The sequence below is a fragment of the Microtus pennsylvanicus genome, chromosome 19 (assembly GCF_037038515.1).
Source record: "Microtus pennsylvanicus isolate mMicPen1 chromosome 19, mMicPen1.hap1, whole genome shotgun sequence".
NCBI classification, from domain to species: Eukaryota; Metazoa; Chordata; class Mammalia; order Rodentia; family Cricetidae; genus Microtus; species Microtus pennsylvanicus.
In genome coordinates, this window is record NC_134597.1 from 40,368,473 (window position 1) to 40,440,561 (window position 72,089).

General features: G+C 39.0%; 1 protein-coding gene across 2 annotated transcripts; it reads left to right on the forward strand.

Annotated features, from left to right (window-relative positions):
• Positions 1–9,928: 9,928 nt before the first annotated feature.
• On the forward strand, positions 9,929–46,932 carry LOC142838406 (uncharacterized). Of its 2 annotated transcripts, XM_075953825.1 has the most exons (6): positions 9,929–10,010; positions 43,443–43,569; positions 43,762–43,822; positions 44,995–45,911; positions 46,527–46,737; positions 46,905–46,932. In XM_075953825.1, exons 1-6 carry the CDS (start codon positions 9,984–9,986, stop codon positions 46,930–46,932), a joined length of 1,371 nt encoding a protein of 456 aa, XP_075809940.1. In that variant the 5' UTR covers positions 9,929–9,983. The 2 variants fall into 2 exon arrangements, 1 of the variants encoding a protein (XP_075809940.1); XR_012908555.1 differs by lacking the exons at positions 43,443–43,569; positions 43,762–43,822; positions 44,995–45,911; positions 46,527–46,737; positions 46,905–46,932 and adding exons at positions 42,513–42,576; positions 43,002–43,074 and having other exon boundaries at positions 9,965–10,010.
• The last annotated feature ends 25,157 nt before the right edge of the window (positions 46,933–72,089 follow it).

A 72,089-nucleotide genomic window follows, 5' to 3' on the forward strand; every position in this document is an offset into this window, starting at 1 on the left:
TTAAAATATTTATTTATTTATTATGTATACAATATTCTGTCCACATGTGTGCCTGTAGGCCAGAAGAAGGCACCAGACCTCATTATAGATGGTTGTGAGCCACCATGTGGTTGCTGGGATTTGAACTCAGGACCTTTGGAAGAGCAGGCCATGCTCTTAACTGCTGAGCCATCTCTCCAGCCCCCATGCCTATCTAAATTTTAACCCGTCAGGGCCAAGGCAGTTTCTTTATTTAACCAATGACCTTTCTCATCAGAGGGCTACTAATGTTTTTGAGTTTATCTTGTATCCTGCTACATTACTGAAAATGTTTTGTAGAAGTTCCATGGTAGAATTTTTTGGGTTGCTTATGTAAACTGTCATATCATCAGCCAATAATGAGAGTTTGACTTCTTTTCTGATTTGTATCCCCTTGATCTCCTTTTGGTGTCTTATTGCTCTAGCTAAGACCTCAAGATATGGAGATCATAGATATGGAGAAGGTTATGGACAACCTTGTCTTGTTCTTAATTTCAGTGGGTTAGCTGTGAGTTTCACTTCATTTAGTTTGAGTTTGCCTGTTGGCTTGCTGTATATTGCTTTTATTATGGTTAGGTATGCTCCTTGTATCTCTGTTCTCTCCAAGACATTTATTATGAAGGGATGTTGTTTTTTGTTGAAAGCTTTTTTGGTATCTAATGAGATGATAATATGGTTTTTATTTGTCAGCTTGTTTATATGGTGGATTATATTGACAGATCTCTGGGATGAAGTTGTCTTGATCGTGATGGATGATGGTTCTGATGTATTCTTGGTTTCGATTTGCCAGTATTTTATTGAGTATTTTTGCATCAATGTTCATGAGCGAGATTTGTCTGTAATTCTTTTTCTTAGTAATTTCTTTCTGTGGTTTGGATATCAGGATAATTGTAGCCTCATAAAAAGTATTTGGCAATGTTTGTTCTGTTTCTATTTTGTGGAATAATTTGAGGAGTATTGGTATTAGTTCTTATTGGAAAATCTTGTAGAATTCTGAGCTAAAACCATCTGGTCCTGGGCTTTCTTTTTTTTTGGTTGAGAGACTTTTGATGACTATTTCTATTTCTTCAGCAGTTATATGTCAGTTTAATTTGCTTATCTGGTCTTGATTTAATTTTGGTAAGTAATATTTATCCAGAAAGTTGTCCATTTCCTTTAATTTTTCCAATTTATTGGAGTACAGGTTTTCAAAATATGACCTGATGATTCTCTGTATTTTCTCCATGTCTGTTGTTATGTCCCCCCTTTCATTTCTGATTTTGTTAATTTGTATATTCGCTCTCTGCCTTTTGGTTATTTTGGATAAAAGTTTGTCTATTTTGTTGATTTTCTCAAAGAACCAACTCTTTGTCTCATTGAGTCTTCATATTGTTTTCTTTGTTTCTATTTGGTTGATTTCAGCTCTCAATTAGATTATTTCCTGCCATATAGTTCTCTTGGGTGAATTTGCTTCTTTTTGTTGAAAAGTTTTCAAATGTTCTGTTAATTCACTAGTGTGGGATATTTCCAGCTTCTTTATGTAGGCATTTAGTTTTAGTTAAAACAAGAGAAAGACTTAAAAGGGGTAATTATGAGAAAGGAAAAAAAATCAAATTATCCCATTTGTAGATATGATTATGATTTGGTTTTGTTCTTTTGTCTTAATTTTGTTGTTTTGAGACAGGGTCTTACTGTGTAACTCTAACAGGCATTCATTTATACCAACATTCTATTCTCAGAGGAATCATGAAAAATATTCCATTCAAAATAACCTCCCAAAATTAAGTGTCTGAGAATTGATTTAGGCAAAGAAGTGAAAGACCTCTACAAGGAAAACTTTAAGGTAATAAAAAAGGAAAATCCAGAAGATACTAGACAATAGAAACATATGCCATGCTACTAGATTTACAGAATATGGTGGAAATGGCTATACTACTAAAATTAACTTATAGAATTAATGTAATACCTAACAAATTTTCCATTTTATGTTTCACAGCTTCAGAAAAACACACACACACAAGAATTCATATGAAACCAAAAAGAAAAGAAGACCACAAGTAACCAAAGCAATCCTAAGGAGCAAGAACCTTCCTGGCAGTATTACAGCATCAGAACTCAAATTACACTATCTATTTGTAGTAATGAAAATAGCCAGGTACACAACCATATGATACCCCTATTGTGCTCCTGCACATATACCCAAAGAACTCCATACCCTATCATAGAGATTTTTGTAGTTCCAAGTCTATCATTGTTTTATTCATTATATCAAAAAACTTGAATAAACCTAGTTGTCCATTAGTAGATGACGTTTCTACTTCTGCTCCTTCCCTCGATTCCCTCAGTGATAGACTTTGACCTGGAAGTGAGAGTCAAATAAACCTCTTCCTCCTCTAAGCTGTTTTTGGCGTGGTTTATCACAAACATACTTTCTTGAAGATCATCTTATATCAGAAGCTCCACAAGTCTCCACATACTCCTGCATCGTTGACTGCTTGACTTTTATCATTGGGTCTGTCTGACAAGTATGAGAGGGCCCAGCAGGCATTGGCCAACACGTCAGTGTCACTGACAAACAGCAGGCGCGGAAGGACATTCAGACAGGGAGGAAACCTAGAAAAGAAGAGATGATTAGAAACTAAACAGAAACAAACTGAAATAAGATTAAGACTCTAAAGAAGCCTATCAGGCAGACACTCGGTGAGTTACAGAGTGGTTTACACTTCAAGCGTTTGAAGGACATTTTGATCTCTGGCAATGTGGCCAGTACTTAATCAGTTTTCTGAGCTGAGGTAGTCAGAACCCAATGAAAATGATTTCAGGAAGAAAAATGCTATGTATTAATCCTTAAATTAGAATTCTTTGTTACAGTACACACTTACAGAAAGTAAAGGAAGTAAAGGAACTTTCAAAGATACTACAGTGAGAAATTCTGTTACAGAACTCTGTTATCAACAAAAACTGCTATGGTTCTAAGAGCTTCATATGGTTCTAAGATATAGAGCTTCATACTGGGTGTTAGAAATTTCCCTATATTAAAACAAAAACTACCACAAGCATTGTCTCTACAGAAAAATACAATTTCTTTTTTTTAAAAAGATTTTATTTATTTATTTGTTATATATTCAGTGTTCTGTCTGCATGTATGCCTGCAGACCAGAAGAGGGTACCACATCTCATTACAGATGGTTATAAACTACCATGTGGTTGCCGGTAATTGAACTCAGGACCTCTGCAAGAGCAGGCAGTGCTCTTAAACACTAAGCCATCTCTTCAGCCCCCAAACACATTTTCTAACACTCTAAAAATTTTAAACAAAAATCGTCTTTCTATAAACATTAATATTGGTTACTATATTACTTTAACAGCATTTTGTTTCCTAATGATTTCCAATAAGCAAACAATTGTTTACCTTAGCAAATTTTGGAGGGAGACTCTTCCATTTACAGAGATTAGATAAAGGTCATACTGTATTCTGAGTCATGTTCAAGCAGTTTGCCTTTAAAATAACCTATCAGGGCTGGAGAGATGGCTCAGTGGTTAAGAGCATTGCCTGCTCTTCCAAAGGTCCTGAGTTCAATTCCCAGCAACCACATGGTGGCTCAAAACCATCTGTAATGAGGTCTGGCGCCCTCTTCTGGCCTGTAGGCATACAGACAGAACATTGTATACATAATAAATAAATAAATATTTTTAAAAAATAAAATAACCTACCAGTATAATGAACCCACAGTAAATTATAAAAGATCATAATACTCTATAAAGAAAATAATACTCTTGATAAGAGATGTCTTTATTCTCCAAAATAAATATTCATTCTTTTCTTAAATTATTCATTCTTGAAGAGAAACATTAATTCTAATGCAATATTTCATAATTTCAATAAGAGACATCACCCTAACAAAGTAATAAGAAAATACATGGAATCAAAAGAACACAAGGAAAACACAACATGGCTTCCCAAAATGTAATACTTCTTATGTATATATTACTCAGAAGGAGGAAAGAAACCTATAGCAGAAGAGGGGAGAAGATATTGTAGTCTAAGACATAGTCTCTGCACATGGTATTATTTCCAGCAATGCTGCCAAGGGCCCAGACTGCCTGTGAAAGAGCTTTTTATTAATAAAGTTGAATATTTTCATTCCCTCATAATTCTTTCAAAAGAGATGCCAGCAAATCACAGTAACACTATAAAATCAACATTTTACATAAGGACTATTATTTTCTTAAAATCACTCATAAGGGAGTAAAACCAGTTATAGTATCAGTGTTAGAAAATGCAATAACTACACAATAAACAAAGAAAATATTATTTTATCAAAGTAAAAGCGTTACTAGTAAAAGAGAACTTTTTCCCAGTGCTGGGAACTGAACTCAGTACCTCAAAAATGGTAGACAATTGCTCCACAAATTTCCCTTCAACAGTATGAAGTATGAATCCTTATTAGTCTTAATCAATGAAATCCAGAGTCGAATATCCAGGGTGAAAGCTGAAAGAGCAGAGAAGCAGAGCAGCCAGTTATCAGAGACTTCTTACCTCTATGAAATCTCAGACTGAATAGAGCAGATCCTGTCATCAGATTGAATGGGCAGCCGAGATCCTGTTTCCACCTGCATTATATTCCTGTCTCCATCTTCCTAGTCCTGGGACTAAAGGTTTGGGCTACCAACACCTGGCTCTGATTCAATCTCAGGTAGCCCAGTGTAGCCTTGAACTCCTTTTCTTCCTGTTCCTCCTCCCAAGTGATGGGATTAAATGTGTGTACCACCACTGCCTGCCCTCTATGGTTAACTGTTGTAGGAAGGCCACTTGTTTGTTTCCCGGCTGCCCAGACTCCCATTATAATCACAGAGAAACGTGCTGTGCATGTCCTACTTTATGACTTGGTGGGCCCAGTAACACACAACTCATGATGGGCAGTTCAGGTGGCCCACTGTCAAATGTTCACTCTTCCAGCACGTGGGATAAATGTCATGTGCTCATATGATTGACCATATTTGTGCTTGAGTGTGTGCATGTGTGTGTGTGTGTGTGTGTGTGTGTGTGTAGACTATGTAGCACGGGCTTTAAAACTCACAGTGATCTTCCTGCCTCTGGTGTCCAGATTGCTGGCAGTAAAAGAATACACTACCACAGATAGCTTGAAAATAATTTTTATGGTCTACATCTCCTGTTCTTATCATGGCCAAGGAGGCCAGAAGATGGTGTCAGAGCCCCTGGTACTAGAGTTACAGATAGTAGTGAACTTCTATATGTACCAGGAATAGAATCTGGATGCTCTGACAGAATCTTCAGTGCTCTTAACAGGTAAGGTATTTTCTATCCGAAGTTTTCTATTTTTGATTTTACTGTCCAAGGCAACCTAGTCAGGCTCAGACACCTGATGCTGATTAAAAAGTAAAAATTCTCCTTTACTTGGGAAAATAAGTCTCAGAAAGGGATGAGCTCCCTAACTGTTTATCCAATACAACATGATCGGCCAATTATTCATATATGCACAATCAACAAAAATGGATTCTTCAGTTTGTATTCATGTGTTTCAGCATTCTTATTCACCCAAACTTAACAAGGAAGAAATTGGAAGGGATTGGGAAAGGAGGGAATGAAGAGATAAAAGGGGAAAGTGATGCAATATCTTTTAATTATCATTTTATGGTATTGTATGGAGTCTGCTACTTGGTTCCTGGCCACCCAGCTAGCTTAGACCAAAAATAATTACACAAAACTGTATTAATTAAATCACTGTTTGACTCATTAGCTCTAGCTTTTTATTGGTTAGCTCTTACATGTTAATTTAACCCATTTTTATTAGTCTGTGTATCGCCACGTGACTGTGGCTTACCAGCTAGATTCCAACCACTATCTCTCTCTGGCAGCTCCATGGCTTCTCCTAACTCTGCCTTCCTCCTCCCATGCGATAGACCAAGCCAGTTTTCTTCATTCATTAACCAATAAAATCAACACATAGACAGAAGGAACCTCCCTCACCATTATGGAAATAAGTTTTAAATAAAAAGAGGGACTAGAGAGATGACTCGGCTATTAAGAGCACTGGGTGTTGTTACAGATCCCAAGGTTTCATTCCCAGAACCTACATGGTAGCTAACCATTTGCTGTAACGCCAGGCCCAGGCATCTCCTGCCCTCTTCTGGCCTCTGTAGGTACTGTGCACAGATATATGCTGGCAAGACACCCATATAACTATTTATTTTTTAAAGTTAGAAAAGGAAAGAATAGAATTCTCTACAGTGATGTCACAGTCCTGAGACAGCAGTGAACTCCTGATCTTGCATGGAAACAGTTGTGGTTGTAGGGATAAGTCCCGCCCTTTAGGGGGCGTGTTGGCCTCGGGCTAATGTCTGCCTATAAATTTGGCGAGGTGCTCCAAGCTGTCTCTTCTACTTTCCTGGTCTCCGTGGAAGAGACAGCTCGGAGCACACTCACCAAATTTATAGGCAGACATTAGCCCGAGGCGAACACGCCCCCTAAGGGGCGGGACTTATCCCTACATGTGGTCTTCTGCTGAGGCAGCCTGCTAAGAGGTGAAAGCAGCTTTATTCTGAGGTTAATAGAGTTCATCATAACCGTCCATCTAAGAGCAGAGTACACAGTGCTGTTAAGTGACCTTTCCTTGAAGTATTTTGTATTTATGTTCTCTATCTTTTGTATCTGTGAGAATTGTGGCATTGGTACAGTTATCTTTTAGATCAAACATCAAGATTGCCAGGTCACATAGGCTCCAAAGCAATCTTCTTTCACTGTGTGGTTTACCTGATTTTCAGCTAAGACCTTGTTGTTGTAAATTTAAAAAGTGTCACAAAAAGAGAGCTCACAAGGAGGGATTTTTTTATTAGGGTAAAGGGAATGTGAAAAAAGTGGGGAGACCAGTCTTTAGGAGCAGCAGAAGAGAAGAGAGAGGCAGAGAGATGGGGGGAAAAGACAGACATGCAAAGAAGTAGAAAGAGAAAGAGAAAAGGGGAGAAAGGTAGAAATGGAGGGAGAGGGAGAGGGAAAGAGAGGAAGTGGGCAAGGCCCACCTTTAATGTGCACAGGAGGTGATCTTGGTGACTGAAGCTGAGGACATATCTTGTCACCACCCCAAGGGCAGACCAGTACAGATGCCTGAATACTAACACTTGTGGTACAAGATAAACATATCAGAGACATTTCTTTCCATCATTATTATAATTTATATGTTTCTACATGACTTTGAAGTGAGAATGTCCCTAAACATCTCCACTTTTATATTGTCATCATATTCAGAAATGGATTTGTTAACCGAACCTGCTTAAGAATAGACAGAACTCTACATAAATGTGTAGACTCCCTTAGTAAAATCCACATGCTTTCTTTGTTTTGGAAAAGCATTGTTTTGGAAATAACTCCCATGCTTTCCCTGTCTCCTGGAGGTAACAATTTTTCTTATTTCTTCTATCTTGACTGTTGTGATGCTAATCTTGGAAGTCAAATTGACTACATCTGGAATTAACTAAAACCCAATGGGTATACCAATGAGGGATTTTTCTAAAGGTTTTAAAATTAAAGGCCTGTCTTTAATCTGGATCATTTGAAGTGATATCCATGTTCAGATGCTTGGTTGCTGTGCACACCTCTAACCCCAGCACTCAGGAGGCTAAAGGAGTCAGATTTTTCTAGGTTTGAGACCAGCCTTATCTACAGAATGAATTCCAGGGCTACAGAGAAAAACCCTTTCTCAAAAACACCAAAAAAGAATAAAGAAAAAAACCCCAATCAAACAAAGACTAAGATCTGCCTTAAATCTAGATCACACTTTCTGGTAGTCACCTACATGTATAAGGAATATTTGTTGTGTTTGGTGGTCACACAATAATGGTGGGATAGACCTCCAAAATCTATTAAACCAGAAGTAAGCTTTATTCCAGAAAAAGAAAAAAAACACCACAGGGCACACAAAGCTTGTCACCTATACCTGTGATCACAGCCAGAGGCCTGCTTCTGAAACTGTGGCCCTGGGGGTTGGTTTGGAGCCTCTTCCTACAGTAAAATCTAGCACCAGGTGTGTGTCAAAGGGCTTTTACAACCTTGAGGTCAGGCTTAAAGTCACTCTACATTGTTAGTTTTACAACTTTTGTTTATAGAGCATTAGAATGCTAACTTAGAGTGATTGTGAAAGTTAGTGGCTGGCACAGCCACTTTTCACGGCACCTGAGAGAATGTAAGGCAGAAGAGAGTAGAGTTACATAAGGGGACAGTTAAAAATTAGAATACAAGCAGAGTGTCCCATAGAGGCAATAGCTAGAAGCTAACTTTTTTTTTTTTGTGCCAGCACTTGCCTAGCGGGAAAGCTGGGAGGCAGCAAATGACTGTTAAAAGTTTAGCTCTGTACACAGTGGCTGCCAGGATGCATGCTCTTAAGGCAGAAAGTGTTTGTTAGTGGTTAACAGTGGCTGGCAGCTCTCTCTCTCTTTCTCACTCTCTCTTTCTCTCTCTCTTTCTCTCTCTCTCCTTTCCAAAATGTGTTTTAGCTTACAACTTTATATTTTTGCACTTCTGGACTGGACCCTTAATTTCTATAACTTATTCCTGTACTTTCTATTGCTGAAAAAGGAAGCTCTCTCTTTGTCCACTTTCCCTAGCTCTGGCTACCAAGCTCATTTCTTTACGAGCATCTTCCTTGAAATTTTGGTATATACTGAAGACCAGCTGAGATATCCAGCCTCATGAACTTAACAACTACTAGACTCTTCAAATTTCTATGTTTTGCAGACATTTTTTGGATTACCAGGACCACAGCTTGTAAGACATTTTAATAAATCTACTTTCTATATACATGGAGAGATTCATTCTACTAGTGCTATTCATGGAGACAACTTTGAATAATGCTGCTGTGGGTTTTTTCACCTGCCCATTGAGGAAGATGTGAGGCATTAGTGCTCATGAACACTTTTTTCCTGTCTTATTATTTTCTAAGTATTCAACTTTCCCTGGAGACTAATCTTTATTATTATCCATTTGACAACTGTTTGTTCTGAATTTCATGAATGAAACTCCAAAGTAATGGAAGCATCATGCAGCTTTCTGGTGGGAGAAAGACTTATTATCTGTTTTTAATCTGTGATCTAGTTCTTACTTTTCTTTCCTGGTTATCTGAAGTCCCTGGGACAACCAGGTAAAAATTATTTTCAGTTCACCTGACCTCAGTGTCACATAACAAACATCTCCTTTTGTATCTTTAAATTTCCCTTTGGCTGATAATATTCTTGGCATCCTTCCACTGTGAGACAGGGACATAGTATATAACAGTGGCCTGCACAAGCTAGCTAGCCACATTGTGTCAAGGAGAAGAACGGGCAGTGCCTGTAGAGAGCCAGGGGCTCGTGCTATGGAAACACATCTCTGCTGATCTAGAAACGGTCTTTGGGATGAAAGGCAGGGCCAGGAACCACTGAGCTATGTCTTTAATTTTCATTTTAAAAATTTTTATTTCATTAGTTAATTAATTAATTTATTGTTTTTAAAGACAGGATTTCTTTGTAGCTTTGGAGCCTTTCCTGGAACTAGCTTTTGCAGATTTCTTTCTTTCTTTCTTTCTTTCTTTCTTTCTTTCTTCCTTTCTTTCTTTCATTTTTTAATTTAGTTTTAGTTTTTCGAGGCAGGGTTTCTCTGCACCTTTGGAGCCTGTCCTGAAAAAGGCAGGCTGGTTTAGAACTCAAGGAGATTCGCATACCTCTGCTTCCCAAGGGCTGGGATTAAAGTCATACTCCGCCACCATCACCACCCGGCTGAGCTGTGCCTTTAAGCACAGAATAACTCTATGGGAAGTGCTCTTGTCACTCAGGACTCACTAGCCAATCAGGCCCTCCAGGTGAGCTGCCAGTCAGAAGTTGTGCAGGATCCTTCCGGGGGTGGCCACTTTCAAGCTTGACTTCGAAGAGAAGATGGCGTCGGTGTCAGTGGTTTTGTGTGTTCTACTGTGAGTGCAGGGAGCTGAGCAGGGAGCATGGACAAGCTGGAAAATCATGACATGGTGAGCTTGGGGTTATCCTCAGACCGGGAGAAGTGGCTAGTTGAGCCATGGGAGACAGTGTGGTGCATCCTTCCTCTAAGCTGGGTGGGAGCCGGTGACTAGATGCAGAGTTCATCATGTTTCTGCCTGGTCCTGCTGGTCCTGCATGCCCCAGCAGGGTCTGTGTGATCCTGTGTGATTCTGCATGATCTTTGAAATTCCTGAGCTGGCTGGCAGTCTCTGAGTAACTTACTATCCTTACTGCGTCTGCTTAGAGATTTGGGAGTGGGACTGTGCTTTGAAATACTCTTGTTTCCGGGCGGTGGTGGTGCACGCCTTTAATCCCAGCACTCGGGAGGCAGAGGCAGGCGGATCTCTGTGAGTTCGAGGCCAGCCTGGTCTACAAGAGCTAGTTCCAGGACAGGAACCAAAAGCTATAGAGAAACCCTGTCTCGAAAAAAAAAAAAAAGAAATACCCTTGTTGTTGACTTCACTGTGACATGTGGGCTCCCTTAGTGCTTGTATTGTCGCAGTGGACACAGATTTGCCAAAGTCAGATAGCTCTGTTCCTTTTAGTATCTTCCAGAAGTTCTTCAGTTGGAACATTTTAATATTTAGGTTTAGGATCCATCTGGAGTTATTTCTGTGGAGCTTGTAAACAGTATTTCTTGTATAGAGTAGCACTCCACTGCTAAACTGTAGAAGAGTAGAATTCATGGTAATAGAATTTCCAGTTCTTAGGAGACATTAAGTCACAAAATAGAATTTAGGTAAGGGAGAGCTGCATCCCAAATGCCCCAAAGGCAATGATATTCTAACCTGTTAGAGATTAGTATGATAAAATATAAAAGTTTGTTCCCCAGGATTAATCAGCTACATTCCCATCACAAAGGAGACAAGCCTGATTTACAACCAGCACAAATGCCCATCCGTCCATTAAAAACTGAGTTCTAAATGCTGCTCAAGGGGCCATTACAGGATCACAACTAACATTAAGTCCTGCTGTGCCATAAACGTATATTTATTCTACAATTAATTTCTAGTCTTTTTGAAAAGTTATTTTGAGTCAAGGTCTCCTAATTTGATTGAGATGTGCTTGAACCCTGTCTTTAGCCCCACAAGGCATTGTCCTTGTTCTCCTCTTGACTAAACACTCCAAACCTTGGATTACATGTCTACAGCACCACACAGTTCTAAAATTACCACACAGTTCTAAAATTGTGTTTGAGTCACATAGTGGACTGTCCATTGCAGAATAGGGAAAGGATTTGTGTGTGGAGCATGGCTTCTCCCTTCAGACCAGAAGAGGAGGAACATTGTTCTGTGTTCACTGTAGGGGGAAACAGACTAGATAATGGCTAGGTCACAGACTGCTCTGCAGGGGTCTCCATTATAAAGAAGGACTGATGGGGCCTGGTGAGTGACTTTCTCTGTAATTTCCCTGCAGGTATTAATTCCTTCCATGTGAATGAAGACAGACAGAATTGGTGGGTGTACAATTTAGGGAGGATAGCTTGAACTACTAAGTATTCAGTTTCCGATTAGAGAACTCTCCTATGCAGATATGTACAATCTTAGTTGACATTGTTAAGTTAGCTGAAAGGTTTGAAAAACAGGCAATTGACTGTAACACCATCACATCACAACACTTAGTAGCTAACATTTTACATGGAACAAAGTCATACAGTCTCTTATTAATGGCACTCTTTCTCTCAGGGAAGGGACTACTCCATTTCAAATTTAGTATAGATAAGTGTTCTATTATTCTTATTATTGTAAAGCATCAATTATTGGTATCATTTTTAACATTCATTTTCTTTAGATGAATTACTGCTATATTTTCAATGTTTCCTAGTTTAAGAGTTTCATTCCATTCTTTCTTAAGTGCTGTTTATTTATTTATATCAATTTAGAGCAGGGTTTCTTAACCATGTTGGTCACAGCTTCCTTTGGGGGATCAAATGATCCTATCACAGGACTGGCCTAAGACCATCAGAAAGCACGGATATTTTATATTATAATTCATAACAGTAGCAAAAATATAGTTATGAAGTAGTAGTGAAAATAATTTTATAGTTGGGGGTTCAACACATCAGGAGGAACTGTTTTAAATGGTCACAACATTAGGACAATTGAGAGCAACTGGTTTATATCAGTGTCTCCTGTAGCTCAGGCTTTCCTCACACTATGTAATTGAGAATTGCTTTGAACACCTAATCCTGCCTCTGCTACCCAGTGCTAGAAAGATAGTCCTGCAACTCCAACCAGGAAGGACCCTGACTGGTCTGTGGAAAGGAGAAATAGATCAGTGAATGAGTATCCTCCAACTTCTCTAGATTTTATTGTGAATTTACAAGTGGAGTAGGACCGATGTAAGAATTTAGTTCACTGACCAACTGTAAAGCAAGCAAAGTCACAACAGAAAAGGGGATTGGCAAGAAAAAGGGTGAAAGATTTCCTGCTGGGGCAGTAGTTGTCATTAGCAATGAGTAGTGACACACCATAAACTCTGCAGTCAAGAATCTATATAAAAACATAATTAAACCAAATTACTGTAGTTACAGTAGTTCAAGCAAACTAGAAGAACTGGGTAAAAGCATGTGGTCCTGCCTAACATGACTGTATACCCCGAGAGAAATGATGTGAGTTGTACTTGGTGTGCTAATACAGATCCCTAGTCTCTGGAGCACATGACCATGAAGCTTGTTTGAACTTTTTAACCGTATTCTTTTGATATTGTAATTACATTATTTTCACTATCTGTCTCTAGCTTCCAACTGTTCTCATGGACCCTTTATTGTGTTCTAATCCATGGCCTCTTTTTGTTTAACAATTACTGCTTGGATGTGACCTGGGTTTGGTTACAAGACCTCCCAGCTATGAAGTAAAGGGTTGACTACACTGGACATTGAGTGTGTAATAGAATATGTACACATAGGAAGATGTGCCTTTGAGGAGGAACAGGAATTGCTCTGGGAAAATGGAAGATTTTACTAAACTATAAATTAGGGTCTTGTCTCACCATAGTGTGGAAGGAAACCTGGAGGGGTTTTGCTCTCTGAGACATTTGATCTCTGTTCATCCAGTAGGCTAACTGCTAATGTCTTGAAGCCCAGCTGGGTGGTTCTAGCTAATGAAGGACTCTACTTGACAGTCAGTATCACCATAGGAGGTAGCTTACAGGTTCTTTCCAAGATTGTCTTGTTCTGCTGAATGGAGATGTGAGGAGGACCACAAAGCCATGCCATGGTAAATGTAGGGGCCACTGTCCCCAGACCAGAAAGAGCTGGTTGGCTGAGCTATTAGCTGCTTGGAAAGCAATGGACCATGATCCAGACAGGTTCTGTTAGTTTGTTTGGTGATCTGGGTAGTGGCCCTTGGCCTCTGAGCTTTGTTGAGTGTGGATTCCCTGGGGGAGGGGGAGACTCTGCCATACTGGTGTGGGAGACTATGAGCTTATAATATTGTTGCCTCATGCTATGTAATTGATAATTTCTTTAAACACCCAATTCTGCCTCTGCTGCCCAGTGCTGGGTAGATAGTCCTGAAACTCCTTCAGGACAGGGCCTTGACTGGTTTGTGAGAAAGCAAAAATAGACCAGCTAGTGAGTGACCTCCAGTATCTCAGTCTTTTAGTGCTTGCTTATAAATGAAGAGGGATCTGTGCAAGAACTGAGTACATAGGTCAAGCTTGAAGCTGGTAGATTCACAGTGCAGAAGTGAAAGTCAGGACAGTGGTTGAGAACTTTCCTACTTCAACGGTATTTGAGATTAGCAATGCTTAGCTATTTACTAATTACCTAATTAGGAATTCAGTAATCAATTTTAGATGCTCCATAAATGTCCTGGTGGCCATTTCTTGTTGTCCACAGGCCAGGGCAATCAAGAATCTAATTTAGTTTTATGAGAACTGACCTTCTCATAAAACTAAATTGCTATATTTATAGTAGTTCAACCAAAATAGATCTGAGTAAAATGTAGCCCGCCTAACAGGACTGTTATTTTACTGGTTTTAAATATATCTCCAGAGATGAAAGGTTTGAGAAATCTTTGATGTGCTCTAATATAAATCTCTAGTTTCTGAAGCACATGGCCATGAATCCTATTTCAACTTTTCAAAATATTATTTTGAGATTATAACTATATCATATCCGCATTCTCTTTCCTGTCCCCACGCTTTACCATGACCCCTTATTATCTTCTAATTCATGGCCTATTTTTCTTTAACAACGGTTGTAAATGTGACCCATGTTTGGCTGCAGGATTTCCCAGGCATGACGTGATAGGTTGGCTGCACTGCACATTGAGTGTGTAATAGAAGGTGTATTCAAAGGACCCTGTGCTTTGGATGAGGAATGGGATATGTGCTAGGAAAGTGGATGACTGTCTACTAAAATACAAACTTTCTGTCTAGAACCCTGTCTACTGGGCTGGAAGGGCAGAATAGGAATTACTGTGCTGTCTGGTGATCTCTGATCACCCATTAGGGGAGCTGAAAATATTCTGAGGCCCAGCAGGGTGGCCTTAGCCAATGAGGGACTCTGGACATCTTAGCAAGCAGGTAGGTTGCAGGTTCTTTCCAGGATTCTTTTCTACTTTTGTTGTAATGAGTTGTAAGGAAGACCACAACCTATGCCATGGTGCGTGTAGGGTGTTCAGAGCTGTAATTTCTGCTGGGGTTTGGATGGACCATGAGCCAGGCTGTGGTTCTGTTGCTCTGTGTAATGACCTGGGTAGTGCCCCTTGTCTTCTGAGAACCAGGCTGTGGTTCTGTTGCTCTGTGTAATGACCTGGGTAGTGCCCCTTATCTTCTGTGGTTCTGTTGCTCTGTGTAATGACCTGGGTAGTGCCCCTTGTCTTCTGAGCCTCCCCGTGTATGGATTTCCCGGGGAGAGGGAGACTCTGCAGCCCTGGCATGGTCGGATATTGTGCTTGTAATCTCATTGTCCAGTGTACATACAGAGCCATGCTCTTGGTGTACAGTGGAAAGAAAAATTTTAAAACTGATAATCTGGTTTCTAGAAGTTCTGAATATTGCAGTCTACTTTCAAGTTTGTCTGATAAATGTCTCAAATGGTTTAAAAGCTGGTAGAACTATGGTGATGTTGATTGTCTTTTAGCAATACATGATTAAAATGCTTCTAACTTTCTGCTACCACCAGCTGCAATGGTGTAATTCAGTGATGTTTAGTTCCATGGGACAAAGGGAGTTTCTGTGCTACAGAGGTTTCTTAGGTTTTTATGGTGTTGGGCAGGTAGATAGAGCAGAATCTATATCTTGCACTAAAATCCATTTGACAGGAAGCAGATGTTATTCTATATTGTTTTGGGATTGATCTGGGTTTACCTGAAAGCACAAGGAGGTCTAAGGGGCTGTATAACCTTAGCAGGAGATCATCTCTTTTTGCTGAGAGGGCTCTAGAGCATGAGGCCTCTCTGGAAGAAATAACAGTAGCTGGAAGGTCAGAAACAACAGTTTAAGGGTCACATTGAAGTAATTTTGTAAAAATTGTGAAGACTTTATTTAATTTACATACACATAGAATCATAGGTAGCTGGGTAACATTGGTCAGGACCACACGTTTCCTGACTGTTTCCTTTGGTCTTTTGATTAATAGCTGACTATATTTTCCTGACTTTGCTCTTGGCCTTTTCTCTCCATCCTCTTTATTCTTTCCCAAATATCATACACATTCTAGGTTGATCAGCTTTGTGGTAATTCTTTTTCCTGAGACAGGGTTTCTCTGTAACTTTGGAGCCTGTCCTGGAAATCACTTTGTTGTCCAGACTGGCTTCAAACTGACAGAGATCCTGCTGTCTCTGCCTCCTGAGTGCTGAGATTAAAAGTATGTACAACCTCCACCCAGAAAGAAGTCATATTATGTCAATCTGTGTACTATTTTTTGATGATCCCATGATTACTCTGTGTGCTTACAATATGAATGTAGCTTTGTAACAGCTTTCCTGTTATAAATCGTTGGGAATTGCCATTGCACTGTATTCATTTATGGTGCAAATTTACCATACACGTCATCTTAGTTTTGACGCACCATGTTTCCAAGGATCATTTATTTACTTTTTCTTTTTTGTTTTTTGTTTTTTTTCGAGACAAGGTTTCTCTGTGGTTTTGGAGCCTGTCCTGGAACTAGCTCTGTAGACCAGGCTGGTCTCGAACTCACAGAGATCCACCTGCCTCTGCCTCCCGAGTGCTGGGATTACAGGCGTGCGCCACCACCACCCGGCCCTACTTCTTTCTTTATTTAGGTTTTGTTGCTCTTGTTGTTAATCTGTGAGAGACTTTTGGTTTATTGGATAAAAGGTATTATGGATGTTGGTAGGTGGCTCAGCACATATTCATTTTGGAGGTGACCTGAGTTCAGATACCTACACTCAAGTTGTGAGGCTCATAACTCTAGCATTTTAGATCCAGGGCATCTGAAACCCTTTTTTTGTATGTTATGTTATATATGGAAGATACACTCACTCATTGCCAAACATATGCAAAAAATAGCAATAAACTTGTTTTCAAAAGTGCTTGTGACTTATAAAGCAATTAGAGTAAAACAAGCTGCTCTAGGTGTCCACAGATTCTTTAAAAATCTGTGATCTTGCATTTTGTTTTAAAATATTTTCATTTCCTCACTTTGATTGTAGACTTACAGGCAATCAGCAATCAGGGGGAGCAAAATGGTGTCTAAGTTATCCTAACAGACATCCTTTTCTTTACTAAAAGATAATGAGATTTTGCAGACACACAGAGGCGTAGCGGCGGCCAGACGCAGCGTAGCGGCGGCCAGACGTGGCGTAGCGGCGGACAGACGCAGCGTAGCGGCTGCCAGACACGGCATAGTGACACCGCATTCAGGAAGAGGCTTTGGGAGACCAGCGCGGCAGCAGACACAAGCAGCAGGGCCAGGCGTGCAATAAGGAGAGCTGATCGCCCTACTACAATCAAATCAAAGAGGTAGGCCTTTGGTTGGCCAGGTCACTGGCAAACGGGGAGCCTGGTCCTGTCCTGAAGACCCTTCGGAGGGGTGAGAGGGTTCTTGGCCTGCGGCAGGAACCAGGAAACAGAGCGAGGGCATTTTGTAAGCAGAGCCCTGGGCCAGCAGGGAAACCTGATCCGGTTTTTAAAGACCCATTAGATAGGATTAATAGGAGGAGATGGGCAGACACCAAGGCAAGAACTCACCCAATAATCTGAAAAACAACATGAAAACACCAGAACCCAAGGATCTTACAACAGAAGTATTTGAGCAACCTAACACAGAAGAAGTGGAAAAAATTGACTTTATGAACGCAATAGAGTCCCTTAAACAACATGTAAAAAATGCCCTTATAGAAATGGATGAGAAGTATAACAAAAAGTTTGAAGAAATGAGTAAATATGTACATGATACCCTGGGAAACCAAGATAAAATGATCAAACAGGTAATGGAAACAGTTCAAGAATTGAAAACTGAAATGAAGGCAAGGAAGAAAATACAAACTGAGGACCAGCTGGATATGGAAAATCTAGGTCAACGAGCAGAGTCTACAGAAACAAGCATAATCAATAGAATCCAAGAGATAGAAGAAAGAATCTCAGATGCTGAGGACACCATAGAGAAAATAAACAAACAGATCAAAGAAAACAGCAAAGCCAACAAATTCTCAACACAAAACATTCAGGAAATATGGGACACAATAAAAAAACCAAACTTAAGAATAATAGGAATAGAAGAAGGAGAAGAGTCACAGCTCAAAGGCCCAGAAAATATATTCAACAAAATTATGGAAGAAAACTTTCCCAACTTAAAGAAAGATATTCATTTAAATATTCAAGAAGCATACAGAACACCAAATAGACTGGATCAAAGAAAAACATCTCCTCGCCATATAATAATCAAAACACAAAATATACAGGTTAAAGAAAGAATATTAAGAGCTGCAAAGGAAAAAGGGCAAGTAACTTATAAAGGTAAACCGATCAGACTTACACCTGACTTCTCTATGGAAACTATGAAAGCCAGAAGGTCCTGGATAGATGTACTGCAGAAGCTAAGAGACCATGGATGCAAACCCAAACTACTATACCCAGCCAAGCTATTGTTCATTATCAATGGAGAAAACAAGACATTCCAGGATAAGAATAAATTTAAACAATACGTAGCCACAAATCCAGCCCTACAGAAAGTAATAGAAGGAAAATCACAACCCAAGGAATCCAACACTGCCTACAATAACCCAGGCATCTAGTGACCCTTCACCAGCACATCTCAAAGAAGGGAGACACACAATCTCTACTACCAAAAGCAATAAGAATAACCGGAGTAAACAACCACTGGTCATTAATATCACTTAATATTAATGGGCTCAACTCACCTATAAAAAGGCACAGGCTAAAAGATTGGATACGAAAACAGGATCCAACATTCTGCTGTTTGCAAGAAACACATCTCAACCACAAAGACAGGCACCTACTCAGAGTAAAGGGTTGGGAAAAGGTGTTTCAAGCAAATGGTCCTAAGAAAAAAGCAGGTGTGGCCATATTAATTTCTAACAAAACTGACTTCAAACTAAAATCAATCAGAAGAGACCGAGATGGTCACTTTATACTCATAACAGGAACAATTCATCAGGATGATGTCTCAATTCTGAATATCTACGCCCCCAATATAAAAGCACCTACTTATGTAAAAGAAATATTACTAGAACTCAAAGCAGACATCAAACCACACACACTAGTAGTAGGAGACTTCAACACACCTCTCTCTCCAAGGGACAGGTCAATCAGACAGAAACCTAATAGAGAATTAAGAGAATTATTGGAGGTAATGAAGCAAATGGACTTAACAGACATCTATAGAACATTCCACCCAAATAGGAAAGAATATACCTTCTTCTCTGCAGCTCATGGAACCTTCTCAAAAATTGACCACATACTTGGAAACAAAGGAAACCTCCACAGATACAAAAAAATATCAGTGTCCACCTGTGTCCTATCTGATCACCACGGATTAAAGTTAGAAGGCAACAACAATGCTACCCACAGAAAGCCGACAAACTCATGGAAACTGAACAGTCAACTACTGAACCACACCTGGGTCAAGGAAGAAATTAAGAAAGAAATTAAAGTCTTCCTTGAATTTAATGAAAATAAAGAGACAACATACTCAAACCTATGGGACACAATGAAAGCAGTGCTAAGAGGAAAGTTCATAGCACTAAGTGCCCACTTAAAGAAAACGGAAAATGCATACATTGGGGACTTAACAACACACCTGAAAGCTCTAGAAAAAAAAGAAGCAGATGCGCCCAGGAGAAGTAGAAGACTGGAAATAATAAAACTGAGGGCCGAAATCAACAAAATAGAAACACAGAAAACAGTCCAAAGAATCAATGAAACAAAAAGCTGGTTCTTGGAGAAAGTCAACAAGATCGACAAACCCCTATCCAAACTAATTAAACGACAGAGAGAGAACACACAAATAAATAAGATCAGAAATGAAAAGGGGGACACAACCACAGACACAGAGGAAATTCAGAGAATCATTAGATCTTACTACAAAAGCCTGTATAACACAAAATTGGAAAATATAAAAGAAATGGACACTTCTTTAGATAAATACCATATACCAAAGTTAAACCAGGACCAGGTGAACAATCTAAATAGACCTGTTAGTCACGAAGAATTAGAAGAGGTTATCAAAAACCTCCCTACCAAAAAAAGCCCAGGACCAGATGGTTTCAATGCGGAATTCTACCAGAACTTCCAAGAAGAGCTAATTCCTATACTTCTTAATGTATTCCACAATATAGAAACAGAAGGGTCATTACCAAACTCCTTCTATGAAGCTACAGTTACTTTGATACCAAAACCACACAAAGACTCAACCAGGAAAGAGAATTACAGGCCAATCTCACTCATGAATATCGATGCAAAAATCCTCAACAAAATACTGGCAAACCGAATCCAAGAACACATTAGAAAAATTATCCATTATGATCAAGTAGGCTTCATCCCAGAGATGCAGGGCTGGTTCAACATACGAAGAACCCTCTCACCCCTCCGAAGGGTCTTCAGGACAGGACCAGGCTCCCCGTTTGCCAGTGACCTGGCCAACCAAAGGCCTACCTCTTTGATTTGATTGTAGTAGGGTGATCTGCTCTCCTTATTGCATGCCTGACCCTGCCGCTTGTGTCTGCTGCCGTGCTGGTCTCCCAAAGCCTCTTCCTGAGTGCAGTTTCGCTCCGCCGCGACTGGCGCCGCCGCTGCTCCGCCGTGACTGGCGCCGCCGCCGCTCCGCCGCGACTGGCGCCGCTGCCGCTCCGCCTCTGTGCGTCTGGCGCCGCTGCCGCTCCACCTCTGTGCCCCTGAGTTGCTTTTGATTGCATAATTTAATAACAGCAGCAGAAGAAAATTGAAACAAAAATAGGATTCAAAGGGGATTTTGTTGCTGCAAAGGACCTGGAAATGTTGACTCTTATAAGAATGCCGAAGAGATCAGAAAACTGGACAAAGAGCTTAATCAGCTGTTTTTGTAGGACATAAACAAAGGGAATGTTGAGAGTAATGGCAGATAGTGGAGGTCAAGGTCATAGGATTTTAGTGGGCAGTAGACTCTTCAGGGAACCATGGAGTTGGCCTGACCTAACTGCCTGTAGAGACATGTGTCATAGGATTTTCAGGTTAAAGCCCATGGTTCCTGGGTCACAATATACCTCCAAGTTCCTGACAGACTGTTGCATTCCCTCATGCAGTGAAGCATTCAGGCTGATTTGTGCTTCTTTGTACAATTCTTTAGTATTCAAGGAACAGGACATTTGAACTGAGACATTAATTGTGTGTATGCTGTATAGCTTGCAAACTTCATTATATCCTGGTATAGGCAGAGGTTGTTTAGTCATTTCCCCACTATCCACACCCATAGTAATTATACAGAACTTATATTAATTATAAGACTGCATATCCAACAGCTTAGGCCTCTTATTAAATAACTTTTACATCTTAAATTAACCCAATTTATCTGTGTATTGCCACATAGCTATGGCCTACCAGTAAGGTTCCATCCAGCATCTGTCTCCTTCAGTGGCTACATGGCATTCTCCCTGACTCTGCCTTCTTTTCTCCTCTATCTCTGCTTGGAATTCTCACCTTTTTTTATTCTGTGCTACCATAGGCCCAAAGCGGTTTCTTTATTAACCAATGGGAATAGAACATATTCACAGCATACAGAGGGGAATTTTGTCTACATAAAAAGGAAGGTTTTAACTTTGATATAGCAAGGTTACATATAACAAAACCATATCAAGCAAGAATTATAGTTACAATATTTAGTCCTTTTACATTTGGCAAATTAAGAAAAATACTCTATCATGTATTTTATCTTTATGAGTCTAAAGTTTTTTTTATTTTTTTTAAATTTATTTATTTATTAAAGATTTCTGTCTCTTCCCTGCCACTGCCTCCCATTTCCCTCCCCGTCCCCCATATCTAATCTATCTTTTATAATAATAAAATGGTCTTTCTTCAACTCCACCAAAGACTCTAGAAGGATATATATATATATATATATATATATATATATATATATATATAATTACTTAACTAATTATAAGCACTTCCAAAACTCTAGAATTGACAAAGACATCTTGCTGCCTGGACAGTCACCCAAAGTTCTTCTGTAACATCTTCAGTCTAGAGGCCCATAGTGTCTGATAGACTTTTCCATGAAGCAGAAAATTTCAAAGACAGTTCCACTTATATTGGCACTTTCTCAGTCACCTTTTTTCTGTGTCTTGCAGAATGTCTAGCAGACTCTTTCATGAAGCAGGATCTGTCTCACCTTTTTTAGGCAACTTTATTAGTCCTTTTTTGTAGGTCCTGCATGTTCAGTTTATACAACATACCATCAAGCAATCCAGTCAAGAGCAGTTTCTTGCCCAAATGGCTAGCCTAGTCACATTGAAGGCAAATTCCATAATAAGTTCCTTCAATGCCCATCAACCCCTCTGAAAAAATTGGTGCTACCAGAAGGATTTATGTCTCACTGTCATGAAGAGGCATAAATTTTAAAAACATTTAAAATGCCATATTCTATATGTCTTTGAAAGATTTAAAGAATACCTATCCATATGAAATATATCTCTGTACATCTAGAAAACTTAACTAACATGACTACAAGTTTATCTATTATAAATGACTATCTATTAATTTGTATTTTTAACTATACATTATCATAAATGAACTGAACAAATATAATACCTTAAATAAGAGCAGACATTCATTTAACAAAATAGACATTAAATTTATATCAATAGACTTCCACTGTTTCTCTTATCTTTCAGGTTTTTACCCCTGATATTTGACTCCTAATTTTTATTGATAAAGATTAATTAGTTAATGTTTCATCTGGCCCCCTAAAATATTCTTAATAAACAGAAAGGGGTAATTAAGACACCTAGATATAGATTGCATAGTAGTTTTTTAACTTTAATTTTTTAATGCTAATGGAGAGGAAATGGCAGCTGTGGAGAAAGTTAAAAGTTGTAACCTTTCATTTTTTATTTAGACAAAAGGGGAAATGTTGTACAACATTAATTGAAGGTGTGTTACATTTGTTTATGCTGTGAAATATTTGTTTAATGATGCAAGGGTGTGTTGCATTCTTTTATGTTGCATTTTTTAACTCTGAAGCCATGTACTTTGCTTGCCTAATACAACTGATTGGTCTAACAAAGATCTGAATGGCCAATAGCTATGCAGGAGAGGGATAGGTTGGGATGCCAGCCAGAGAGAATAAATAAAAGGAGAAAGAGAGAAGGATTGAGGACCAAAAAGAGGAGGAGAATGTCAGGGACCAGCCACCCAGCTTCACAGTTAGCCACAGAGTAAAAAGTAAATAAAGGTATATAGAATAAAGGTAAAATCCCAAAGGCAAAGGTAGATAGAATAATTTAAAATAAGAAAAGTTGACTAGAACCAAGCTAAGGTAAGGATAATCCTTCATGTGATTTATTTGAGAGTTGGGTGGTGGGCTCCCAAAAGAGCCAAACAGTAAAGTACTAACTAGAGGATGAATCATCTGTGGTTATATGCCCAAGACTGGTACAACAGAATCCTGAGGTAGATCTATTCCAAATTTTCTTAGGAACTGCCATTGTGATTTCCATAGTAGCTATATAAGTTTGTAAAGGTTTTTTTTCCCCCATGGATAACCAGAGTGTTATAGCTTAAGTGCTGCGTAGCTTATACCAGTTTATATTTTAAGAGTTTTTGGTGACTTGAAATTATTAGGCCTGTTCATATCCCAATATCTGAGTTGGGAGTCCCAGAACCACCTGCTACTCTAGATTCAGGGGATCTGACACCCTCTTTTCTTATATGTCACCTGTATATACATGGAAGACATTCTTTCTCACAAATAAACATATATAAAATGTGGGGATAAGCTTCTTTTCAAAAATCCTTGTGACTCATAAAACAATTAGAGCAAAACAAGTTGCTTTAGGTATATATTACAAATCATACACTATTTCTTTAAAAATTTGTTATCTTGCATTTGGTTTGAAAAAGTTTTTATTTCCCCACTATGATGCAGACTTACAGGCAATCTTCAGTCATAGGAAACAAAATGGTGCCTAAGTGATGTTAATCAATATAATTTTCTTTTTATAAGAGAATGGGATCCTTTTAGTAATCAAAACTCTTTATAAATTTAAAACATCAGAAAGCTTTATACAAATTTCTCCAATTATGGTGGATCAGCTCTCCTCACCCAATCCATTGTCTATTATCAGCAAAGGAGAGAAGTTGTACACAGGATGACTGCTGGCCAGTGATTTCTTGTTATTTAATTTTGGTTAGTATCTTGTCATTCTTATTTAAGGAACTATGATATGTATTTGTAGGCCTGTCTTTGTGTCTTGTTTTGCCTATGATACCATCTATATTATTGATTTTATTAATTATCTAAATTTATTGTTGTTTCTCTATAAAGTGACAGATTTTCATTAATCTTTTTCAGGAAATTTACTATATTATGAGGTCACTGAGCATTTCTTGGTTTAGGAAGTTTCTATGGAGAAACAGTTTTAGTTTTCTCTTCTTGATCTTAGAGGCTTACTTTTTCTCATTTCTTTTTTTTGGAAATGTGTCATATTTTTATTAGAGATCAACATAGCATATATGCCTCTGTGCAAAATTTAATAACACATAGAAAGTATAGAACATTATCATTGTCCATGCAATCACACAGGTTGTTGGGATCCCATGTTAGGGTGACATCTGTTGGAGTCAAGTCTTGACAAGTTTATATGTTCCACCAGGGTAGGATCGTGTAGATTAGAAATGTTAGACAAAAACAAAAAAGAAAGAGAAACACAAAGACACAGAATAGTGTTGGGAAGGTAACCCAGTGAATACTGAATTCTCATTTATGTTCCATATGCTTTATATACCCCAATCCAAAAGCAGGGGAAGAAGACAAGACTTCTTTACCAATACAAACAAGAAACAAACTACTTACCTCTACAATACCTGTACCATCAAGTCACTCTCTCCTAAGTTAAGTTGGTTAGGCAGGACACACAGCCACCACACCTTAGGTCAAACATCCTGTAGGTAGATACACCTTGGGTCAAAATCCCTATCATAACCTTGAAGGAGCAAGAATAGGCCTGAATTCAGAACCTTTGGTCAAGGTGAAATGGATTCACATCCATGGGCTCTAGTAACATATAAACAAATGCACATACTTGAGTCATTTTGATTTGGACAAATTTGCAATATATTTAAGATTCTATCATCTGATTCCACTGGAGATACTCTGAATTTTGGCTTAAACTTACCTTTTGTTTTTTAGCTCAATCTTTGAAGTTTGTAGACCTGAAAGTCTGCTTTAAATATTCACTTATCTTAATGTTGATTAATTAATAATATATATGATTATATGTAAGAAAATAGGATTTTAAAATTTTGTTTACCATCATAAGAATAAAATATTTTGGTATTTAATAATAATTTTGAAAGATTTATGATGAAAAGTGTTTAATAAATTTCAATTATTTACAGAAGTAGAAAATAGAGTAACACATATTTTGTTAATTATTTGACTTTTATTGTGGTTTGTCTATATTTTACAATCTTTGAGGAAGATTATAATTATTAAATAAAAATGTCGTGCATCATTAAGAAGAGATAAAAGGAGACCAACCATAAGATTCCAAAGAACCAGAGCAAACTTAAGACAAAAGCTGAAGACCTTAAAGTATTTCATTTCAAACTACATTTCAAATTACAAACTCATTATAATAACAAATTATTATCCTGGCATAAAAATAGACTCAAAGGTTAGTAGAATAATGGAGAAATCTCCCAAACTATACCCAAACACTTACAGTCAAGTGTAATTTATCATTCTATCAAAAGTTCAAAAGGGAAAATATGTTCTCTTCCAGAAATACTATTGTGAAACAGGTTATCCATTTGTAAATAATGAATTGGGGCTCTTCCTTTAAAATATGCATAAAAGTAGGGTCAAAATGGATGAAAAACTTTAATGTAAAACCTGAAATTACAAAACTATATTTTTAGAAGAAAATGTAGGGCAAATCTCAAATGATTTTGGTTTGAGAATATGTCCTTTTTATTGTTGATAGCTACAATCTCAGAAGTAGAATGAATAGAATGAAAAAATAGACAAATAAAACCACATATAATTAAAAGCACTCCGCATAACAAAGTAACCTGTTAACCATGAAAAGAAAACTGAGAGAATAGCAGACTATATCACCAAATACCTATCTAACAAGGGAATAAATCTAAAGTTTCATAAGAAATTATTCAAAGCAAAGCAAAATCTAAATAAAAGCAAAACCAAACAGTATGCTCAAATGATAGGTAAAATACTTGAAAATGAAAATGTGTTCATCATTAATATTAGTATTTGAATTTCATAAATTTTTAATTGTTGTATTAGCTGTTTTTTTACAGAAAGTATATTTTTCTTTTGATATAACAACTATTTATTTTTTATCCTTATTTTTTAAATTTTTTATTAAATTTTTTTTAATTAAAAATTTCCACCTACTCCCCACCTCCCTTTTCCCTCACCCTTGCTCCACTCCCCATGCCCCACTCTCCTCCCTCTCCTTCTCCTGTCCAAAGAGCAGTCAGGGTTCCCTGCACTGTGGGTAGTCCAAGGTCCTCCCCTTTCCATCCAGGTCTAGGAAAGTGAGCATCCAAACCAGTTAGGCTCCTACAAAGCCAGTACATGCAGTAGGGTCAAAACTCAGTGCCATTGTCCTTGGCTTCTCAGCAGTCCTCATTGTCCACCATATTCAGGGACTCTGGTTTTATCCCATGCATTTTCAGTCCCAGTCCAGCTGGCTTTGGTGATCTCCCAATAGATCAACCCCACCATCTCAGTGGGTGGGTGCCCTCCTCGCGGTCTTGACTTCCTTGCTCATGTTCTCCCTCCTTCTGTTTCTCATTTGGAGCTTGGGAGCTCAGTCCATTGCTCCAATGTGGGTCTCTGTCTCTATCTCCATCCATCGCCGATGAAGGTTCTATGTTGATGTGCAAGATATTCCTTCGTATGGCTATAGGATAGGGTCATTTCAGGCTATCTCTCCTCAGCTGCCCAAGGACCTAGTTGGGTACATCTTTCTGAACCCCTGGGAACCCCTCTAGAGTCAAGGTTCCTGCCAACCTTAAATGGCTCCCTTAATTAAGATATATACTTCCCTGCTCCCATATCCATCCTTCCATTCCTTCCATTATCCCAACCATCCCATTCCCCCAAGTTCTCCCTATCATCCCCTTCTCACTTTTCTCTCCCCATCTCCCCTTTCCCCCATCCCACCCCACCCCCCACTTCCCAAATTTTTGCCCAGCAATCTTGACTGCTTCCAATATCCAGGAGGATAACTCTATGTTTTTCTTTGTGTTCACCTTCTTATTTAGCTTCTCTAGAATTGCGAATTATAGGCTCAATGTCCTATATTTATGGCTGAAAACCAATTATGAGTGAGTACATCCCATGTTCATCTTTTTGGGTCTGGGTTACCTCACTCAGGATAATGTTTTCTATTTCCATCCATTTGCATGCAAAATTCAAGAAGTCATTGTTGCCAGGCGGTGGTGGCTCACGCCTTTAATCCCAGCACTCGGGAGGCAGAGGCAGGCAGATCTCTGTGAGTTCGAGACCAGCCTGGTCTACAAGAGCTAGTTCCAGGACAGGCTCCAAAATCACAGAGAAACCCTGTCTCTAAAAACCAAAAAAAAAAAAAGAAGTCATAGTTTGTTTACCACTGAGTAGTACTCTAATATGTATATAATCCACACTTTCTTCATCCATTCTTCCGTGGAAGGGCATCTAGGTTGTTTCCAGGTTTTGGCTATTACAAATAATGCTGCTATGAACATAGTTGAACTAATACTTTTGTAGTATGATAGGGCATCTCTTGGGTATATTCCCAAGAGTGGTATTGCTGGGTCCAGGGGTAGGTTGATCCCGAATTTCCTGAGAAACCGCCACACTGCTTTCCAGAGTGGTTGCACAAGTTTGCATTCCCACCAGCAATGGATGAGTGTACCCCTTGCTCCACAACCTCTCCAGCAAAGGCCATCCTTGGTGTTTTTTATTTTAGCCATTCTGACAGGTGTAAGATGGTATCTTAAAGTTGTCTTGATTTGCATTTCCCTGATCACTAAGGAAGTTGAGCATGACCTTAAGTGTCTTTTGGCCATTTGAAGTTCTTCTGTTGAGAATTCTCTGTTCAGCTCAGTGCCCCATTTTATAATTGGGTTAATTAGCCTTTTACAGTCTAGTTTCTTAAGATCCTTATATATTTTGGAGATCAGACCTTTGTCAGTTGCGGGGTTGGTAAAGATCTTCTCTGAGTCAGTGGGTTGCCTTTGTGTCTTAGTGACAGTGTCCTTTCCTTTACAGAAGCTTCTCAGTCTCAGGAGGTCCCATTTATTCAATGAGGTCCTTAATGTCTGTGCTGCTGGGGTTATATGTAGGAAGCGATCTCCTGTGCCCATGTGTTGTAGAGTACTTCCCACTTTCTCTTCTATCAGGTTCAGTGTGTTTGGACTGATATTGAGGTCTTTAATCCATTTGGACTTGAGTTTTGTGCATGGTGATAGATATGGGTCTATTTTCATTCTTCTACAGGTTGGCATCCAGTTTTGCCAGCACGATTTGTTGAAGATGCTTTCTTTCTTCCATTGTATACTTTTAGCTCCTTTATTGAATATCAGGTGTTCATAGGTCCATCAGCATTTCTTGGTTTAGTAAGTTTCTGTGGAGAAACAGTTTTTGTTTTCTCTTCTTGATCTTAGAGGCTTACTTTTTCTCATTTCTTGACCTATCTGTGTTTTTCAGTTCTTCATGTTTGATATGGTTAATATATTGATTTTGTGTTAAAAAATCTTCTTCTCCTATATTATCATCTCTACCTTAATTAGCTTCAGCTGTCAACATGACGTAGATTAGAGTCATCTTGAGAGAACATCAGTTGAGGCTTTGCCCAGATCAAAATCATATATATATATATATATATGATTTTTCATGAATAGTGCTATCTAAGCTCTTTGAAAACGAATCCCTACCTGTCTGAGGCACAGCTAAAGGATTTGTTGTTTGCCCTACTGAGTTTTCGTGTTACCATGAACCAATCTTCCCTCACTGTGTCCACATTTCTTTCTCTTTTTCAAAATTTATTCTTCTTGTAAACACAGGCTGCTTATTCATTTCCCAGGCACCCAGACCTGAATAATCACACAGAAACTATATTAATTACAGCACTGTTTGGCCTACTAGCTCAGGCTTTTTATTAATTTCTCTTTTATTTATTTATTTTATTTTATTTTTTTTTTGGTTTTTTCGAGACAGGGTTTCTCTGTGGCTTTGGAGCCTGTCCTGAAACTAGCTCTGTAGACCAGGCTGGCCTCGAACTCACAGAGATCCGCCTGCCTCTGCCTCCCGAGTGCTGGGATTAAAGGCGTGCGCCACCATCGCCCGGCTAATTTCTCTTTTATTTTAACCCACGTCTATTAATCTCTGTGTCACCACGAGGCTGTGGCCTACTGATAAGTTTCTGGGGCGTCTTTCTGCTTTGGCAGCTACATGGCCTCTCATACATTCTGCCTACTCTCTATATATATCTCTTCCAACCTGGCTATATTCTGCCTTGCCAAAGCAGCTTTATTCATTAACCAATAAAAGCAACACTTATACAGAAGGACATCATACATCACTTTTCTTATAATATAACCCAACTGCAGTTTTTCTGTTCTCCATTTCTCTCAGTCCTCTCCACTACTCCCTTCTCCACCAGATCCACTCAGTCTTCATTTCCCTTCAGAATAGAGCAGACACACAAGAGATATCAATAAAGCCATATATAGCAAATTGAAATTAGACTAGGCACATATCAAAGACTGCATGGGTAAATCTAGTAGGAGAAAAAGGGTTCCAAGAGCAGGCAAAAGAGTCAGAGACATTCTCCACTCCCACTGTTAGGAGTTGCACAAAAATAGCAAGCTACAAATGATAACACATATAGAGAGGAATTGGGGCAAACTCCTACAGGCTCCATGATTGCTATTTCAGCCTCTGTGAGCTCCTAAGAGCCCTGCTTAGTTGATTCTGTGGTCTACATTCTCCTGTGTCATTTTAGTTAGAAAAGATTATGACTATGAATTTTTTTGAAATTTTTTCTGTGTTTTTGGGGTGAGATAGTTCGCCATTTCCTGTTATTATTAGGGTTGGTATTTTTCTAGTGTTTCAGATTTCCTGGATGTTATGTTTCAGGAAATTTTTGGTTTAACATTTTCTTTGATCATGTGTCCATTTCTTTGATCATGCCTTTAAAGTCTAAAATTCTCTGTTCAATGTCTTGTATTCTTTTAGTGAAGCATGCCTCTGTATGTCTTATTTGATTATTTAGATTTTGATTTTCATAATTATTTCAGTTCATATTTTTAATTGCTCCTATTTCTATTTTAAGGTCTTGAACAGCTTCATTTCTGCCAACTCTTTCTTTGTTTGCTTTTTGGTTTTCTTTAAGGGATATATTAGTTTTCTCCAACACTGCATTTATCCTTTCTCTACTTTTTTAAAAAAGGGATTCATTTACTTCTTTAAGGACTTCTGTCATCTTCGTAAAGTTGGTCTTAACTTAATTGTGCTTCAACTCTATTGGAATATTCAGAGCTTGCAGCAGTAGGATACCTGGAATCTGGTAGTGACTTATTGCTCTGGCTGTTGTTGATTGTGTTTTTATGTTGGTGTCCAAGTATCTGGGTTTTAGGAATTTGTGGATCTAGGTACTCATCTCTCAGTTTGTCTTTGTTGCATGGGTGTTATTTTGCTTGGTTTCTATTTGCTTTCTAATTTTCTGCTTTATGTGGCCTATGGTTGAGCAGGTGCTCTCATCCCTAGTTAAAGCTGGAAATCTTACAAATGGTGTTCACCCAATGTTTGGGCATGAAAGGAGAGGAGACCATAGGGAATTTGGAGATAGTGTTGATGGGGACTGAGAGAATGAGGAAGGTCATTTGGAAGGTGGCCTACATACATCTAGGCAGTTTTCAGTTATGGGTTTCCTTTCACAGTATGAGCTTCAAGTTAGACCAGTCATTTATTGGCCATTAAGAAATTTCAGAGTCACCAGTGTCCCAGCATATCTTGCAGGTGGTACAAGTGGGTTGAATATTTTGTGGCTGGCTTGGTGTCCCAGTCCCACTGGGAGCTTTATGTGGTTACAGAAAATGGCTAGTTCAACTTCCATATTCTTGATTACTAGGAACAGTCACTAGGGTCACCTTTATAGTTTCCAGAATGTTGTCACTACAGTTTCCACATCCCCTGTTAAAAGCTTCTCTATTCCCATCATCTTTCCCTGTCTTCTCCCCATCTGTCTCTTCCTCGCTCACCTGATCCTTCCTCTTCCCATCCCCCCTGCCTCCAGTATACCCACAAGATCTGTTCTATTTCTGCCTACCAGGGAGATCCATGCATCTCCCCTAGAGCTGTTGTTACTTAGCCTGTCTGTGTCTATGGATTGTACTGTGATTAACTGTGATTACTGTGATTATACTTTACTTAACTGCTAATATCCACCTATAAGTGAGTAAATATCATATTTTTCCACGTGATTATGGGCTTTCTCACCTAGGGTATTATAGAATTCAAGAAACTAGACAAGAACAAAGCAAATAATCCAACTATAATGGGGAACACCTCTAAAGAGAATTCTCAGTAAAAGAATCTAAAGTGACTGAGAAACACTTGAAGACATGTTCAAAATCTTTAGCCATCAGGAAAATGAATATCAAAACTACTTGAGATCTTATCTTACACCTGTTAGATTTGTTAAGCTCCATAAATCAAGGGGCAGCTAATGCTGGCAAGGACATGTAGCAAGGGGATTCATTGTACAAGTGCAAACTTGTACAGCCAATGTGGAAATCAACATGCAGTCCTCAGGAAGTTGTGAGTCAATTCACCTCAAGACCCCGCTATACCACTCTTGGACATATATCCAAAAGATCCTACCACAAGGACATTTGCTCAACTGTGTTCAGAGTGGCGTGGTTCATAAAAAACACAGACTGCTGTATCTGGGAGAGATTGTGTTGATGATTGATGTGGGAAGGCTCCTCCAATGAGGGTGGCAATATCCCTAAGAAAGTGGGCTTGGGCTACAAAAGGGAGCTATCTTAGCACGAATGAAGGAGTGACTGGGCAAGAGAGAAAGCCAGGAAACAATCTTTGTCCATGGATTTTTGCATTCAACTATTAACATGATTTTCTATCCTAAGCTCTGAAAATGATGAAATCAGATTACCCCACTCATTGTCTGAGCTGGTTTTGGTTAGAGGATTTAATCAGAGCAACATAAATGCAAGTTAGGACAAAGAAATGGAAAACCAAAAGTAATATTGTTGCTAGGCAGAACCTGGGAATGATGTCTCTTGAAAGAGTGTAGAAGATATCTAGAATTTAGGTGGTGAAAAAAATATAGAAAATAGTAACCAGAACTAAATTGGCTGTTCTTATAGGACCAGGTAGACAGAAATGTTAAGAAGAATGCCAGAAAGTAGAGACTGAGATCATAGGATTTCAGTTGGAAATGATAGACTCCATAACAGATTAAGCTAGAGGTCATTTGTTTGATATTTTGGCTCCAAAATCTTTCTATTACCTGGATATTTAGTAAATGGGCTGATTCCTTAAATGAAATATTGGATCTGTTGGATGTTTATTACTGATGATTCATTCAGGTCTACAGTAAAAAGAAAACACGTGGGGCTGAAATAAATGAAAATGAAAAGGTAGTTTCAGGTGGCAACCAATTACTGAAAGATTTTCAAGGAGTTTATTACTATTATAGACAGGCCCTTGCCATGGAATGGAAGTCTAGCAAGGTGCTCCAGGAGTAAGACTCCATCCACATAAACCTTCAATTTATGTAAGGAGTAAGCAAAGTGATTCCTAATCCTAGGAAGCAATTTCATACAAAATCTGCTACACCTGTGGTCCAAGTGTGTTAGTGTCTGTCAATTAAGAAGTTAAGCTTTTCAGGACCACTCATCATGTGCTGGTCCTGGAAACAAGAAAGAATCAAAATTTAGGGTACTGGGTTTTTAGTTTGTGGTTACAATTCAGCATTGTTACTGGCATCCATGTTTGGCAGAGACAGAAACCCAGTGAAGAGATTGTGAGAGTTCATACCATGAAGCTGTGAGGACAAAACCTGGTGTTGTTGTTTTTACTCTTTTGGAGGTCTGCCACCCAGCTCTCAAAAAGTGACATACACTGAGGCTTATTATTATTATTATTATTATTATTATTATTATTATTATTATTATAAATTTCTGGTCTTAGGTTGTCTTGTTTCTAGCCAGCGTTTCTAAACTAATTGTCCCATCTACCTTTTGCTTCTGGGCTTTTATCTTTCTCTATTCTGTATAAATTTTTATTTACTTCTTATTCTGTGGCTTGCTGTGTATGTGAGTCACTGGCCCATGCTTTTCTCTCCTTTTCTTGGTCATCCTTCCTTTTTTTCCTCCAAGATTTCTCCTCCTGTTTATTGTTTCTGCTTGCCAGCCCTTCTTATACTTTTCTACCAAGCTACTGACTGTTCATTAGGCCAAATAGGTATTTTAGACCAGCCCAGTATCATAGCTTCACAGAATTATACACATGCAACATAAAAGAATGCAACACATATTTGTATCATTGAAACAATTGTTTCACAACATAAACAAATATAACACATCTTAACATAATATTCCACAACAGCCAGGGTTGTATTTTGATACAGCCTAGGTTGCATTTTAATACCACAAGATATTGAGATGCCTAAACTATAAAACATCTTCTGTGAAGAACTAGCTGAATATAGGGAGTGAAATTAATCACAGAGATATATGAAAAGATGCAGGACTGGGTGGTAGTGTTGCATGCCTTTAATCCCAGCACTCGGTAGGCAGAGCAGGTAGATGTCTATGAGTTCGAGGCCAGCTGGTCTACAAGAGCTAGTTCCAGGACAGGCTCTAAAGCTACAGGAAAACCCTGTCTCAAAAAAAAAACAACAACAAAACAAAAACAAAAACTAGATGCAGGGATAGGGCCACCTAAGCCCTTTGAAACTGAAGCCTTGTGTATCTGAGACAGAGTTACAGGATTTGATATTTGTCCTGCTATGCTTCAGTCTTGCCTTGGTTCAATCTTCTCTCACTATGTCTCCATTTCTCTATTTTGGAGTGTAAATGGTATTCTATATTCTATACCATTGTATGTTGGAAAGATGTAACTTGTTTTCTGATTTTTACAAGATGTTATTTGCTGTGGGACACTGGTCTTGTACCTTGCAAAGATTTGTCACTTGTATTAGTTTAATAAAATGCAGATTACCAGTAACCAGGCAGGAAGGATATGTGGGGTGACCAGAACAGGAGAATTCTGGGAAGAGGAAAGGCTAAGTCTGCAGTCATCACCCAGACATAGAGGAAACAAGATGAGAATGCCTCACTGATAAAAGGTACCAAACCCTGTGGCTAACACAGACAAAAATTATGTACTAATGTGAGATGTGAGAATTAGTTAATAAAAAGCCTGAGCTAATAGGCCAACCAGTTTATAATTAATGTAGACCTCTGTGTGTTTCTTTGGGATTGAATGACTGAGACCAGGTAGGACAGAAACCTCTGTCCACAAATCACTGTCAAGTGATTGTTTTGAGCATCAGAAGAGACTTTTAACATTTGAAAAGTGTAGGGGATATTGCAGACTATGAGTATCATTGAAATGACTAAATTTTCTTCTTAGATGACCATAAGCCTCTAGTGACCCAGGTTAGAATTTAATTGATTGAATGAAAACCTCCCAGATAAGAAGATGTATTTTAACATGTGCCTCCTCTTGGTAACTTTCATTTGATTGCTTGTGAAATCATTAGTAGGAGGAGCCTCTCTGGATGAAATCTCTCATTGGGGCTGTGATATGATATAGTAAAGAGGGCTACTTGTTTGTTCCCAGCTGCTCAGCCCTGAAATAATCACACAGAAACTGTATTAATTAAATCACTGCCTGGCCTTTTAGCTTCAGCTTCTTATTTAAGGCTAACTCTTACATTTTAATTTAACCCATTTCTATTAATCTGTATAACACTATGTGGCTGTGGCTTACCAGCTAAAGTTCCCAGAATCTGTCTCTGGCAAGGCTACATAACTTCTTTCTGACTCCGCATTCTTCCCCCCAGCATTCAGTTTAGTTACCCCCGCCCCACCTAAGTTCTGTCCTATAGCTCTGCTATAGGTCCAAAACAGTTCCCTTATTAAACAATGATAATCACAGCATAGAGAGAGGAATTCCATATCACCTCCCAATTCTTCAACTCCAACAGAGACTCCAGAAGGATATAATATTACCTAGGTAAACAGGAAGTATATTGTAAGCAACTTCCAAAACTCTAGAAATGACAAAGACATCTTGTTACCTGGACAGTCACCCAAAGTTCTTTTGTGTTGTTATGGGCATCCAATCTTAAGCTCACAGGTCTATTCTATCAAGCAGATTTTTCCATAAAGTAGGAAATTTGAAGACCTGTTCTGCCTTGCAATAGAAGAGTACATCAGTTGCCTTCTTCTGTGTCCTACAGAATGTCTGGCAGACACTTTCATGAATCAGGAACCCTGTGAGTCCTGCATGTCTAGTTCATCAAGCAGTCCAGCCTAGAGCAGTTTCTTGCCCAAATGGCTAACCAACTCCATAAGGAGCCTCTTCGATGCTGATTATCCTCTTGAAGTAGATTGCTGCTGCCAGGAGCAGATGTGTCTCATTGTCATGAAAAGTCTTAAGCTCTTAAAACATTTTAAAGGTAATATTGTGAAAGTCTCTGAAAGATTTGAATAATCCCTATCTATCTGAAATACATTTCTATACATCAAGAAAATCTAACTAACATGCTACTATTACTATTATAGATGACTCTCTATTTACCTATATTTTAATTATACATTACATTTTTAAATGAGCTAGACAAATACAATGCCTTAATCAAGAGCAGAAATGCATATAATAAAATTGACCTTAAATTAGTATCAATAAACTAAGATCCATACCAATGCAAATCCCTATAGCATATTCCCTTTTAAATGCAAACAAACATTTATGAACAGTATTTGGGAATATGGGCATAGTTCTCTTCAAACTGCTTCCTGCTCTTTATTTGGTGAAGTAATTTTTTGGGTGTGTTCATAGTGACCTTTTAGGCGGTCTTGTTTCATCAAACCACATTAGTCTAGAGGGATTCCACAGGTTCTCATCCTCTGTGGAAAAAAAAGGAGAACCTCTTTTGCAAAGCAACAAATCCTTAGACCCAAATCCTGAAGACATGATACCTTTAAAATATATATGTTGGTTACTTAGCTCCTTTATAGCCAAAATAATTATAGAAAACACAATAATATAAATAATCCAGAGACTCTGTATATAGTCCATGTTTATGTGGCTTATTTTTTTATTCTATTACGTTTTAATATTTATTTTATTATCTTTACTCCTTTAATTTATGATTGTCTATACTCTGTCTCTTTAAAGACTTTGTTTCATTTTTATAAACCATTTACTTTTTTTTTAACTTTCTATGTTTTTCTTCTCTCTCCCAAGCCTATGTACATTTTTTAAACACAACATGTCTCATTTAGAGGTCTTTTATGTATGAATCTGTCCTATTGTGTGTCTGTAATTCTTTACTGTTTTTGAGCACTTCTTAAAATGCTAAGCACTTTGGAACTTAAGCTGTGCCATTGGTAGAGCAAATACGGCCTGCCTGCTTGCTCCATCCAGTCATCATGGCAGAGGCATGATTGCTGCCTCTGAGAGCCATGTACATTGCCCCATTTTCAGGCATATAGGGGATCTAAGTTGCCAGTAGCAATCTGCTCACAGAGCCCATAGCTGGTCCTCCAGAAAGTCAAGAGTTCACGGTGGCAGCACAGTCCAGAAAGCCGGCATTTCAAAATGGTGCAGGTTTTTTCCTGTTATCTCTAAATCAGAAAAACTCTCTTAAAGGAACCGCAGCATGTCACCAGTAAGCAAACCCCATTTGGGGAAATAAATGTGGCTAAACTTTATTTTTTTAGTGTCTAGAATTCTTTTCCAAGCTCTCTAAGATTTTAAGTGGATTTTAGTTGGCCACACAAGCACCAGTTTGTTGTGGGAAGCCACTTGTTAGTTCCCAGCTGCTCAGCCCTGAAATAATCACACAGAAACTGTATTAATAAATCACTGCTTTGCCCATTAGCTCTAGTTTCTTACTGGCTAACAGTTACATATTAATTTAACCAATTTCTATTAATCTGTTTATTGCTATGTGACTGTGGCTTACGTAAAGATCTCAGCATCTGTCTCTGGAGGGGCTCCATGACTTCTCTCTGACTCCACCTTCTTTCTCCTAGCATTCAGTTTAGTTTTCCCCACCTAGCTAAGTTCTTTCCCATAGCTCTGCTTAAGCCCAAAGCAGTTCCTGTATTAACTAATGATAATCACAGCATACAGAAGGGAATCCCACAATATGAGTTTCTGTAGCCTCAACCCATTTCCTGTTTTTTGTGCCTACCATGTTGTGGTTGAAACTAATCAGTCAGCTTTCTTCTTTTGCTGTCATAACTTCCCCACCATCATAAATTCTAACACTAAATCACACAAGATTCAGTAGAATTATCTGCTATTTGGTGCCTAGGTAGTTTAATAGCCCACTGTTTTCATTTTTGTTTGTTTGTTTTTAGAGACAAGGTTTGTCTTTGTAGCACTAGCTGTCCTGAAACTAGCTCTATATACCAGGCTGGCTTCAAACTCAGAGATCTTTTGACTCTGACTCCCAAGTGCTGGGATTAAAAGTGGGCCAGCATTCCTGGCTTTTGTTTTAATATTGTTGTATGATGGTTCCTATCAAGCATATGCTATTGTACTGAGCTTCGCCCATATCTTGAATTTTAAAATTTGTCAGAAAGTTTCATTATGTTTCCCAGAATGGCATGTATTCATGACATTAATACTGCCTGTGCCTTCTGAGTCATTGGATTGCAGGTGCATAAACTTCTTCCTGCCTGTTTTGTTTGTTTTGAATTTTTATTTTAAAATGAATATTTTTTTCTTTTTTTTATTGATAAAAGAAGAATAAAGAAAAAAAACAAATTTCCACCTCCTCCCAGCCTCCCCTTTCCCTCCCCCTCCTCCCACTCTTCTCCCCCTCCTCCCACCCCTCTCCCCTTCCCCCCACTCTTCTCCCCCTCCCTCTCCAGTCCAAAGAGCAGTGAGGGTTCCCTGCCCTGTGGTAAGTCCTAGGTCCTCCCCCCTCCGTCCATATCTAGGAAGATGAACATCCAAACTGGCTAGGCTCCCACCAAGCCAGCAGATTGCGTAGGATCAAAACTGCATGCCATTGTCCTTGGCGTCTCATCAGTCCTCATTGTTCGTCATGATCAGAGAGTTCAGTTTTATCCCATGCTTTTTTTGGTAATAGTCCAGCTGGCCTTGGTGAGCTCCCAGTAGATCAGCTCCACTGTCTCAGTGGGTGGGTGCACCCCTCGTGGTCCCGACTTCTTTGCTCATGTTCTCCCTCCTTCTGCTCCTCATTGGGACCTTGGGAGCTCAGTCCATTGCTCCAGTGTGGGTCTCTGTCTCTATCTCCATCCATCGCCAGATGAAAGTTCTAGGATGATATGCAAGATGTTCGTCAGTATTGCGCTAGGATGGGGTCATTTCAGGTTCCCTATCCTCAGCTGCCCAAGGAACTAACTGGGGACCTCAGCTTGGGCACCTGGGATCCCCTCTAGGGTCAATTCTCCTGCCCACCCTAAAGTGGGACCCTTAACTAAGAATTGTGGGTCCGTGCTCCCCTATCCAACCTTCCTTTATCCCGATCCTCCTGTTTCCCCAAGTCCCCCCTCCTTCCCTTCTACCTTTTCTCTCCCCATCTCCCCTTACCCCCTCTCCACCACACCCCCAAGATCCCACTTTTCTCCCCGGCAATTTTGTCTACTTCCCTTATCCAAGAGGATAACGATATGTTTTTCCTTGTGTTCAGCTTCTTACTTAGCTTCTTTAGGTTCGCCAATTGTAGACTCCGTGACCCGTATTTATGGCTAGAAACCAATTATGAATGAGTACACCCCATGTTCTTCTTTTTGGGTCTGGGATACCTCACTCAGGATAGTGTTTTCTATTTCCATCCATTTGCATGCAAAATTCGAGAAGTCATTGTTGTTTACCGCAGCGTAGTACTCTAGTGTGTATATATTCCATACTTTCTTCATCCATTCTTCCATTGAAGGGCATCTAGGTTGTTTCCAGGTTCTGGCTATTACAAATAATACTGCTATGAACATAGTTGAACAAATGCTTTTGACATGTGATAGAGCATCTCTTGGGTAAATTCCCAAGAGTGGTATTGCTGGGTCCAGGGGTAGGTTGATCCCGAATTTCCTGAGAAACCGAAACACTGCTTTCCAGAGTGGTTGCACAAGTTTGCATTCCCACTAGCAATGGATAAGGGTACCCCTTCCTCCACAGCCTCTCCAGCAAAGGCTATCCTTGGTGTTTTTGACTTTAGCCATTCTGACAGGTGTAAGATGATATCTCAAAGTTGTTTTGATTTGCATTTCCCTGATTGCTAAGGAAATTGAGCACGACCTTAAGTATCTTTTGGCCATTTGAACTTCTTCTGTTGAGAATTCTCTGTTCAGTTCAGTGCCCCATTTCTTAATTGGGTTAATTAGCATTTTAAAGTCTAGTTTCTTGAGTTCTCTATATATTTTGGAGGTCAGACCTTTGTCTGTTGCGGGGTTGGTGAAGATCTTCTCCCAGTCAGTAGGTTGCCTTTGTGTCTTAGTGACAGTGTCCTTTCCTTTACAGAAGCTTCTCAGTTTTAGTAGGTACCATTTATTCAATGTTGCCCTTAATGCCTGTGCTTCTGGGGTTATACCTAAGAAGCGATCACCTGTGCCCATCTGTTGTAGGGTATTTCCCACTTTCTCTTCTATCAGGTTCAGTGTTTTCGGGCTGATAATGAGGTCTTTAATCCATTTGGACTTGAGTTTTGTGCACGGTGATAGATATGGGTCTATTTTCATTCTTCTACAGGTTGACATCCAGTTGTGCCAGCACCATTTGTTGAAGATGCTTTCTTTCTTCCATTGTATACTTTTAGCTCCTTTATCGAAAATGAGTTGTTCATAGGTTTGTGGGATAAAATCCGGGTCTTCTAAACGATTCCATTGGTCGACTTCTCTGTTTTTATGCCAGTACCACGCTGTTTTCATTACTGTAGCTCTGTAATAGAGTTTGAAGTCAGGGATGGTAATGCCTCCAGAAGATCCTTTATTGTATAGGATTGTTTTGGCTATCTTGGGTTTTTTGTTTTTCCATATAAAGTTGATTATTGTCCTCTCCAGATCTGTGAAGAATTTTGATTGGATCTTGATGGGGATTGCATTGAATCTATAAATTGCCTTTGGTAGAATTGCCATTTTTACTATGTTGATCCTCCCAATCCAAGAGCAAGGGATGTCCATCCATTTTTTGGTATCCTCATCAATTTCTTTCTTCAATGCCTTAAAGTTCTTGTCAAATAGATCTTTCACTTCCTTGGTTAGATTTACCCCAAGATATTTTATGCTGTTTGTGGCTATCGTGAATGGAGAAGCTTCTCTGATTTCCCTCTCTGCTTCCATATCCTTTGTGTATAAGAGGGCGACTGATTATTTGGAGTTGATCTTGTATCCTGCCACATTACTAAAGCTGTTTATCAGCTGTAAAAGTTCTTTGGTGGAGTTTTGGGGGTCGCTTATGTACACTATCATATCATCTGCAAATAACGAAAGTTTAACTTCTTCCTTTCCAATTCGAATCCCCTTGATCCCATTATGTTGTCTTATTGCTATTGCTAGAACTTCCAGCACTATATTGAAGAGGTATGGCGAAAGTGGACAGCCTTGTCGTGGTCCTGAGTTAAGCGGGATGGCTTTGAGTTTCTCTCCATTTAATTTGATGTTAGCTGTCGGCTTGCTATATATAGCTTTTATTATATTTAGGTATGACCCTTGTATCCCTAATCTCTCCAAGACTTTTAACATAAATGGATGTTGAATTTTGTCGAATGCTTTTTCAGCATCTAATGAAATGATCATATGGTTTTTTTCGTTCAGTTTATTTATATGCTGGATTACATTGATAGATTTTCGTATGTTGAACCAGCCCTGCATCTCAGGAATGAAGCCTACTTGATCATAATGGATAATTTTTTTAATGTGTTCTTGGATTCGGTTTGCCAGTATTTTGTTGAGGATTTTTGCATCGATATTCATGAGTGAGATCGGCCTGTAATTCTCTTTCCTGGTTGAGTCTTTGTGTGGTTTTGGTATCAGAGTAACTGTAGCTTCATAAAAGGAATTTGGTAATGACCCTTCTGTTTCTATATTGTGAAATACATTAAGAAGTATAGGTATTAGGTCTTCTTGGAAGTTCTGGTAGAATTCCGCATTGAAACCATCTGGTCCTGGGCTTTTTTTGGTAGGGAGGTTTTTGATAACCTCTTCTAATTCTTCGCGACTAACAGGTCTATTTAGATTGTTCACCTGGTCCTGATTTAACTTTGGTAAATGATATTTATCTAGGAAAGTATCCATTTCCTTTACATTTTCCAGTTTTGTGGCATATAGGCTTTTGTAGTAAGATCTAATGATTCTCTGAATTTCCTCTGTGTCTGTGGTTATGTCCCCCTTTTCATTTCTGATCTTATTAATTTGCAAATTCTCTCTCTGCCGTTTGATTAGTTTGGATAGGGGTTTGTCAATCTTGTTGATTTTCTCCAGGAACCAGCTTTTTGTTTCATTGATTCTTTGGATTGTTCTCTGTGTTTTTATTTTATTGATTTCAGCCCTCAGTTTGATTATTTCCAGTCTCCTACTCCTCCTAGGTGAGTCTGCTTCTTTTTTTTCTAGAGCTTTCAGGTGTGTTGTTAAGTCCCCAATGTATGCATTTTCCGTTTTCTTTAAGTGGGCACTTAGTGCTATGAACTTTCCTCTTAGGACTGCTTTCATAGTGTCCCATAAGTTTGAGTATGTTGTTTCTTTATTTTCATTGAATTCCAGGAAGAATTTAATTTCTTTCTTTATTTCTTCCTTAATCCAGGTATGGTTCAGTAGTTGGCTGTTCAGTTTCCATGACTTTGTAGGCTTTCCGGGATAGCCTTGTTGTTGAATTCTAACTTTAATCCATGGTGATCTGATAAGACACAGGTGGTTAGTAATACTTTTTTGTAACTGTGGATGTTTGCTTTGTTACCGACTATGTGGTCGATTTTCGAGAAGGTTCCATGAGCTGCAGAGAAGAAGGTGTATTCTTTCCTATTTGGGTGGAATGTTCTATAGATGTCTGTTAAGTCCATTTGTTTCATTACCTCCATTAATTGTCTTATTTCTCTGTTAGGTTTCTGTCTGATTGACCTGTCCATTGGTGAGAGAGGAGTGTTGAAGTCTCCTACTATTAGTGTGTGCGGTTTGATGGCTGCCTTGAATTTTAGCAATGTTTCTTTTATGTACGTGGGTGCTTTTATATTAGGGGCATAGATGTTCAGGATTGAGACTTCATCCTGATGAACTGTTCCTGTTATGAATATAAAATGCCCCTCTCCATCTCTTCTGATTGATTTACTAAAATGAATATTTTTGTAGTAGGAGGAAGGTGGTCCTTTGTTCCCTTCTTGGTGACGAAGATGGGATTGCTTGTCATCCTGGCTAGCTTACACCCAAAATAATCACACAGAAGCTGTATTAATTTAAACACTACCTGGTTCATTATCTATAGCCTCTTATCGGCTAACTCTCATATATTGATTTAACCCATTTCTAGTAATCTGGATATCACCACAAGGTTGTGGCTTACCGGGAAAGATGCAGCATGTCTGATATTGGCACCTCCATGGTGGTTCTCAATGACTCTGCCTTCTTCCTTCCAGAATTCAATCCTGTCTACTCTGCCTACCTCTACATATTTTACCGGTATGCATGGATATGCACCATGTGAGTACCTGGTCTTTACATTGATCAAAAGATGGTGTTAGAAACCTTAAGCTGGGAACAATGGATAGTTATGATCCCCCATGTAAGTCCTTGAGCCCACCTGTATGCAAGACCAGGAGGACTATTTACTGTTGATCTATCTTTCCTGCTCTGTGTTGATTATTTATAATCAGCATATTCATTGCTATTGTTTTCATTTGTCAATTTGTAACTTTAAACACACAGTGCTTTTAATAATATCTTATTTACATTGCAGTTAAAATTGGGACACTTCAGGTTTCTGGGTAAATGAATAAAGAGTTCAAGTGAATGCATAACTCTTTGTAGAAACTTCAGCAAAAACCTATGAGTTATTTCTTTTATATTTGTTTGATATTTTTCATGTGAAACAGATATTTAATATGTATTTCTTGCTGTCCTAGAAGTGATTGCATAGACTAGGCTGGTATTCAACTCAGAGGAAGATAGATATACATGCCTCTGCCTTCTGAGTACAAGGATTAGAGGTATGATTCAATACATCTGGCTTTTTCATCTTATTTTTCTTTTTGTAGGTAGGAATTAATCTTTCATACAGTTTCTCTTATCTGTACTCTGTACTCTTGATCTGTTTACATATCTTTCATTGTTTTTTAGTAGGCATTTCTCTTGTAAGGTGATATCTCATTCAAAGGGTCAGAAATGACAGAGGTGAGCCTCCTATTCATTTTGCTTCTAAAGTGACTTAGTGATTAAATTATGATGTCTGTTTCATGGAATAAGTATGGGGAGCACCATAATTATATAACTATACTGTTAAAGAAGTATACCTTTACAGTGTTGTCAGAATCATGCTTTTGGTTGTACACATGTATGGCATATTTTAGAATGCAGTGACCTATGATGATGTGCATGTCGACTTCAATTGGGAAGAATGGACTTTGCTGGATCCTTCACAGAAGAATCTCTACAAAGATGTGATGGTGGAGACCTACAGAAACCTCACTACTATAGGTAGGGCTGAATTGTCTTTCATGTTTCAAATAAGGGGGCAACTGTTCATTGGTTAATGGATGCTCTTTTGTAATATGATTGAGAAAGAAGAATGAGGTAAATAAATCAGGCATGGTTGTAAGGTTTGCTACAAATGGTAGCTAAATTTTTTTTTACAATTTTTAATATATAATGTCTGGCACTATATTTTAGGATACAGTTGGGAAGACCATAATGTTGAAGAACATTGTCAAAGTTCTAGAAGACATGAAAGGTAATTTTCATTTATAAATATACAAATATATCTCTGAAGAATTGTAATACATCCTATATGTTTTAAACAAAAGCAGCAGTGTATATAATAACATGCATTGATAATTATTAAATTCTCACAAAATCATATACCTTAATTTCAGATAGGTGAACTGCATTTATAAGTCATTCTTTTAAGAAAGAAGTCAAGGAAACAATGTCTTAACTTATATTACCATTTGAATCATAATACAATGAGAACTACACTGTAAAATCGTCTGTTTATTTCATATTATTCATATTATAAAAGATATATATGTTGAAAAGTTGATAAGTATATCTCTAAAACTCTGTATTACACTAATAGTCCATAGAAAAGGTAATTTAACCCATATACTTGTGACTGTGTTAAGTTTAGTGAGGGGGCAGTTAGAGTCATGAATCAAGGGGCAGCTGTTGTGGAGAGGCCTTAATCCAGATGCCACAAGTCTCTGAGGACATAAAGTGTGAACTCAATGTGGAAATCTTGTATTTGTTATTCTTCCTTTACTAGGTATATCATATGTTACTCTGGATACAAGCCACATGAGCATAGGGATGTGAAAAGATATAGCATACCTCTCTCTCAGAACAAACAGAAGATGTGTAGCAGTCTCCATGTTGAGTATACATGTTGAATTTGATGTAAAAGTATACAAGTAACTAGTTTTATAGCCTCATTGTTAATATATCAACCATCTCACATTTCAGAAAAGCACCATGAGTACTAGGACTGTATAAATATTTCTGTTTGTCCTAGCTCACTTAGCAAATGTAGTATCACTCACAGTAGAGGACACATGAATGCAATAAGGGTGGTAAAGCTCTGAGTTTTTTCAGTTCTCTTCAAATACACGAAAATTCTCATGTAGAAAAAAGATTCTGTAAATGTGAATCATGTATCTTCAAAGATGAAAAGCAAGCCTTAATGGGGAAAAACAAAATTGTAAACATGGTAATAAAATGTTAACATATAATTCCTCTTTAAAATAGGACTAAATTGTAAAATTAATTCATACAGATAAAAAAATCAACAATGTATTAAATGTAGTAATGCTTTTACATGTACCATTATCATTTTAGGCATGAAAAAAGTCAAACTAGAGAGAAAACTTCTGCATATACTCAATGTATTAAAGCCATTACATGTGACAGTCATCTTCACATGCCTGAAAAAACACATACTAGATTAAAACCCTATGAAGGAAATGAGTGTGGTCAAGCCTTTTCACATCACAGTCATCTTCAAATGCATAAAAAGACATACACTGGAAAGAAACCCTATGAATTTAATCAGTGTGGTAAAGCCTTTGCATTTCACAGTGATCTTCAAAGGCATCAAAGAACCCATACTGGAGAGAAACCCTATGAATGTAATCAGTGTGGTAAAGCCTTCGCACGTCACAGTGATCTTCAAAGGCATGAAAGAACCCATACTGGAGAGAAACCCTATGAATGTAACCAGTGTGGTAAAGCCTTTGCATGTCACAGTTACCTCCGAAAGCATAAAAGAACTCATACTGGAGAAAAACCCTATGAATGTAATCAATGTTTTAAAACCTTTGCACATAACAGTACTCTTCAAACACATGAAAGAAGCCATACTAGAGAGAAACCCTATGAATGTAACCAGTGTGGTAAAGCCTTTGCATATCACAGTCATCTACAAAGGCATGAAAGAAGCCATACTGGAGAGAGGCCCTATGAATGTAATCAGTGTGGTAAAGCCTTCACACGTCACAGTGATCTTCAAAGGCATCAAAGAACCCATACTGGAGAAAAACCCTATGAATGTAATCAGTGTGGTAAAGCCTTTGCATGTCACAGTTACCTCAGAAAGCATAAAAGAACTCATACTGGAGGGAAACCCTATGAATGTAACCAGTGTGGTCAAGCTTTTGCACGTCACAGTAATCTACAAAATCATGAAAGAAGCCATACTGGAGAGAGGCCCTATGAATGTAATCAGTGTGGTAATGCCTTCGCACATCACAGTGATCTTCAAAGCCATGAAAGAACTCATACTGGAGAAAAACCCTATGATTGTAATCAGTGTGGTAAAGCTTTTACATGTCACAGTCATCTTCAAAGGCATCAAAGAAGCTATACTGGAGAGAAACCCTATAAATATAACCAGTGTGGTAAAGCCTTTGCATGTTACAGTGATCTTCAAAGGCATGAAAGAACCCATACTGGAGAGAAACACTGTGAATGTAACCAGTGTGGTAAAGCTTTTGCACGTCACAGTAATCTACAAAATCATGAAAGAAGCCATACTGGAGAGAGGCCCTATGAATGTAATCAGTGTCGTAAGGCCTTTGCACGTCACAGTGATCTTCAAAGGCATCAAAGAACCCATACTGGAGAAAAACCCTATGAATGTAATCAGTGTGGTAAAGCCTTTGCATGTCACAGTTACCTCAGAAAGCAGGACCTAGGACTTACCACAGGGCAGGGAACCCTGACTGCTCTTTGGACTGGAGAGTGAGGGGGAGAGGAGTGGGGAGAAGGGGAGAGGGGTGGGAGGAGGGGGAGAAGAGTGGGAGGAGGGGGAGGGAAAGGGGAGGCTGGGAGGAGGTGGAAATTTGTTTTTTATTCCTTTATTCTTTTATCAATAAAAAAAATAATCAAAAAAAAAAGAACTCATACTGGAGGGAATCCCTATGAATGTAACCAGTGTGGTCAAGCTTTTGCATGTCACAGTAATCTACAAAATCATGAAAGAAGCCATACTGGAGAGAGGCCCTATGAATGTAATCAGTGTGGTAAAGCCTTCGCACATCACAGTGATCTTCAAAGCCATGAAAGGACCCATACTGGAGAAAAACCCTATGATTGTAATCAGTGTGGTAAAGCTTTTACATGTCACAGTTACCTCCGAAAGCATAAAAGAACTCATACTGGAGAAAAACCCTATGAATGTAATCAATGTTTTAAAATCTTTGCACATCACAGTACTCTTCAAACACATGAAAGAAGCCATATTGGAGAGAAACCCTGTGAATGTAACCAGTGTGGTAAAGCCTTTGCATGTCACAGTAATCTACAAAGGTATGAAAGAACCCATATTGGAGAGAAACATTGTGTATGTAATTAGTGTGGTAAAGGCTTTGTTTATCATAGTCATCTTCAACGACATGAACTAACACATACTGGAGATAAACCCTATGAATGTAATGAGTGTGGTAAAGCCTTTGTACATCACAGTCCTCTTCAAATGCATAAAAGATCACACACTGGGGATAAACTCTATGAATGTAATCAGTGTGATAAAGCATTTGCATGTATGAATAATCTAAATCATGAGAAAAAAATCATACTGCAGAGAAACCCTATAAATGTATTCAGTGAGGTAAAATTTGTGCTTTATATAGGAGTAAAATTTTTGTTTGCAGCAATCTTTTAAAATCTTTGCATATTACACTAGACATTGACTACCTGAAATAAAAAAGAGGGCTTCTTATTATACACTATTTGGTCAGATCTCTAGCTAAAACATTTATAATCAGCTAAAAAGTGATTTGGTATTCCCCTCTGTATGCTGTGAAAATATTTTCTTGCCTTTGTTTAATAAAAAAAAAGGCTGCTTTGGGTCTATGGCAGGGAAGAATAGAGCAAGGCAGGAATTCCAAGCAGAGATAGAGGAGAAAAGAAAGTGGAGTCAGATTCCATGTATCTGGAGTCTGGAAACAGATGCCCTGGAATCTTACTGGTAAATCACAAGTCTTGTGGTAAAATACAAAATAATAGGAATGGGTTAATTTAAGATGTCAGAGTTAGTTAATAAGAATTCTAAGCTAGCTGGGCGGTGGTGGTGCATGACTTTAATCCCAGCACTAGGGAGGCAGAGGCAGGCGGATCTCTGTGAGTTCGAGGTCAGCCTGGTCTACAAGAGCTAGTTCCAGGACAGGCTCCAAAGCCACAGAGAAACCCTGTCTCAAAAACCAAAAAAAAAAAAAAGAATTCTAAGCTAATAAGCCAAGCAGTGTTTAATTAATATAGTTTCTGTGTGATTATTTTGGGTCTAGGCAGCCAGGAATGAACAAGGATCTTCTGCCTACAACACAGTGCTATTTCTTCTGTAGAAATAAATTTGACAGTGTTAACAATCTTTTCAAGCATTATGATGTCATTTTTATACTGTTTGTACTTACAAACTCATGGTAAAATGAATTTACGAATTTATGAAGTCCTATGTGTAGGGTAAATGGTCCAGCGAAAAAAACATCCTGACTCTGAAATCAGAGCCAGTGAAATATATAATTTTGACTCTGAAATTGGAGACAAAGAAATACATCCTGACTCTAAAACCAAGACAAGGAAATACACTTTGTTTCTGAATCCAGAGCCAATGAAAGAAACACCTGACCCTGAAACCAGACTTAAAAGACTATAAAGGGCAAGTGACAGAACACACTTTGACCCTAAAACAAAAGCCAAAGAAACACACTCTACCCTTGACCAACTGAGCACAAAACGAGCTAATCCTTAAGCTCAAGATCTACCAACCTCTGAGCATGAAATCCAGCCAATCTCTGCATTGTTCAAGATCAGGGATTGACATCTAACCAATTCCCACCCCGAGAACCTTCTCCCTGGGAATACTCTGTGACTAAGAAGTCCTATATAAGTTTTGTACATATTCAGTTGGCTTCTGCCCTGGCAGAGACAGCCCCTCTCCTGGATTCTTCCCTTCCAAATAAATTTCTTGAATGAGTTTTGGGTGAAGACCTTCACCGTAGTGGTAAGAAACTTTGTAGTGGATTGGAACAGAGAAGCTTTGGTCACCTCTGCTGGCAAACTCCCTTAAACGAGCAGGGCAGAAGTAGCAACTCTTCACCAGCGACTTCAACATTTCTGAAAATTTCCCATTAACTCTAGTGAAGCAGAGAAGTAACAATTTGGGCTGAAGCTGAGAAAAAAATTGGCATCTCTGTTAGGAAACTCCCTAGTGTGGTGGAACAGAGAAGCATTGGGCACCTCTGCTGGGAAACTCCCTTAGGGAAGTGGAACAGAACAGCCATGGACATGTCTGCTTTGAAGCTCTCTTAGCAGAATGAAGCAGGGCCCAGCTGTGGTGGCTCTTTTGGAGAGGAGCAGTATTGCTACATCCTGCATGGAGAACATCTCCCACTGGAACACAGCCTCACATATAGCCGGACTTCCCAATAGCCAGTGTTTGTCAGGGACCATCTTTGACAAGTATACCAGTTACCAGGGGTAAGGGCATGGGGATTAGAAAAATAAGTAAAGAGAATGAAGGCACAAGTGAAAATAATAAAGCAGAAGCATAGGATAGTACTGGCAGGGAGTTCCAGTAAATACTGTAAATCTGCCTGCATTTAATTTCCCATTATGTTTATACCCCAATATAACGGGGGTGGGGTGGGGAAGAAGACAAAAGACTGTTTTAACACAATGCCAAGGACAACTAGAATAGTTACTTGCTTCAATACTTTCATCCATCAAATCCTTAATTATTGAGAAAAACATTCTGTTATTCATGCAGTGAACCGACCCTAGACCAAGGATCCTAAAGGCAGTCATTCCTTAGGCCAAACATCTTAATTCAAAAGAAGGAGCAGAAGTATTTTTATAATTCTCTCACCTTTGCTCAAGGGGGAGTGGATTTATCTGCCTAGGCCCTCTTAAAGTCCAAAACACAAAACAACCACACCTTAGGTCAGGGTGTGTAGCCACACCTGTTAACAACTTTGCCACCCTGAAACGCTGACCTTCAGACAAGGTGGAAATAGGCTCATGGTTTGGGGCCTCTACAAGGATACCTTTTCTTCTCATAGTTGTAGGTATCCAGTACACTTTCTTTCACAACTGTAGGTATGGCCTGACTTCTAACAATCAGGCTACCATTTTCTTCAGAGCCCTAGGTATCAGGCTACCTTCCCTCCACAGCTTCAGTTATAGCCAGACTTCTCAACAGTCAGGATTCCTTTCTCCTTTTAGCTGTAGGTATCCAGTATACTTTCCCTTCACAGCTGTAGGTATGTCCTGACAGGACAGTGAGGGTACCTTTCTCTTTAGAGCTATAACTATTCAGAATACCTTTTCTCCACAGTTTCAGGCATAGCCTGACTTAATAACAGTCAGGGTAGCTTTCCTATCAGCTGTAGATATCCAGGATTGTAATTTGAGACCGTTCAGGAAGTTTCTGGAGCCATCTAGACCCAAATAGTCACACAGAAAATATATTAGTTACAACACTGTTTGGTCTGTTAGCTCAAGATTCTTATTGACTAATTCTTACATCTTAAATTTAACCCATTTCTATTAATCTCACCACAGGCTGTGACTTATCAGTAATGTTCTGTTCTGGCATCTTTCTGCTTGAACAACTACATCTCTTTTACTCCACCTATTCTCTCTCTCTTTCTCTCTCTCTTCCAGCCTGAATATATTCTGCCCTGCTGTAGACCAAAGCAACTTTTTTTTATTTACCAATGGTAATAAATCATGTTTACAGCATACAGAGGGGAATCCCACATCACAAGATACCTTCTCTTCACAACTGTAGGTATAGCCTGACTTCTGACAGTCAGTGTTGTAGGGAGGTTGCTTGTTTGGTTCCCAGGCACCTGGCTAGCTTAGATCTGAAATAATCACACAAACACTGTATAAATTAAACAACTGCTTGGCCCATTAGCTCTGGCTTCTTATTGGCTAAGTCTTACATATAAATTTAACCCATTTCTATTAATCTGTGTATGGTCTTGTGGCTGTGACTTACTGGATAAAATTCCCAGCATCTGTCTTCAGCATCTCCATGGCATCTCACTTACTCTGCCCTTCTTTCTCCCAGCATTCAGTTCAGTTATCTCTGCTGACCTAAGTTCTGCTCTATCAACAAGCCAAGGCAGTTTTGTTATTCATTAATGGTAATCACATCACACAGAGGGGAATCCCACATCAGATCAGGGTATCTTTCTCCACACAGCTATAAATATCCAGACTACCTTCCTTTCATAGCTGTAGGTATAGTCTGACTTCTGACAGTCAGGATAACTCCCCCCGCCCCCAGAGCTGTAACACTCGGACTATGAATTTAAACAATAATGCAACCATTTTAGATTTTATATTTCTCTTCAATTGAATGGAATCACTGATTCAGATGTAAAACTTTATTTGTTCCTTTTCTGTTGTTGTCAACTTATAAAAATTAATTTGGCCTTTGGCTCCAGCGGCATACAGGATCACCATGAAAGTGACATGACAGCTGGACAGTGGTGGTCATACTTTTGATCCCACACACAGGAGGCAGAGGCAGGTGGGTCTCTGTGAGTTTGAGGCCAGCCTGGTCTACAAAGCTAGTTCTAGGACAGACTTCAAAGCTACAGGGAAACACTTTCTCAAAAAAGAAAGAAAGAAAGTGTTATGGCTACAACTGTCTAACATGACAGCTAAAACAGGAATCTGAGAACTCAAATCCTTGACTTACAGCATGAAGCAGAGAGTGTAAACTAGAAAAGCCTACCCACAGTGACTTATTTCCTCCAGCAGGACAGCATTTCATACGTCTTCCCAAATGATTCCATCAACTTAGAAGGATTGATTTCTCAGACTTCAAGCCTGCCTGATTGCTTCATGGTGAAGAAAAACTCTGTAAGCCATTAGGTGCCTTAACACCTATATTATAGGAATGAATTCTTACATGAGTAAAATTTTCATGAGTGAAAATATGTTTAAAGAGTTGTTTTGATTGTGATTATGTGATATCAGTGTGCTTTGTGTGGGTACGTGAATGTGCATGCTGGTTTCTGATATATTAGATCCTAGGATTTTATTGCAGAAATTACAGGAGGTTATCAAAAATCAGACCTTGGTCCAGGTAGCAAACATTTCTTAACTGCCCAGCCGTGTTTCTAGTGCTCTAACTATTTTAAAGCCTATTTGTATCAATTAAAAGACAGAAACAGGAATAAACTCACATAAAAGAAAACACTTTCTGAAAATGATTTTGTAAAGCCTTTAGACATTACAGTTGTCTTCAGCTTCAAGAAAAAATAATGATCCATTTATTTTTCATTATAGCCTTGAAGGAAGTAAATTATTTACCATGCTCACTGAAGACTGATGGTAGAGATCACTGCCTTGTGGTTTCTACTTTGAAACATTTGAGGTAGATACTAAAGTGTGCTCCATGTGTGACAAATCCATTTAGTAAAGTTTATTTTGTGGTCCTTATTTTTCTTCCGTGACTTTTGTTAATCTGTATTTTTCTACTATAATGTGAAGAATGGTAACCCCATCATCTAATTGATTCATTTTTTTATCTAAATATCAGGCAGTGTGTGATCATACTTTTTAAGTAAGAGTATCTATGAAATGGTGGTGGGTTGTTGCTCCTGGTTTTGTTTTTCATATTTCCACAAATTCCCTTGAGATTTTCTTGTTTGTTATTCAGTTTTGCCTAAATGTTAGTAATGATTCAGGGATATATTTGAACTCTTGATCCTCATGAGTCTACCTCCTTAGTACAAGTCTAAGAGTAGATGAAGTACTCACAACATTTGCTCTTTGGTCAACACAATTTAACAATGTTAATGTTAAAAAATGCTTAATAGAAGAGAATATAAGAAACATTAATGATCTCGTGTGTACTCAAAACAGTATTTTCATTTATTTGGTAGAGATGTAATAAAGTAGGACAATAAACATTCAACTGTGTATTTCATACCATAGCTTGATGTTTTATATGTGTGTTATAAATATATATTAGAATATATATACATAATACTGATGTTCCATGCTTCCCCACTCCCAATTAGTTAACCATTTTATCTTGAAGAATTGCCTTCTAAGGAAATTATCCAAAGATTTCAGGTAATGTAAGGGCACTAAGATTTATTTTGTAACAAAGATTTACGGTGTGTGTGCAATGTGATTATGGGTTTTTAGGACCAATGCAGATATTTGGAGACCAGAAGACCACTTTGCAGTTTCTACTTTTGGTCCTCTTAATATGATGATCAAGGTCAGTTTTCCATCCTTGCACACCACAGACCTTTCCCATGGAGCCATTTCCCTGGTCCTCAAATAAGATTATGAGGAATATTATAATAGTAAACTATTGTCCTCTTTTCAGATTGTAAACAAGACAGATGAACTGTATAATTTGAATGCAAAATCCTTCTTGCATAGGAAAATATTTATATGATCAAACTGCAACACCAACTCCAGTGTCGTCTGTGTGACATGACATATGTCATTATACCGGATGGGAGCTACGTATCCTATGGGACTAGGCTTTCTGGAGGTCAATGGAAGACAGCCTGGTATTAGCCACAGCTGAGGCATAGACGGGTTTCTCGATTAGATGTCTATGCGGGATATGAAGTTTGCACAAATTCTTTCATAATAATGATAGTCTTTATATATACAAGACAAGGATCATTCTCTTCAGAAACAGCTCTGGGATAAGGAAACACAGTATGGGAATGTATAAGACTACAGCAGAACCTTTGTCATACACAGGGTGTATGATGAGCAAGGGAATAGATGGGTTAATGTTGATGGACAAAGACTGTTATATAATATTTTGAACTTTATGGATAGGCTTGCTAGATCCCAACCCCCATGATGTCTGCTGCATAAGAAGGTATTAAAAAGTATAGTTCAACAGGTGCAGAGAACTGATTAGGTATATTTGGTCACTAGATGAAATAAAGGGTTAGGAAGAGGAAGGGCCATGATAGTGATAATGAGACAGAAACTTTCTATTCATAAGATGAAGCCACTTGTCTGAGGTTTACAGTCCCAAGGACAAGATTTCCTCTTCTAAGGATGCTTTATGTCTAACACCTGTTCCTGATAATGTACTTTTCTTAAATATTGCTGATGCGACTAAAAGAAGCTTTCATACTGTGCCAACCAATGACACATGACCTTCTGATTTGTTCTTTGTTTGAATACTATATAATGAAAACATGAATTCAGTAAAATCGCAGCAGATTCCAACCACTCTCTTGTGTGTTGTGTCTGTGTGTCATTCACCGAACTTGTGCCTTCCTGTTACCAGGACCCTGCTTCTCCCACGGTCTGAGTGGCTCCCCTGAGCCGGTCTGTGGCACAAACATTTTTTCAACTTGTTTATTCTGGGGACTAAACATTTGTTTATAACACTTTCTCAAAAACCACAATTGAATTTCAATTAATTTTCTCATTCATTAAAATTGGTTGCTGATAAGCCTGATGACCTGTGTTCTATCTCTGGGTGGTCCATATTGCTCCTACAAGTTTTTTCTTTTATTTCTAAACTTGGGAAGTGGCATATGCACACTCCTACCCACATAAATAATTTTTAATCCTGAATAAGTGCAATTGAGACCAATTGCAGTCAAAGAAATCCCTAGGTTTCATCACTAAAACTCACATAGGGGAAGAAAATAATAGACACCTGTGAGTTGCCCAGGTGTATACACACAAACACTGCTCAAACATTTTTACATGGATAAAGTTAATAAAGCAAAGACAGACAATGACCCAATTATTGAGCACATATTAAATTATTGCACATTTCAATTACAGAATTTCAAGAAATTTACTCTTCATCAGAACAATTATGGTCCATTTTAAATCATACTTTATTTTTCATTCTCTGATTCAATGATAGGTCATTTAAAAACATATACCTCAACTGGATTTAGAGGTGCGTGGCTATAATCCTAGCACTTGAAGGATTGTATTTGGCCAGTCTCTGAGTCTGTGGCCATCTTGGCGCCCATAGTGAATTCCATTGCAGCTATGGCTCTGTGGACATTCCCTGTGTCAAAAATTCCAAAAATACAATCTTATCTCAAATTTTGGAACTTTCCCTAATATAATCTGGCTGGACTCTGAATGGTTTTAACAAAAGCTTTTATAGTCTTACATCAAGAGAACTGTGTTAACAATGAAACTCAGAAACAATATGGAGAGGTAAAGAAATCCATTAAATTCTTTGACAACCATCAAGAGGGGACTTTCCTCACCTTCAAATGATAGGAGACAGAAGGAATAGTAGCTCATCTTCATCTTTAGCATTATTATGACCTGGAGAGTTGGCTCAGTAGTGCTGCTCCTCTTGGATACTGAAGTTTAATTCCTGGCACCTATATCTGATTCTTCAGAATGACTTGTATTTCCCAGTCTTGGTGATCTGGTGCATTCATCTGGCCTCCTAGGGAACCAGATATGCAAATGGTGGAAAGACATCTATGTATATGATTACATATTGTTAAAAGGGTTTTCTTCATGTGTCTATTACCTTAGAAAAGAATAAAATTTAATTTAAGTGTATAAGTTTTGCCAGCGAGGTACCAATGGCATGCCAGGAACCAGTAGTGACTAGAAGATGCTGTTTGATCCCCTGTGACTGGAGTTACTGACAATTGTAAGCTGTCTTTTGGGTGCTGGAAATCAAAAGTCAGGCCCTGCGGGTGAGCATCCAGTGTTTTAAGTGCTGAGCCTTCTATTCAGTCCCATGAACATGTCATTAATAGCAATAAGGTGTGAATGGTTGATCTAAGTAACAGATGACTCCCATCAAATGCAGCCTTCCTGTCTTAAGGTCCACTGTCTTCCAACTATGAGCAATATTGTTTTTCTTTATCTTTGTATTATAATTCATCAAGAGACTAGAGCACAGTACTGTCTTTATTCTACAGATGGTTGAAACCCAGGCTCATGGAGGTTGGTGGAGTTTTAATATAATTAAGTGTAACTGCTCATCTTACTCATCCCATCATTCTAACGAATGATTAAATGGAGTTAAAGCCAACTAAGTCAAGCATGGTTACAGATGTATAACCATGGTACTTAGAAAGTGGAGGGAGGAATTTCAGGTTTCAAAGTCATCTAAAATGAGAATGGTCAGTAGGGTATGGTGGAAGGCCCATTGAACCCAGGGAGCCTGTGGTTTGCTCAGGACAGTGTCTATAGTCTTTCCTGCAGCCCTAGAACTTCAGGGCTATGGCACTAGCAAATGTTATCTGAGATATTTGCCAATCTAAGTTTTTTATTCTTGATAATGTTTTCTGTCCAAGTCAGCCTAGGTCACTTAAGGGTCAGAATTATGTCGCTCAATAAAGATTACAATTCTCTTACAATTGGGTGAATTAGCCTCAGGCAGGGATGAGATCCCTATTTATGTATCTGAAATAACATGTTCAGTTCTGAAACAATAACACAAAACCAACAGAAATGGACCCAGCAGGTTTTATTAATATAGTTGCACATCCTTATTCATACAGACTTAAGGAAGGAATTAGAAAAGAAAATTTTGGGAATAAATTTTAAATAAAAATGCAGCTTGCAAGATAGCTTAGCAATTAAGAACACTGGGTGTTGTTGCAGTTGGCACAGGTTACATTACCAAAAACCATGGTTGCTAACCATCTCCTGCAACTCCAGTTCCAAGGGATCTGATTCACTTATCTGGCTTCTGCGGGTACTGCACAGAGACACCTGTGGGTAAACACCCATATACATAAAATAAAACTTAAAAAACGAGATTCTGTACAGTAATGTCACAGACTTGAAATAAACACCAATCAGGGCTGTTCATCAAAAAAGCAACTGTGGCCTTTCTCTGAGACAGCTAGCTTGGAGGCAAAAGAAGGATTATTTTGAGGTTAGAATGGCTCAGAACAGCTGTTGACTTAAGAACAATCACAGTGTGGATAGGTGACTTTCCCATAACATTGTTTTAATTTGTATTCTATGTCCTTTGTATATGTGAGGATTGTAGCATCAATACATCTTAAATATATCTTTTAGATCATATATTAAGATCTATTTCTCTTTTAAGTCATACATTGTGATATATTTTATTTTTATCATAATGCATAATCTCAAAGATAGTTTTGTTCTGTAAATCTCCATCTGCCTAAGTGGCTAGACTTGCATTCTCCTGTCCCTATTTACACTGTTCAATGTATAACCTCAGGCCTGAACCTAAAAAAAGACTTAAGGATGACAGCATATGTGGAATGCAAAATCTGGACCAGGTGGTCTCCTCTTTTAGCATTAACCACCATGAATGCATACTGTTATTAACGGAATTTATGTCTATTAAACTTTAAGTGTGTGAATGATTTATCACTGGGAAGACATATTAATTCTAGAATAGCAGTACCTCAAGCATTGTAGAAAAATGTTTCTGAGAAAAATGTTTCTTTCTTGGATTAGGTAGCCTTGATCCCACACCATTGCTCCCCAGAGCAATGACCTTGTTGTCCTTGTAATTAAACTAAATTCTTGGATGAAAACACAATGACCACTGAGCTCTAAAATTGAAAATTTAAGACATGTAGTCAACTGTCCATTACAGTAACAGGAAAGGGATTTGTATGCGGAGCATGGCTTCCACTTTCAGACCAGAATAGGAGAAATAGTTTATTGCATACACTGTAGGTAGGCAAACAGCTGCTGGAGTCACCATTATGAAATAGGACCTGATTGTGACAGGATCAGTGATTTTGTAATTTCCCAGCATATGTTAATCTGTCATGAGAATGAAGGCAGGCTAGATTTGGGCTGTGTAATTCGGGAAGGTTAGCTTGAGTCAATAAATATTGACTTTCTAACAAGGGAACTCTCCTATGCTTATATGTCCAATCCTGCCTGTCATGATTCTATCCATTAGCTGCAGCTGTGTGTTTCAGGTCACAGGTCTCAGCAGCTGACATCGCACATAGGGGCATGGTGAAGTAATGCCTTTTTAATGTCAGTCTCTCTACCAGGGAAGGTTTTTCTCTTGTCCAAAGTCAGTATAACTGTGTTTTTAAAAAATTATATTTATGTTTTTTAAAAAGATAATTGTTTACTTTCACTTTTTAAATTTTATTTACTTTAAATGTTCTAATCTCTGCACTAATCTATTTGTTTCTATTCCCTATTATTTCCAGGTCATTAAGAATTTCTTTCCATTTTTTTCTCAAATGCTGTTGATTATTTATTTCTGTCTCCTGTAGCTTAGGCTTATCTCACACTACATATTTGAGAATTGCTTTGAACACCTAATCCTGCTCCTGCTACCCAGAAAGCAAGTCCTGCAATTGCTTCAAGATTGGGCCTTAACTGCTCAGTGAGAAGGATAATAGATGAGTAAATGAGTGTCCTCCAGCTTCTCCAGATTTTATTATGAACTTGCAAATAAAGAGGGACCCATGTAAGAATTGAGTTCACTGACAAACTGTAAAGCAGGTGTAGTCCCAGCACAGAAAGGGATGGGCAAGAAGGAAGATGAAAGTTTTCCCCCTTTCGACCGTAGCTTACATTAGAAATAAGCAGTGAGGTAATCAATTTTAGATGATTATTAAATCTCCTGACTAGCCATTTCTTGCATCCACAGAGCAAGGAATCAAGAATCTGGATAAAGAACAGAACTTATCATGAAACCAAATTAAAATAGCTATACTAGTTTGACCAAAATAGAACTGAATAAAATGGCATTCCCCTGCCTAAAAGAACTGTTATTTTACATATTTAAGATGGACAGCCTGAGATGAAATGTGTGACTAATATTTTGTGCTTTCTAATATAAATCCCTAGTCTCTGGAGCACATGATCATAAAGCCTTTTTAGGAATAATTTTTAGAGTAATTTTGTGGATTATAGTTACATCATTTCCATCATTTCTTTCTTGCCTCTAAGCCCTTCCATAGATACTTCACTGTTTTTTAATTCATGGCCTCATTTTGATTTAACAAGACTTACTGTTTGAATGTGACCTATTTTTGGCTTCAGGACTTCTGAGCTCTGAGGAAAAGGGTTGGTTACACTGGTCAGTGACTCTATAATAGAATACATACACAAGAGACCCTGTATCTTGGAAGAGGAACAGGAGACTGGAAAACTTTCTACTAAAATACAAATTTACCAGATTTTGGCCCTGTCTTCCCCTAGGGTGGGATGGCAAAGTTGGGAAGGGCTGTGCTGACTTAGTCCTGTAGGGGAGCTGCTACTGTCTTGCAGCCCAGCTGGGTAATACTAGCTATTAAGGGACTCTGGGCAAGCCTAGCAATCAGGAGTACCAGTGAGAAGTAGATTATGAGCCATGATGGAGCCAATAGGGAGCCATACGAGTTTTTTTTACCCTAAATTGTCTAATTTCTACCTCTAGTTCTTATCCCACCTCCCTCTGAAGAGATAACACTAACTACCATTGTGGGATTGGGGCAATGACTGATCTGGTTTCTTCTAGCCGATTTTAGGGTATCAGGTGACAGTATTGTGATACCCTTCCAGAGAGACTCTTGTAAAGACCAAACTCTCAGATGTAGACAGAAAATGAATTCCTTTACTGTTGTCTGGGAAGAGCTAAAATATCCAAAGTCTATAAGACATTCTTGATGAGCTCACAATAGTCCCCATCTGTTAGATGTTTCCCTTTTAACTTCTAAAGTTGGTCTCCAGAGTTATGAACACATAACCAACTTTCACACCCTTTTATATCTGTTTTATCAGCCAAAAGTCAGCATGATGCCCTTCCCATGTATCTTCTGAATAGAGAGAGAAAGGGTATTTAGCATCATTTAATTTGAATGTTAAAACAATAAATGTCCTTTCCTTCTTTGCTGTGGGAAGGTGTTCTAGGAGCCAAGGTCTGATGTCTCACATCTGGACAACAGCTTTTTAGTCAAGAAGAAAATGTTAGTGAGATTTGTTATCTAAATAACATCTCATATAGACATATCTAATGTCTGTGGAGTGCTATCCCTTGTGTTGTTACCAATTCTCATAGTCTTTGATTAAATTTTCTCCTTGAGTACTGAAGAACAATGCAGGTTGCCAAAATTAATCTTTCTTTCTCTGTTGTCAAGGCCAGTTGAGCAACTAGTCCTCAGAAGTCACTTGGGCTTGGAAGGGATCTCAGACTCTTCAAGTCTCTCTTTTATCGTGTGTCCATCATTGTGAGAATAATGCAAAGGCTTTGCTTTATTACTGTGGCTTCTTTTGAAGCCTTGAGGAAATATTTCCCACCTTGATCCTCCATTTTAGACTTGATAATGTTTCAGATTTATTGAGTGGGTTCTCCATGGCCTCCATGAACTGAACAATAAGTGATCAATGGCCCTTGTTCCTAGGGACCTCTTTGACCTTGTATGGAAACCCCCTTTTGATCCCTCTGACCACATTAGAATGGCCTCTAAGAATGATTATTAAACACCTAGAAGATTCCCCCTTTTGATCCCTCTGACCACATTAGAATGGCCTCTAAGAATGATTATTAAACACCTAGAAGATCAGTTTTACACCAGTTTTGTACTTTTAACTACTTTATAATATTTCAATACTATAAACTTCCCCCTTTTGATCCCTCTGACCACATTAGAATGGCCTCTAAGAATGATTATTAAACACCTAGAAGATCAGTTTTACACCAGTTTTGTACTTTTAACTACTTTATAATATTTCAATATTATAAACTTAATAAACTTTGTTTGACATACATTTTAGCCAGTCCTTGAAATAATTGATATCTGATCTTTCCAACTTCAATAAATATATGATCTCTAAATCTCATCCTTTATATACCTTAAACAACTTACTCAGACCCTCATTTATTCTAGAGCCACTCAGTCATCATTATCTTCGTATAGTTCTTTTTTTCACTAAGGGCATTTATACTTTTATGTTCTTCTAACATGTTCTTTTATGTGCTGCTATTTTCTAGTATCATGAGAAATAGAAACATTGACAAATATGTTTATGATCTGTTGTGAGATATTTCTCCCCTGTGGAGGGGAGGAAGCAATGTCTTTCCCAAATGTAAGTCCCAGTGAAGATGCAAAGTACAATTTCACCAAAGTCCATCCTGAAGAACCAAGAATTTTGTTGAGTTTACTTACTGAACATGGGTGAAAAGATATAAAGATTTTAATACTGCAGTGATATTAGTCAAAATGACTTCAATGTCCCATACAGAGTAGCACTATTAGGAGGTGGCCTTGTTGGAGGAAGTATGTCATAGTCACTTTCTGCTATATGTTGATCTGAATGTAGAACTCTCAGTTCTTTCTCCAGTACCGTGTCTGCCTGTATCCACCATGTTTTCTGTCATGATGATAATGGACTAAACTCTCTGAAACTGTAAGCCAGCCTCAATAAAATATTTTTCTTTATAAGTTTTTGCTGTGGTCATGGTGTCTCTTCACAGCAATAGAAACTCTAAGATTCCCAAAAGCAGCTCCACAGGAATGTTTCCAGTGTGTACAATGGCTCTTCCATAGCTGCATATGTGGAGCTTATCTTCTCTCTACTCTTCCACTGCCTGTATACTCTCTATTATATTACTTTTCTCAGTGGATGTAGGAAGTAAGCCTGTTAGCACTCAAGTTAAATTAACACTTTTAAAGATGGCTTTCTCATAGGTTCATACACAGAATCTACATCCTCCCAAATCTTTCCCAGGCTGTGTACTCTAGCTCATCCCTAGAACCACAAGGTCACATATCATTGTATACAGTTGCCTGGAAAAGAGACTACATACTTGATGGAGGGTATACCTTCTTTCATGATAGAATATCAACAGTCAGCAAAAGTGTTGGTGGTCATCCTTTGTAAACAGGTATAGTAATAGGAGCAGCGGGGCTGCATCCCCAGCACCCCGGCCGCCTGCTAGCTTATGCCCTGAAATAACAACACACAAACTGTATTCATTTAAACACTGCTTGGCCCATTTCTATCTAGCCTCTTCTCGGCTAACTCTCGCACCTGGACTAGCCCATTTCTTATAATCTGTGTAGTTCACAAGGTGGCTTACCAGGAAGATTCTAGCCTATGTCCATCCTGGGTTGGAGCTTCATCGCGTGCGTCTGGCCGGGTGAGCGGGGCATGGCGTCTCTGCTCCAGAGAGCAGAGCTGTCGAGTCTGAGCTCACTTCCTCTTCCTCCCAGCATTCTGTTCTGTTTACTCCACCCACCTATGTTCTAACCAGTGAGGCCAAGCAGTTTCTTTATTACTTAACCAATGACCTTCCTCCATCAAACAGGCACAGCTGATCACAGGAAAGTACTGATTGTCTTAAGATAGTGCTGAGTAATAACAATTAAATGAAAGAAAGCTGAATCAAAACTAAAAGATAATGTAATAAATTAATATTTCTTAGGTACAAACTGTTCAACTAAACCTTGGATAAAACACAAGACACTCTTTGTATGATACATGGCATCACTACTGTAACCATGCTTTTGGATTTTAATGTGAGTATGTAGTTGATACCAAGAAACAACAAATATATAACAAACATCATGGAATTGATGTTTACAGCATCCAGTACAACACAACTAAGAAATCCCTCTTAAAACTAGTCATGCTCCAGCTTAATCTAGAGTGTCCTTTATACAGGGGGTTTCTCATTTGTTGTTCTCACTACAGATTTGTATACACAAAAGGTAAATAAACATTAACATTTTAGCATTCAAATCTCTAACAGTCCTCTTTAACATACTACTTGTCTTTGGGGTATTTCAGAGGCAGCCCTCCCTCAGCCAAATTCTAATTATTGGCCAATCCTTTTTATCACCAATTTTACTCTTCTGTGTTTTAATTTAGTAGTGTAATACACAGTATATGAGATGCCATTTACAACTCCCACAAATTACCTCCAAATGGACCTTACACCTAAATGTCAAATGCTAAGTGCAGAACTTCTAGAAGATACTTGAAACTAGGCCTCTCTGAGTTTGGCAACCTGCCTTGGCTTTGGGAGGTTTCTCTAAGGCCCTCATGTATATAGCAATAACAGCTGTGTCTCTAATCTCGGGAATATGCTTGAGAGAGCTGGTAAAGATGGGGCCAGGGTCTTTGGACAATGGTTTTTCAGATCCTCAGAACCAATAACTTTTCATGGAAGGGTGAAAACTGGTTATCAGTCCCAATACCACTGTGGACTTTGTTTATAATGTTCTTGAGTTACCCAGTGTTCCTCTTGTGCAACATTGTCTGATTACCCTCTTTCTGAATTTGTATACTTCCATTTAAAACGGAACCCATTGTTTTACATTAGCAAGACATTGATGTTAAATTTGGCACAAATCTCCAGTCAATCTGGGATATGTCTGTCTTTAGATTAACCCACCTGTTCTGTCACTCAGACCTCACTAGCCAATTAGAGCCTCCAGCAGACCCACCAGTCAAATGGGAGGGTTCTTTCTGGTCAGGCTTCTGGTTTAGCTCTTCCTGAAGAAAAAAATCACAGTCTCTCTCATGCACTGCACCTTAGACTCCCTTGTGGGAAGAGAGCGTGTCAGCTCGGCAGCTGCACCATGGAGAGTGAGTGGTTGTTCTCCACAGATGGGAGGAGTGGTGGGCCAAGGTGAGTGAGGGGCCAATGTCCCCATGTGCGGAGGAGTGGCCGGCCTTGGTATGTGAGGGGCCGCTCTCGCTGCTGGTGTGGTGGGACCTCCCCTGGCTGGGTGGGAGTCAGTGGACAGACACAGAGTTTAGTTTGTTTCTGCCTCATCCTAAGTAGTTCTAAGTGATCTCTGCTTGCAGCCTCTGAATAACTTCACTGTCTGGGCTGTGTCTGCACAGAGCAGAGTGTAGGGAGCCTCAAGTGGTGGTGCCTGTAGTGCTTATATTGTCGCATGTGGAGAGATACCACCAGATTTGCCAAACTTGGAGACTGGTCTCTCCAGTATCTTCAGAAGTTCTGCACTTTTAACATTTATGTTTAGAATCCATCTGTAGTTAATTTTATGGAGCTTGTAAATGGTTTCTCCTGTGTAGAGTATTACTCCATTGCTAAACTGTGATGTAGAAGAATAGAATTGATAATAGAATTAATGGTATAAGGATTTGCCAGTTCTTAGGAGACATTAAGTCACACAAGGTAGAATTTAAGTAAGGGAGGACCACAAATACCTCAAAGATAAGTAGTATGCTAACCATGCCTGTTAGAGATTAGTATGATGAGATGCAAATGTTTATTCACCAGTGTAGATTGCTGCATGGAGCCGCACCTGATGGTGATGTAGAGAGCTGTGTGGAGCCGCACCTACTGGTGCTGGCTTCTGCCCTCCGCGATCCCGAAAGCAAGTGCTCTCTATGATAATCAACTCCTATGGCTAAGGCCTGACTCATCCTATTATCATGCAATGATTGTCAGCTGCTTGCATGTGCATGGACTTATGGGCAGTGCCCACCTGGCAATCCAGGGTTGGTGGCCCATGCCTTTTTCATGGCTGGGAGAGGTTTGCCCAGGGAGAGAGGGAGATATCTTCAATTGTCAAAAGGTCCTGAATAAACTGCTTGCAGGAAGAGCTCTGGTGTTGCATCTTCCTTGCTGTTCGAGGTGGGCGTGACAAATGGTGGCCCCTATGGGGAACCTCCAAACCTCTCTCCATGGAGCTCAGAACTTGCTGCACCGGTAAGTCCTCAGGTAAGGCTGGGGATCCGCGACAAAAGCGGGTTTTCCGCTCTCGCCAGTAAGAAGGGAGAGCAGGGTAGTGAGAGCTGTGACTAAAGCGCACGGGTCAAAGTGAGAGCCGCGACTGAAGCACACGGGTGAAAATGGGAGCTGCGACTAAAGCGCAAGGGTCAAAGTGAGAGCCGCGACTAAAGCACATGGGTCAAAGTGAGAGCCGCGACTAAAGCACACGGGTCAAAGTGAGAGCCGCGACTGAAGCACACGGGTGAAAATGGGAGCTGCGACTAAAGCGCATGGGTCAAAGTGAAACTAAAAGAAAGAATAGGATTTTAGAATGGGCACTTCAACATCACACCCTATTTTTCTGGCTCTTAACGAGCTGTTATGGAGCACATTGGAGAGGCTTTTGGCTGAATGTGACACAATTGCCCCTTGGTTTGCCGTCTCTGGCAATCTTAATGTGTCATCCTGGGACAAGCTTGGTAGAGATCTGGATTTTGCCGCCGGAGTTATATTCATGTGGTTTGAATTACCGAGGCTTCCTGATGTTGCAGTGGAGTGTGAGCAGCTGTGGCTCTGAGACCAAGTGGCTCCAGGCAGCGGACACTGAGGGTCTGCGATGCATGCAAACCCTGGGACCTGCCTCAAGGACCAACGAGGCAAAAAACGTTAGGCCCACTTTCAGTGCAGGCCTCAGGGCACAGAAGGGCAGCACGACCCTGACAAGGCCCGTTGGCCTGGACCTCTGTCCCAGCCCGGGGCAACCGGCTGGGCCGATACCTGCCCCACCCCCTACAGGGTAGTGGACAGCCGCTAGCCTCCACCTCTCTCCCACTGCTATGACCCACTTCCCAGCATGGCTGGAAAATGGCAGTAAATTGCAGTAAAAACCCGTAAGAATGCAGTGTCCCTGCTCAGCAGGAAGTAGCCAGTCAGATTGACAATGCCCAAATTCCCTAAAACATGGTGTAAGTGGGGCCCCTTTAGTGGTTGCGGAGCAGCGAGCCTGCTTTCCTGAGTTCTGCTCCACCCTTCAGTGGTTGCAGAGCAGCTAGCCTGCTTTCCTGAGTTCCACTCCACTCTATGCACCAGTCTGGACCCAGGGCGAGTGCAGTGGGGCTAGAGGGCAGCTGGAGCAAAGCTTTGCTGGGTGGCTCTGGTGGAAGGCACATTGCCACAGCCCAGTCTGTGCCTAGCCTGGCGGATGCCACAGCAGTGTTAAGAGTATCAGCAAATGCAACAAGTGCTGGAGCTGAGACAAGCTGGAGCACAGCTGCTCTGAGCACGAGACCTTCAGGAGTTCCTGATGGAGAGAGAGTGGCTTCTGGTGGGTGTCCTGATGGCGGGAGAGTGGCTTCTGGTGGGATTGGCTGGGGCGTGGCTATCTCTGTGTGGTCTGCCCTGAACACAGTAGGAGGGGCATTCTTGGGGAATTCAGGGATGACCCGTGTCAATTTACTCATGCAGATAATTTGTCTAGAGAATTGTCTAGCTATCTTTTAGGTAATTGGTCTGGTGAATTCGAAAAACAACTGGAAAAGCTGTCAGTGGTGATTGCAACTGCAAATTCCACACGCATGGATACCAGCCTGGCAGAAGGACTATCCTCCTGAATCACTACAGCCATGGATCATCTGAAGGAGTGGGTGGGAATAGGAGCCCTAACAGGCTTAATGGTGCTTGCCTCCCTGGTATGCCTATGGTGCATTTGTCACATAAGGGTTTCACAGCATCTCAATGCAGTTATGATCATTCAGGCCTTCATGGCCATTGAAGCAGGACAGTCCCCTCAAGCTTGGTTATCTATAATTGAGCACAGGATGTGAGGCTTGTGCACTGCACTTGAGGTCAGAGAAGTCGACTTCAAGAAGAGCAAGTCTGATTGCATGTGGGTTGGTGTCTAATTCCCACCTCTGTAAAAAAGACACTGGACAGGTCTAGTGTTCTCTGAGTGGATGATACCTGGACAGACAATAGTACAAGCTCCATTTTTAACAGAGATCAGACCTCTACTCTTGCCTGTTGCTTTACAAAACAAAAAGGGGGAACTGTAGAGACCTGCGTGGAGCTGCACCTGATGGTGATGTAGAGAGCTGCCTGGAGCCGCATCTGATGGTGCTGGCTTCTGCCCTCCACGATCCCAAAAGCGAGTGCTCTCTATGATAATCAACTCCTATGGCTAAGGCCTGACTCATCCTATTATCATGCAATGATTGTCAGCTGCTTGCATGTGCATGGACTTATGGGCAGTGCCCACCTGGCAATCCAGGGTTGGTGGCCCATGCCTTTTTCATGGCTGGGAGAGGTTTGCCCGGGGAGAGAGGGAGATATCTTCAATTGTCAAAAGGTCCTGAATAAACTTCTTGCAGGAAGAGCTCTGGTGTTGCATCTTCCTGGCTGGTCGAGATGGGCATGACACACCAGGATTAATCAGCCATTAAGGTACATTCCTATAGCAAATGAGACAGTCATGATTTACAACCAGCCAGAAGACCCATTTTCCCATCAGAGACTTCTAACCTGCTTCTCGAGGGCCATTACAGGGTCACAACCTGTGTGCCATGAAAGTATAATAATTCTAGAACAGCTGCATTTTTCAGCTTTTAGAAAAGCAGTTTAGAGTCGATGTCCTCTATACTGATGAGGTGAACTTGAATCCTGTCTGTAGCCACACAGGGCATTGCCCTTGCTATCCTCCTGGCTAACCACCATAAATTTTTGTATTACAAGTATGCTGCACCACAGAGTTCTAAAATTATCAGTTTGAGTCATATAGAGCATGGCTCCTCCCTTCAGAACAGAAGAGTAGGAACAGTGTACTGTGTGCACTGCAGGGGACACACTGGACGATACCTAGATCACAGACTGAAGTCGAAGGTCACGAGCTTCAGACCAGAAGAGTAGGAACAGTGTACTGTGTGCACTGCAGGGGACACACTGGACAATACCTAGATCACAGACTGAAGTTTAAGGTCATGAGCTTCAGACCAGAAGAGTAGGAACAGTGTACAGTGTGCACTGCAGGGGACACACTGGACAATAGCTAGATCACAGACTGAAGTTTAAGGTCATGGGTGGCAGGGGTGTCCATTACAAAGAAGGATCTGATGGGTCACAGTGTGTGATTTTCCATCATATATTAATTCCTTCCGTGTGAATGAAGACAGACACCGGTGGGTGTACAGTTTAGGGAGGAGAGCTTGAACTACTAAGCATTTAGTTTCCATTAGTGAACTCTCCCATGCAGATATGTTCAGTCCTGCTTGACACAGTTAATCAGCTCAGATGATTGAGACACAGCCATTGGCTGTAACTCCATGTGTCAGCTCACAGCACCCAGCAGCTAACATTTTACATGAGACAAAGTCATACATTTTCTTATTAATGATGGCGGAGGAGTAGTGGTTCTTTGCTCAGCTGAACCAATACAACAGGAAGTAAATTTCTAAAAATTAAACAACAAATGACAAAAATTATTTAAAATCATACAATTTGAAATATATCTCTCTCTTCACATTTAAACAGTGTAAAGCTGGTAGCACATACTTAAGTCCTGGCATTGGTGAAGGCCAAAGCAAAGGGATCATGAGCTGATAATAAGACCCTATCCTAAAAAACACAAAACTAAACTATGAACTGAGATACTATGGAGCTGAACATGTAGCTCCATGGTAGAGTACTTGTCTAGCATGTATGAAGCTTGGGTTTGATACCAACCGATGGAAAGATAAATAACTAAATTTAAAAATTAAGTAAAAATAAGAGGAAATCATTTATATAAAAGTAAGCAAATACTTTGAAAATAGAAGTGAAAGTCAATTTTTCAACAGGATCACAACATAAATAGAGAAGTATATACCTAAGGCATCAACATCAAATTTATTTTTAACTGAGATAAACCAGACATTACTTTTATGAATCAGTAAGTCTTTTTGATGGGTATTTTTGTTTGTCTGGTTTTTGGTTTTGTTTTTTCAAGTTGAATTTTTTTTTTTGCTTTTGTTTTGGAGCATGTCCTGGAACTAGCTCTTGTAGACCAGGCTGGCCTTGAAATCACAAAGATCCACCTGCCTCTGCCTCCTGAGTGTTGGATTTACTACTGTGCGGCAATGGGCATTATTTTTAAAAGTTAAAAGAGCTTTACTATTATCTAAAATAGAGATAATTACTTTTCCCCTACAAAATTTATTGAGTATTATGTAACAGTATAATGTTAATTAAAAGCTACCTTCAATAGTCATGATGAGAAATAAGAAACTTACTAGGAAAATCATTCTGACAAATATTCTACTTCATCTAGATGACTTTCTCAAATTATCCAATCTCAAAAAGCTTTTCTAACCTGTGTGGAGAATAAAGCTTGAAGCCACTTCATCACTAGTTCATATTTCACAGAGATAGAAAAGTATATCATAGCATTTTAGGAAAATATTTACAATGTATTTTCTAAATATACTTAGGATTTTGCAATCAATTAGGGTCCTAAAAAACAAAGAAGCTACATATACTGACCTCATTCATGGCAGGGAATCTGAGAGGAGCAGAAACCTTTTGTTGTCCATTGTCATAGATATAGATGGTGCTCTGACAAAAGGGCCTTTGCCCAGGCATGTGAACAATGGTTATGTTGTGCTAATGAAGTAAAGCACACATTAAAATGACTAAAATTACATCATGTCTTTGCAATGACATATGCTTACAGATTATTACTTCATAATTTGTGTGAAGAAAATATTAAGGAAAGCTAAAATGCTGACTCAATGATGTTCTCAAAACAACAATTTTCATGTACTGTAAAACAATTAAGTCTTTATCAGAGACTTACAAAAATTGTTTCTTCTGCATTTTCTAAGGTTCTAAATATTCTTAAAATTATTTTCTTCAAGGAGAACCATTTTATGTTTTTGAAGTAAGCAACAAAAATACATTGATTTAACATTAATTCATTAGAAATGAATATTGGCAGACAAAACCGTCTCCTATAAATGCATCAAACTGTTATACTTCTTTTTTGAGACAGGGTTTCTTTGTAGCTTTGGAATCTGCCTTGAAAATAGCTTTTATAGACCAGGCTGTCCTTGAAACTCACAGAGTCACCTACCTCTGCCTTCTGAGTGCTGAGATTAAAGGCGAGAACTGTTATACATCTTAAAGGAAAGATAGAATGAAGAGTTTGAGGTGGCATCCTGAAGTCTTACCCAGAGAGAATCACAGAAACTGTGGTCAGGAACATAACTGTTGCTTATTCTCTTTTTGTGCACACTGCCACAACCAACATACCTAAGTGAGTAATAAAAGCTTCAAAACCCATTCCATTTCCTGTAAAAAAAAAACTAACAAAAATATATGTTATCAGAACCTCTGAAATAAAGTAGACAAGTCTCTTCATCATTGAAGTTCACCATCGTGAACATATAATGTGATTACAAATATCTTTATCAACAATGCTGCAATCTTAATTTTATTGCTATACAACAGACTTGGTTTCAGTCATTTTTTAAATCCATTTTGGCATAAAAGTTAAAAAAAAATTATAAAAGGTAACACTGGAAGTGGGATTTCATTATCAAGCTAGAACAGTGGTTTTCTACCTTCCTGATGCTGTGTGCCTTTAATATACAGTTCCTGTTGTAGTGACCCCTAGCTATAAAATTATTTCAGTGATACTTCATAACTGTAATTTTGCTACTGTTACAAAGCAAATATAATTATCTGCGTTTTCTAATGGTTTTAGGTAACCCTTGTGAAAGGGTCCTTCGATGGCCCCCAAAGGACTCACAGGTTGAGAACCTCTGAGCTAGAACAAAACCACAAATTTCAAATCTTTTAAAGTCTTCCAAATATCCAGAAAGCACACATAGAAGTTTTAATAATAAGGCATATTAAAAATTATTAGCTACCTGAGGCCTGGATGTTTTACATGAGAACACAACTCCTGCAGTGCAACAGTTTACTATTTCTTCTCCACTTTTATACTACTTTCATTTTTGTTTCCAAAATTTACTCAGCATTTAGCCAGGAAAATATATAAGATACAGAACTATTTTAAAAGTAATAAAGCACTTCTAAACTATATACAGGCACAAAATAAAAATTTCATATAAACTGTTATAGATACTTTATCCTACTTAAGAATGTGACAATCTTCATTTATATTCCACAATTTGTACCATTACCTATATAATTGTTTTCTTTTTCCTCCTTTGTTAGCAGTGTCAAGGGGTAATTGATCCTGATCTAAGCAAAACCAAGCAGAGAAGGAAAATGCAGACCCAGGCCATTTCTCAATGGCAGGCACAGAAATTCCAAATTAAAATACTGCAGTGCACTCTCAAGATTGAGTTTCCGTGCCATTGTCAGAATTGCATGAGTCACAGGAATGGCATATGGGTGAATAAACTCAGATTCATCTACTCTCAGCAATCGTAGTAGTTGACGGATTCAGCACAAGTTCGATGTAGGGAAGAATGGGATTCAAGGGTTTCAATGATTCTTATTCCCATGTTTGCATTCACACACATAGTTCGGCTCTGTTTATTAATACAACAATTTTTTCAGCCAATCAGAGATGAATATTTGTAGGTCATGTGATTCTAGCTCTGGAATTCATTGGATAAGAACCAAGAGAGGATGGACATTACTAATGCCCAAAATACTAACTCAAGTATGATCACCTTCTACAGCCTGAAAAGTGACACAGAAGTAAAAGGTTAGTTACTATTCTTAAAGTTGAAACAAAGGAACTTCACATCATAATGGTTAAAAACTTACTATATTCTTAAGTTCTTTAAGCAGTTCTAGTGATGTGACCCAAAGATTTTAATACCTCAAACGTGCATATAGCCAATTCTTTCTTTAAATACTTCCTAAAGGGGAAGACAACATATCAAAGCACATTTTCAATGATTAAATATCAAAAACTATTTGGTTAATAAAATCCAAGAAAAGACTGAGATTATGTTTTTTTATTATTATTTTCATTGAGTTCTACATTTTTCCCTGCTCCCCTTCATACCTCTCCACTCCCCTTCAACCCTCTCCCAAGGTCCCCATGCTCCCAATTTACTCAGGAGATCTTGTCTTTTTCTACTTCCCATGTAGATTAGATCTATGTATGTCACTCTTAGGGTCCTCATTGTTGTCTAGGTTCTCTGAGATTGATTTGTGAGCTGGTTTTCTTTACTTTATGTTTACAAACCACCTATGAGTGTGTATATGTGATAATTGTCTTTCTGTATCTGGGTTACCTCACTCAAAATGATGTTTTCTAGCTCCATTCATTTGCCTGCAAAATTCAAGATATCATTATTTTTCTCTGTTTTATAGTACTCCATTGTGTCAATGTACCACATTTTCCTTATCCATTCTTTGGTCAAGGGGCATTCCACTTGTTTCCAGGTTCTGGTTATGACAAACAATGCTGCTATGAACATAGTTGAGCACATGTCCTTGTGGCATGATTGAGCATCCTTTGAATAGATACCCAAAAGTGGTATTACTGGGTCTTGAGGAAGGATGTTTCCTAATTTTCTGAGAAATTGCCACATTGACAATGAGGGCAGTTTTGTTCTCTGATTACTATCTATGTGCATCTATATCCATCTCCTCCTACAACCCTAGGGTCTTTTCTATGTTGCCTAAGCTGCCCTTAAAATTGCAATCCTTCTATCTCTCACCTATCTCTGAAACTGGGATAACAGGCATATGCCCTTGAACCCGACTGTATTAATCTTAGAATAGATGCTATATTATTTTTGTAATAATAATAAAGGTACAAAAGTCCAGCAAAATGAAAAATAGACTAAATTAGAAACAACTGTGTTACAGAACTCTTTTCTGTATATTAACTTATATGACACTTTCTTTACCCTCATCTCTCTCC

What these genes read in the sequence shown, in the direction of transcription:
- LOC142838406 (XM_075953825.1), top strand. Translation starts at nt 9,984, where the DNA reads ATGGACAAGCTGGAAAATCATGACATG. An exon ending in CAGAAACCTCACTACTATAG is followed by an intron (nt 43,570 to 43,761) that starts GTAGGGCTGAAT and finishes ACTATATTTTAG; the next exon opens with GATACAGTTGGGAAGACCAT. An exon ending in GTGTGGTAAAGCTTTTACAT is followed by an intron (nt 45,912 to 46,526) that starts GTCACAGTCATC and finishes AGTGTGGTCAAG; the next exon opens with CTTTTGCATGTCACAGTAAT.